The sequence below is a fragment of the Pyxicephalus adspersus genome, chromosome 9 (genome assembly GCF_032062135.1).
Source record: "Pyxicephalus adspersus chromosome 9, UCB_Pads_2.0, whole genome shotgun sequence".
NCBI lineage: Eukaryota > Metazoa > Chordata > Amphibia > Anura > Pyxicephalidae > Pyxicephalus > Pyxicephalus adspersus.
In genome coordinates, this window is record NC_092866.1 from 44,955,625 (window position 1) to 45,027,713 (window position 72,089).

Sequence of the window (72,089 nt, forward strand, 5' to 3'; positions counted from 1 at the left end):
AAAAACAATTACTTTCTTTAAAAGAAAGTCAACTAGATCTTAATTTTTCCATCTGGGCCATCTCTAAATTACCCATATTCTTGCATGAATTGTAACTTTTTCTTTATTCTTTTTTTTTCTCATATTTTTGCACAGCTTGACCATCACAAAGTGTGAGATATCTGGTAATACATATTTTAGTAAATTTAACTTGAGTTTCAGTTGTTATGATTTGCCAAAATAGGGACCTAACTTTCTTTCCCGCTATAACACTTTGATTTTACTTCTAAAAACCTCATGATCTTCAAACCATGCACCCACCTGACAGTTCTTGCTAATGTATTACAGCACTAACTGCATACAACTGCATGCACACAACTTTCTCCAGCCAGGGTTTCTTTTGAAAGGTACGCTAGCAGCCCCCAGCAGCTTAAAGCAGACCTATCAGTAAACTTTTTACTTTACATAAAGAGTATCCATGCATATTTTCCTGACACTGCTTTCAGCCTGCCTCTGTTGTTAAAACCTCCCACAATATGCTGCAGTGTATGGGAGAGGAGCATTGGAGACACAGCTGATGGAGGATTAGGCTCAGTCAGAAAGGTACATAAAGTTTTTTAGGTTTGCTTTTTGAAGCTTGTGCATTACAAGGTAACTAAATATACTAAATGTATACAATGTAATGGCAAAAACCCCTATTTATACTTTAAAGCGTCTATAATTAAACAAGTCAACTAATGGGTAGGAGATGGGTATAGTTGGATTAAAGCTTGCAAGATAATATTTTCTTCATGTTTTTTATTACAGCTTTAATTTAATCTCTGCCATATGTATATGTGCTTTCTATTTTGAAGAAACAATTGTGTCAAAATAAAACCTGCAAAATAAAATGTTAGAGTGGAGGTAAGATCCCACTTTGAACATTGGCAATTCAGCCATGTGGGTATTGCAGAAAGGTAAAGGAGACGTCTCTTCCGCAACAACTGACCTGCCTGATCACTGCCCAGCTGTCAAATGTTGCGCATGCACAGGTGTTGGTTGCCAGGAAAACCAAGCAAATCCAGCTTCACTTACACATGCTAGAATTTGATAAACTACCATGAACCTGGGCAAATGTTATTCCGGCCTGGCCAATCAAGATGGCCAAGGATCTCCAGGAAGAAATTTAAAAAGAAGATATTGATGCCCTGTGCTGGAACAGGGATAGGTTATTACAGGTTTATTTCTGCTTTAACTGAAAACAATAAAGAATATACTTCTCCACAACCAAACATCATTTTATTATGTCTTATATTGATGAGCATTTTTGTCAAGAGTTGAGTTTGCTATTACAGCAAAAATGTATGCAACTTGAAGACAAATGCAGTGTTTGACAAAAAAAAGTCTGCATTGTCCTGCTTTGCATATAGTTCAAAGGCAGCTCAATAAGATAAGCTGCATATAAAGAAAAGCAATGCAAGCACAGCAGGGCAGATGTAGGCCCTGAAATATGTGTACTGCTCAATTAAAGTTAATGGGCTTTTACTGACCTGCATCTAATTTGAAACCCAAATGTTGAAAACAACACAGATCGTGATGAGCCATAAAAAACACAGCAGACGTTTCTTTATAAATTGCCACTTCTAGGGGTTCTAATTTCTTTTTGCCCACCATGCTTAGTGATTACTCCCATCAACCCCACATGCATGACCATAATCAAAGAAGTCGGCTCTGAGCCCTGATGCACTGCAGTGTGATTTTACAGTCTGGAGCACTGCTGATCATATAGCAAGTGTGGGGAAGCATCCACAAACTAAGAAAGGTTGCTGTGATCTGTTCCAAGGTGGTTATCATTCAGAGCTAAGACTTTATCCACCCTTAGCTTGTTCATACAGTCCTGCACTCCCTATGGGATGAGTGATAATTCAGTGCTTACATCAGAAAGTACTTATGTTTGGTTTTCTTGACAGCACTTGCTAAGCCTGATATTCCTTTACTTTGTTTTTCAACAATCATATTCCTTATAAAAAGACAAATACAGAATATAGTCATAAACACTCTGCCCTTTTAGTGCATTGGTAATGCTTTTCAATTACTTTGGATGTACAAATGATTTTTTTTACAAATGACAGTAATAATTAGGCATTAGGCTACATATAATAACTTAACAACTTGAAAGATATATTGGTTGGATTGTCAAATTTTCTTTAGTGGCAGTGAAATTATGGAAAGTTGTAGTCAGACACACCTGTAATTTTCCTTTCCTGTAAACTCCTCCTAACAGCATGCACACATGTATTATCTCCACCCCTTGCTCTCCACTTTACCAAAACAATAAAAGTAACTTTACTTTCCTCAATAAGTCTTCTGTAAGAAGATCGCCACAGGATAAGAGAAAGAAACATGCTGTCAGGAGTTTACAGAAAAGGAAAATTACTTATAAGTATCTCCTACAAATAATACATTTGTATCTGTAACAAATGTGTCATTTGTAAGAGATACTTATATTACAATGTCAGAAGGGGCTTCTTTGCCCAGCATCTTCTCAATGATAGAAGCTCTGGCTGCATTCATTGAGAAGAGTGTGCAATCCCCGGGTAACTAGAGTTTAATTAACCCCTACTGCCTCATGTCGCCCTGGAAATCCTTTGCGATCCCCGGGCACTAGAGGTTAATTAACCTCTAGTGCCCGGGGATCGCACACTGTTCTCAAATTGGATCTGGACAGCATACAGGACCTGTTTATCTGCCCCTAACAACATGACACCAATCCTAATGCTATTGCTGGGCAACAACCAGGCCTGTTGTGGTGTAGATTTGCTTCAAGTCCCCATCCAGACAGTGACCCCGAGGATCCTAAACGGAAAATAAATGGAATTTAATTCTGAAATGTAGGATAACTTCTTTAGGTGAAGACTGGCCACTTCTTACTAGCCCTGATTCACTTTCTTTATCTCGGCATGCTTCTTTAAAGCATATAGCCCACTCCCGCTTAGATGGTAATGAGATAGTGACCTCTTTCTATAAGTAATTTCACAGGGTGAACTTTCTCCTGCCCTTCATGCTCTTCTAGATGATCAACGAAAAGGACTGAGAGAGGCCAGGTGTCTTGTCTTTCTGAGATGCTTTTTCTCAAGGCTTTTATCCCTTTGCTGAACAGATAGTACTTGAGAGGCAGGCGGGGAAGTATCTGGCGCAGACAAAATGCATGGCTTGGTTGTGCTTCCTTATCTTTATTTGCTTCTTAAAAGCAAAATTCAAAGATAAAATTGAAGGGCAAGGCCTTTGTGCCACACACCCAGCATACTTCAATGGCAGAGTTATATGTGGACTGACTTAAAATGGGCAGGAGATTTCTATTTGCTTGATGATCTAAATCCATCTTTCTAATTTTTTTTAAGATAGAAAAAGCCCCTAAAACAACTTGTGAGTTTTAAGGAACCATTGCCACAAACCACACATCACTGTACATTTGTGTCATGGTCAGTGGTATAAAAGCCTGGTAGCATTGCTGCCAGTAGGAAGAATGTCACCTTTACAAATAGCCAAAACATTAATTGGTGTAAGAGTTAGCTGGCCTGAGAGGCACACATTGTACTTTGCTGGTCAGTGTAATGGTCAGTGGGATAAATGCCTGGTAGCATTGCCACATTACATTAAGGAAGCCCTAGCACCCTTTGACACTGGCCTACATGGAGACATATCCCTTGTTACACACCCTCTATTACTGGCACCGTAGACTGAGCTGGAGAGAAGCATGCTCTGACTTCCTGGTATGTTTTCGTGGAATGGTTTCTTTTGATGGTGGCAGCCATCTTCTGAATCCATCCCCTACCTGTGCCGCAGTTTTCGTGCCTGTGAGGCGAGGTTAGGTGAGCCAGCACCTAAAACAAGTAATATATCTTTCTTATATATGTACCTAACAAAACCTAAAAATAAAACATCCTATCTGACTTTCTACCAGTCAGCACAGCAGCTACAAAGAAGTAAAAAAAACAGAACAAAGTTTTTCAAAATGGCGCCTGCTATAAGCAGGACTGTGATGGTCACCTAACAAAGACCGCAATTACACACTTTAACATCTAATGATTAATAAATGTACAAGTAACCAAGAAAAAACATCCAAGGTGTTTCCCACAAATACCACAGGATGATAAACAGGTATGTATATTTATAGAATCCTGGTAAAAAATAACACCACAACAGGAAGAACAACAGTGCACCAAGCCATATTGTATGTACACAAACAACAAAATTCTACCAAAATAAAGGCAATGCCTATTATTTAAGGATTATAATGCACTTTCATGGAGCCATACAGCAGGTGGCCCCAGAAAAACAACGGAAAGCAAAGACGTTCTTTCCTTCAAACTCATCCCTACTACTGCCATTGGCATGATGGCTGTGAGCTGAAGTCTGACGCACCTGTGCAAGGCACTGAGCAACTGTTTGAACAACAAATGAAAATGGAAACAGGTAAAAAAAAAAATCTTCCTTGCTGCTCACCTACCTGCAAACAAAGGGCTATTTAAGCTCCATATCACCTTACCCCGCGGCACTAGGGTTCCCAAAACTTGATGGGTTTACCATCTGAGATGGGACTTCTCCTTGGAGAGGCTGAACCGGGGAGGGGGAGGGGGGGGAGCGGTAGGGGAAACAAATGCTTGGTCCTGGAGAGAGGACAGAAAAAGAACACTTGTATAGGAGAGGGAGGTTACTTTTATTGCTTTGGTAAGGTGGTCCTGGGGGGAGCAAGGGGAAAAAATTACCCATTTGCTGTCAGGAAAATTTATATAAATATTCACAAAATATACCGAAGTTTATATAAAAAAAACCTGTTTGTGGCATACACAGAACTACATATTGTTTGCAAGGTGAATACAAATTAAATGTAAGCCATTCTGCTCTCCACCATACTGACTCAGACTAACGTGTGTTTTGCTTTTACAAAAACTTTAAACATATACCAACGCTGGAAAATGTGTGCGTGTAGAATATGTATGTGTATGCAGATACATTTTTTAAGTCTGTTTTTTATTACATATAAACTAAAATGTAGCAGGTGTATATCAAACAAAAATAAACTAGCTCCCAAACAAGGTGAGAATACACCACTGTCTAAAAATGTAGCATGACACTGTATACTGGAATGTTGTAATATTACAAAACAGCCACAAGATGGTGCAATACTAGTTAGGATAATAAAGATAAATGGTATTAATATACAAAAAATCTGGAGGGCATAAATCAAATTAACAGAAATAATACAGAACCCGCCAAATTATGATAATGAAGGTTCAAAAGTAATTTAAAATCTGCAGCCTTCAATAAATTAGTACCTAGTGATCCATAAAGGTCATTGTTCAGGTACTTCCTGCTATATGGTGACAACACTTTGCCCCCGTTTCTCAGATGTTCTCCTTCATGTGTCACAGCCTTTTCGTAAACACAGTTTACACAGGCATAGTCCTCTGTTGGCTCAATATTGGCATACGTCTAGTGTTTCATTTCTGGTAGAAACTAACTAGAAATCTATTGGCTTTATTTTCCTGGTGGGAATGAATTACTGTCATTGATACACATGGACCTGGAAGATTCCCACAAAGGAATGTTTTTTATAAATAAAGCCCAATGTTGCAACCATGAAGCTAGAGAAGCCATAAATACCTTGTTTAATGCTATTTACTTCTTGTTTACTTGGGCACACGTGAAATTTAATACTTAAAAGTCCAAAATCTCTAGATAATAAAGTTCTTCAGTTCCAAGAGAATTGGCATACTATTTTAGAATGCACAGCTATATTCACAACTATCCTACACTAACCAAAAGTGTTAATGGCTTCTAGCCATCGTGATGGTGTGAGGGGGTAAATCTATTTATACATTGTTATTTTCATTCCCTGGTATTTTATGTGTTAACATGTGGTCACACCTCTTGGGCATGTCACATGTTATTGATATAAATGGCTTGAGAAATCAGGAGAAAATGTTAAAACAATCAAAACAATTCCATTTTATATCAATATCTGGACAAAATGTCATATGAAAATTAATATTTTCTTGGCTGATTGGTAAACTATCCTGGAATTATTCAATATTGAATTTGATATATTAGTAATCGATCGCTATTTATATCAAATATCAAACAAGTGGATGGTAGTCATTAACACAGACTCATATAAATCAAATTCAATATTATCGTAGTATAGATCCAAAATAGTAACTTGAGAAATATGTGGAGTATATAGTTTGTCTAGTATAACATAGATTCTATAACGTAGATTGCACACGTAGTATGCAGGTGATTGTTAGAGGCACTGATGCTGGAAGGTCATTGAAGGTCATTAGCCGATGTGCAGCCCAGGCTCTGAAAAGATCAATATAGATATTTACTTATGTGTGCTATAATGCTGAAACTGAGAAAAGCTCTCCTAGATCGATATATGAACTTTAAACTTTATCTTTTTGGTGTGTTATGTAAAACCTACCTGATCCTAATGTAATTTTGAAGATATTTGGGGCCATGTGTCTGTGCTAATAAAAAAGTAGACAAATTACTAACAAAGTATATTTTAATAAGTTCCCTTTTCTTTTTAATGAAAACCTATGAAGTAATATATACTCAGATCTGCTGACACATTTTAACCCCTATCTGTACCATCTAAAGGTCTACTTACATAGGAAAATATGATATGGTGCAAAACCCATCACAACTCCGTACTATGTAGTTGCTACTACGTACGATTGCTAAAAAAAAAAAAGTGGTTGCAATTATTGTTCTGAACTTTCCTTTCTACTCAAAATTGTCTAAAGCAAAAACTGGCAATAGGAAAATATGGAAAAGATTTGTTAAAACTTCAGTCATTTCCTGATTTCCAATCAAAGTCACTTCTGAATGTACAGGTATTCCATCCCTGCCAGGGAACACCTCACCTCCTACAGTGTTATAATGCCTCATCCCATAAGTGTCAGGGGACTCCTCACCTCAGCTGGGAGCAGCTCTATAAGGGGACACTATTCTACAGTTCCAGGGGACCCATTACTGCCTCATATGAGTTAGAAGGATTACTGTAAAAAATACTGATGTACAGCCCCCACCCTATCTCAAACAGATGGCCTCACTCCTCCTAACCCGGTATGATCACCTTTGTGATGGGAAATTGATGTACAGCTCCATCTCTGGTGCTGGTTGCTCATCGTGGAGTTTTGACCTTCTTTACATTGCTTTACTAAATTGAAGTTTGTGGGCATTTGTTTAGGAACAGCTCCTATAGGTCCCACCACAGCATTTTGATTGGGGTAAAGTCCGGACTATGACTGGCCATTGTAACACCTTCATTCTTTACCTTTTATAGCCATTCTGTTGTAGATTTGCTGGTGTGGATTGTATTGCGATTTTGCATGTTTGCCAAAGCTTTTGCTGTTGAACTGACTGCCTCACATTTGATTCCAGAATACTTTAGTATACAGAGGAGTTCATGGTATACTCAATGACAGGATGCTTGGGTCCTGTGGTTGCAAAACAAGCCAAAATCACAAACCATCACCCCTCCACTACCATGCTTGACAGTTGGTATGACGTGATTGTGTAGACATTGTCACACTTAACTTGGTATGGTTGGAGTGGCTCAGTGAGCAGAGACATCATGTCTGATTTTGTCTATTTTATCTCTAAAGTAGGTGGCAATGTCTTGGACAGAGAAGGATGTTGTGGGGGGAGCGGGTGTGGGGTTTAGGAGGGAGTCAATTGTTGAGAAGAGGTTGCATGGGTTGGAAGCTTGAGAGGAAATGACTGCGGAGAAATAATGCTGAGGCCAGATTTTATCCACTTGCGCTCAGCTGCATGAACAGTCTTTTGTAGCTGTTTGGTGTGATTGTTGTGCCAGGGTCGGGGGTTGGCAGGGAAGGGGTACCGGAAGGTGGCAGGGGCAACTTTATCCAAAACCAAGGAAAGAGAGTGGTTTAACATGGTGGCAGCATCATCTAGGGAGGTGATTTTGGAGAGAGTGGGGACGGGGTTAGGGTCGGGGGTTAGGGTCTAGGTTACGGATATCTCTCTGCCATTGACCAGGTCTGGGGTTTGGTAAAGGGGGGCAGGAGTTCGATAGGTTGTGATCAGAAAGGGGAAATGGGGAGTTGTCAAGGAGGGTGAGGTTGCAGAGTTTTGCAAATACCAGGTCTAAAGTGTGTCCAGCTATGTGTGTGGGGCCATTGATGTTCTGTGTTAGTCCAAAAGAGGAGGTAATGGGGAGCAGTTTGGCTGAGGAAGGATGGTTGGGCTCATCCACTGCAACATTAAAGTCACCAAGGATGAGGGTGGGCAGGTCATGGGAAAGAATATGTGGGAGCCAGGAGGCAAAGTTATCCAAAAATTGTGATACTCCACTTTAGTTTCATCTGTCCAATGGCAATTTATCCAGAAGTCTTGTGGCTTGTTCACATGCAACTTTTCAAACCTAAGCCTTACTGCCATGTTTGTTTTAGAGATACGAATATAATTGTTTAGTATATTTATAAACTGGCCTTTTTGCAATTTCTCTAAGCAAATAATGCTCTGACCTTGGGGTGAATTTACTGGGACATTCTCTCTTAGGAAGATTAACAGCTAAGTTTAAGTTTTTTCCACTCGTGAAAAATCTTTTTCGTTTTGTAGAATGATCAACTTTGAATTGTTTGGAAATTGTCTTAAAACCATTCATAGATTGATGGGGAGCAGCAATTGCCTTTCTAAGAGCATTAATGATGTGTTTCTTTCTTGACATTGTGTTAACACACACCTTAATGCTCCAGATCAAAACTTCCAAAACACATTTTTATCGAGGTGGTCACACTTCCTGATTAACCAACAGCATTTGACAGCACCTGGCTGTTACTTAACCTCCTACTTCTCATGACAATTGTAAGGGTGTACCTAATTGTTCACACACTGCTTCTGCACTTTGATGTAGTCTTTGTTAAATAAATAATGATACAGTGTAATATGTCATGTGTTGTTGATCATCTGAGGTTGTATTTACCTAATTTTAGATTCTGTTAAGGACCTTTAAGATATTTTAAAATGTTCTAATTTGTAAAACCCTAGCACTGAAAGAGGGTGTAATTTTTTCTGATGACTTTATGTTTGCAGTGTGAGATCAAAGCCTTACTGCTTCTGTTTGTCTCAGAGAAGTTGGTGATATCTTCTCTATATTGTTCACTATTCTCCTTGCTGGAGCCTATGACATATGGAAGTAAAACCCAACCAAGATGGCCTCTTCCACCTAGATACACAGAGCAAATCAATTGTGTGATTAGTTACTAACACAGAAGAGATGAGTTGATGATGCACCTGGGGCTATACTAGTGAATTCAGGACCATTAAATCCACAGTTCCCTACATTGCTACTATGTCAACCTATAGCCTTCATAAAGGTGTAATCCTCCACTCTTCTTCTAGTGTATGTTCAGATTGATTTTATACAGCAAGCATAAAAATTGCTTTAAAGAGGTATTGGTCGCTCATTTTTCTTTTCCTACTAAATGCATGCTTGCAATTGTCACAAAATACAGTAGGGTTTTTAAAGCAGTGCTGTATTGCAAATTAAATATATCCTGATATCCGTGTTAACATGAAGTGTTATTACACCGTAAGGGACTGGTTAGGTGTGATATGTCCTTATCTTAAAAAAAAAAAAAAAAAAAAAGGGTGCAGCACCGTGCCTTAATTCTTGGCCGCCTAGGCGGTCATGAATTATTGGGAGCGCAAAGCCTCCTGGGATACCAATGTCACGCATCTCAGAAGACTTGGGCGCTCCTTCCACTCATGTCCAAGCATCTCGGGCATGCACAAAAAGGAGCCTTTCTGCTCAGAGAGAAAAAATTGGCTGATCCTACGTCACACAATCTTGTGCCTGGGTCGGGTGATGTAGGATGAAGAACCAAAAGACAAAGATGTTGGCGCCCAGAGCGCCGGCTCTGGGACGAATGTCGGGACGACGTGGGACCCAAAGCTGGACACCCCCGGAGTGATAGGTCTGCCCTGTGTAATTTAGGGTAACTGTGTTTTTTTGAGTATAGTTCCTTTTTAACCCTTACTATATGTGTGGTGGTCAGTAGGAAGAACGCCTCTTATATTACTGGCCAATGTGGAGAGTGTCACACTTTATTCAAGGAAACCCCTAGCAAACTTTAACAGAACCCTGGTTGAGAAACACTGAGATAGACTTTAATAAGACAACCTGGATGATCCAGCAAACCTGTGATGGATTTCCTAAAAATGCTTTGCTATTAGTTGGCTAAGGTTTTCAATCCTGGACCAGATCAATTCCAGGTTTGCTGGATCACTCAGGTTCTCCCATGATATTCTATTTTGTCTTAGCGAGACATAGTTCATTATGGAGAACTGATACAAAAGAGGGTCTCATACTTTTTGTTGTAACGTAACACATATTTCCAACAAAGGTAAAATAATTTTGGGGCCATGTTGATTTGCTGGAGTACAGAATTCCCAGCCATGATAGTCTGGATAGAAAAGGTCATAAAGCCTCCATTTAGGATCCCATAGTCAGTATATGTATAGAAAGCAGGGTTTGCATTGTGAGGAGGCCCCGGTACAGAAGGATAGCGGTGTCCGCAGCCACTGACTCGCCAGCCGGTGACGTTGTGCAGGAAAAGCCTCCTCTGTTCTCAGGTAACGAGGAGCGGGGAGGACCAAGCAGCTCCGGCCTATACATCATCCTGACAAGGTGTCACTGAGATTCCCCAGCTTCGTCACGGCGGCCGCGCAGTTACCATAGTTACCGCCGGTGCCAGAGGAGGTTCCGGAAGTGACGTCAGATCCCGCCCCGGTGCAGACGTGCCGCTGCGCCGGGATCACGGAAAGAAGAACAGAGAGAGAAGGTAGCATGGAGCCCCCGAGAGGTGAGAGAGATGGAATGGGTGCAGGGCATCTTCCCGGAGCGACCTTCATAGCTTGCAAACCCCCCACCCAGGGCTGGGTGACAGAGAGATGGCTGCTGGACAGCTGTGTGTGATGTCACTCTGCACACCGCTGCCTTATGACATCATCACTGTGCCTGTGACATCACACACTGACATTACAACCTATCATATATTTATTGGGTTGTTCTGACTCTTTATATTGAAATCACTATGGAGTGTTAATCAGACACAGTACAACTGACATGCATCTGCAGCCTTACAAATCGTTTCCTAATATCAGATCGATCATGGAATATTGAGGATTTTTGCACAAGGTTTACAGATTTTCCAGGCTCAGCAGCATGAGGACAATCCTAGAAATCAGGGACAGCTGTATACATCTATCCACACCTGTGCACTGCTTAATACTATTTAAAGTACATGGCAATCAAATTGCAATTAGTTTGCACCATGCAACAGAAACAAAATACTGATTTTCATCTTTTTTTACGTTCCTTTGTTTGATTTGATCTGATTGATCTTGAATCTGATTTCCTGCAGCCTCTATATGTGTCTGTGAAGGCCAGGGATTGCCTGGACCATTGGCACAGATAGTTGTAGTTTGCATTGGAAGCTGAAAAATTGTCAGACAGCGTTGTCACCATTAGACAGGACAAGGATCTGAATGGCAGGATCATTAGGCATTTCAATAAAAGCTGCAGATGTATTTTGTAATGACACGGGTATGTTATGCATTATGTATTGGGGTTTAATGAACTATTATTTATTTATTGTTTTTTTCCTTGTCTCTTCATCACATATATGATAGGGGCAGTTGATTTCTGATATGCGTGTTGTATTGCAGTTTTCTATTACACAACTGTGTGTACGTTGTGTCCTCAGGACCATGTCCTTTTGTCTATTGATCTGATGACAGTTATTATTATTATACAGTATTTATAATGCACCAACATATTATGCAGCACAGTACAAAGTCATGTCACTAACTGTCCCTCAAAGGGGCCACAAGTCCCTTAGCATAGTCCTATATCTTTATTACAGGGACATTTTTTTGGGGGGAAGCCAACTAACCTAACTGCATGTTTTTAAGAATGTGGGGTGATACCAGAGTACTCGGAGGAAACCGATGCAAACACAGGGAGAACTTGCAAACTCCATGCAGATAGTGTCCTGGCTGAGATTTGAACCTGGGACCTAGCGCTGCAAAGATCTGAGTGCTAACCACTGAGCCACCATGCTGCATAGGTTCTACCAGTGATTATCCCAATCGTTTTACATGGGAGAACCCTTGAAATTACTTTCAGGTCTTCAGAGAACCTCTGCTATAGTTACTTTATCCACTGCTCACTGTACATTAGTGATTAGAAGAATGCCTCTTACATTGCTGGTCAGTGGGAAGAATGTCACCCTTACAGAGCCAAAAAGATCATTGATGTCCCTATACCGACCTGAGAAACACAAACTGCTCATTACTCCAGGAACCCCCAGCAACCTTTGCATTAACCCTGGTTGAGAAACACTGATCAAATCCATCGACTTGTCTTTAAATATGTGAGGTCCTAATCACAATTATTCATCCCACAGGGCATCCTTATCACAACTTGTAATTGTAGTGATTTTATTTTTTCTATAAATACGTTTTATTGGGGTTTTAGGATTGTGCATGTAGCATCTATAAAAAATGATGTCATTTTATGGTATCATTTATATTTATAATAATTATACTAAGGTGTGGAAATCACTAGAATTGGTATTGCAGCATAAGGATGACAGTGACTTTTTACAACGTGACTTAGATAAAGCTAATTCGGTTGTTGAAATGTGGCAGATGGATTTTATCGCAGCACAAAGCTCAAGAAAACAAATGTACAGAATAAATGGATGTATCGTTTTGATTCAGGGTGTTCTCAGATAAGTAAAAATCTTTGCTGTAGAAGAACGAGAAAGGTGTGGTTGGGAAATGGTTGCACATTTCCTTTTGCTGGAGGTGATGCTTCAAAGGACAGGCGTGTTTAGTGATTGCTCAACACGCAATGGATGTTGGTGCAGGTTGGAGCATGTGTCATCCGCAAGGAGCTCTTTTTGAGTCGACCTGAGAAAGTCAATCTTTGGTTTTCTGCCCAGCCGCTGAGAGACTGTCGCAGGTATGCGACACTATTTTCAGATGAATTACCGGATCTTGCAATACCACATTCCTGTTTGGCTGCCAAGTGAACTTATAAGAGCATGAAAAGTTTCAAAGAAGCAGGTCCCAAATTCAATGGCTTTTCTTGGAACTCCACAATGACCTTACATTGTCCAGGTAATTTGTATGTCTCAGGGGCATGTAGCATGGGTGACTGTCATTGGTGATAGTTTTATTATTAATAAACAGGATTTATATAGCGCTAACATATTGCACAGCGCTGTACATTAAATAGGGGTTGCAAATGACAGACAGATACAGACAGTGACACAGGAGAGGACCCTGCCCCGAAGAGCACATAGGAGATGGGGAAGTATCACACAATAGGAGGGGTGGGAAGTAGTGAGGGTTTAGGTTTTGAGCGCTTATTTAAATGAGCAGAAAGTAAGAGCAAGCCGAATGGGACGAGGAAGACCATTGCAGAGAGTTGGGGCAGCTCTAGAAAAGTCTTGAAGCCGTGCGTGTGATGAGGTTATGAGTGAAGAAGTCAGTAGTACGTCATTGGAGGAGCGAAGAGAGCGGCTAAGGGAGTATTTTTCACCAGCATTGGAGTCATGTAGGAGAGCCGTTCACTAACAACTGTGGAATTACTCCTTCGCTGGCCCCGAACACAGCTAGCAATGTCCATAGAGATTGGTGTACGGTCTTGATCCTAACACTCGCAAGAAAACATCAGCTTTGGTCTGTCTGTCAAGGCCCTTAATTGTGACATATTTCCCTTTCCAACTACCTTTACCTTACATACCCTGCGTCTTTAATTACAGCTGTGAATTACCAGATTATCTAAAATCTTATTACAAGTGCAATTAGTGCTTCCCAGGATTAGCCCAGCATTAAGGGCCCATTGGGCGGCATTGCTCTGTTCAGCCCCAAAGCAAAATGCAGTATGTGTTAAGAGAAAAAAATATTTTGGTTTCTGCCCCCCTTAATGAAACAGAACATTGCTGTGTGTTCACTGCTTGTTTGTTCTCCAGTCACTGCAAACAAACTTTCCTGACTGTTTCCAGGAAATATATATGACATGCACACATAGCCTTACACCTGATGTCCTATGAAGTCATCCATGGGTGGGCATATCTCTTCATGGCCATTGTTTCTGGTGAGAAACCTGTCTATGTTTATCCTAAGACAACCTTGTCTTGCATAATCTGTTCCTTTAATTACAGCTCTACATAAACAGATTATCTGAGATCTTATTACAGTCACAATTACTATGTGAAGATTATCCAGGTATTGATGCCTTACTCGCATTAATGGCTAAAACCATAATCCTAGGTCTTCTAGTGGGTCCTGTACATAAGGATGCAGACAGTGTCTCCGCTTAATCAAGAAAAGATCAATAATGATTTCTGTGCATGAGTATTGACAGATGGAATGCTGACATGTATTAATTATTGTGAGTCCAATTTATCAAAATGTCTATTTGCAGCATCACTTTTGTTTTTCATTCCCTGGCATAGCACTGTGAACAATCTGATTGGTTGCTACCAGCAATACAGACAGTACAAGATGGTTATTTATTTTGCCACACCTTGATAATTGCAAAAGTCCACCTTAAATACACGCTGTGTATGTCGTACCCAACAATCTGCCAGATTTGTCTCGTCCTTCTTTAAAAGACATTGGGCAAATGACTTTACTAAGTTGGCTTTTACTGTCAGCTGGAAATCATTATAGCACATTAGTTGGACACATCACAGATTTGTTATCCAGCCGACCAATTTTGCACCAGGTTCATTTGCATCTCTCATGATGCTCCGCTAATCACAGTGCTGAAGGTTGCCAATCTCCCATCCTTCTGCCTGAATGTCTTCCCGAGTAAATGGACAATTGGTGTTTAATGGCTTGTAATGAGGCAGGCTTTGTTTTTTTTAGCATGTGTGTGTCATTAATTAAAAAAATACATGATTTAGTGTTTGCTGCTTTCACAATCATTTTTTACACATTTACCTTAATTCTCAATTGTATTTATATCATTTTATATAGGTATAGAATTTTTGCAACTGGTTACATTAAGATCACAGATTTAGGACTATTGCAGCAAGGAGGACAACACCTTTGTTTTATTTAGTAACTTGTTTTTAGCTTATTTATCTTACTTTCTCTGGAATGGTAAACTACTAAGTCTGGTTGCTGCATGTAGCAGATCTTTGTTCTAACTGAATCTGGGTTTCTGGCTTGGTACCTGGTGTGGGTTCCAGGGCTTTGAATTGTCTTTTAAATCCCAAATATCCAAGCCTTTCCTAAGTTGTCTAAATCATGAATGTTCAACTCCAGTGCCAGAGGGCCTCATACTGGGCAGAATAAACGTTCATTTCCTGACTCTTTGGAAGCCATACTTTACTGAATTAACTGCTGCTTGTTAGAGAAATGTTAAAATGTGAGCGTACCCTGGCTCCCAAGGACTGTACACCCTTTATCCAAAGGCTACGTTGGCAGCATATTAGGTTTTTATGGGTGAGCCTCTTTAAAGCATAACCTATATATATATATATATATATATATATATATATATATATATATATTAAAATCAGTTTAGCAGTTGTTAAAGAGGACCTTTCCCTGAGTTATTATGTAAATTGCTGACCTGGTTCTAAAAAATACCTCTTGCCTGGTTGGTCATTTGGTATATTCTTATTACGTTCTGAATCCCTGACCCAGAATTAGGATGCAGCTCAGGTGATCAGCAAAATGTCATACAGTTTGCCACTTTGTTATCTGCTTTAGATGTGTGATCAAAACTACCGAAGACCATCTTCATACAGTAGAACCCCGGTTATCCCGAACACAGATAACTGGAAAATTCAGATAACTGGCACCCGACCGCGCTCCGCTTTGTGATTGGCAGAGAAAAGGGAAACCCCGATGACGGCTCAACCAGCTAGTAAAGCACTTCCTGTCCTTGAGTGACAACTCACTGACTAACCTGTATATATGATGAAGCAGTGTTGTCACCTTGGCTCCTTTCCTGGCGGATGTAGCCAACAATGGGCCCCTGTGCAGAACTGAATTGGTTTACCTGTGGGGGCCCCTGTGCAGAACTGAACTGGTTTATCCGTGGGGGCCCCTGATGACTAAGGAGCTTCTTGCTACAGCACACTTTGCACCTCTCCATGTCCGCCCCTGTTTCTAAGTTTAGACTGCAAACTCCTTATGCTCTGCCCATCTGTTTAACATAGAGAGGAAGGGTTATGTAGTCCGCATAGATAGTTGGGGACAAAGTAACTGCTAAAAGTACAACTGAAGCAAAGGGCTCATGAAGTCTCACAAGATTTCGGTCTGGATGAAGTTTTGTTTTCTTTCTTTCATTCTATAATGAGACATATCTAAATGCATTTAAATATATATTTAACAGAACAGAAGGAAACTAATAGGAAGGTTTTTATGTTTTTTTTGTTAAATATCCTTTAGGGCATTATCCTAATTTTAGTTTAATTGCTGAGCATGGTGTAGGTTCTGTAGTTTCCTGTGGATAAATATTCACACTTGCTGATTTTTACAACATTGATTGCAGTTATAATACTTCCTATAAATAACCACTTTTGTTTTTTAAAGTGTATCATTGGCCAGAACCTTTTTTTGGATAGCTTATTGAATTCCAAAACCTCCTGAATTTATTTCTTTACCCTATTGTGGAAGATTACATATAACTAATGTTCTGAGAGAAAAACTCTCCACGTGAGGGGAAAATCCTTTCTTACAATGCTGTCACAAGAACAGTCCCCTTACTTCCTATTCTGGTAATTGTGAAATATTTAACTGTATATCACTTGACATTCCAGACTATATGTAACTAAAATTAGAAGTTGGCAATAAATTGTGTTGTTTATGAAGCACCAATATATTCCACAGAGCAATACAATTATCTTTAGACTTATATTCTGATCATAAAACAAACTTTATGAGCCATCATAAAAAAAAGTTCCACTGCACAGATATAGTCCCCCCTTCCCCACCCTTGGGATTGTCCAAGTATCATACTGTAGCAACTAAATATTCAAATTATTTGTCTGTATGGGCAATGCCCATGGTTCACATAACACATTTTTTTTGGAGTTGAAAAAGTAATAATAAACTAATATTTGGGAAAAAGCTTAAAGTAAGATTGTCATTTGCGAAGCAAGTGTTGCCTTTTTTGAACTTAGCATTCTTAAGCTGTTTTCTGGGCTCCACCTATTACCCTCACATGCAGCCTTTTCCCTAACCCCCTCTAACTGATCAGTGGCACAGAATATATATTTGCACCTCTCTATGTCTGCAGCACAGTGGCTCAGAGGTAGCACTTTTTAAGCGCTAGGTCCCAAGTTCTAATCTCTGCAGGGACACTATCTGCATGGAGTTTGCAGGTTCTCCCTGTGTTTGCGTGGGTTTCTTCCGGGTACTCTGGTTTCCTTGCACATTCCAAAAACATGCAGTTAGGTTAATTGGCTTCCGCCAGAAAAATTGACTTTAGATTGTGTTAAAGACATATGATTAGTTGATTACATATGATTGGTACGGACATTAGATTGTGAACCCCTTTCAGGGACGGCTAGTGACATGACTTTGGACTTGTACAGCGTTGCGTAATATGTTGGCTCTTATAAATACTGTGTAATAAAAAAAAAAAAATATATATATATATATATTTATTTATATATAATGTATGTGTGTGTGTTCTCCCCAGCCACTTTTAGCCAGACGTACCACCTGGAACTACCTGGCTATTTTTGGGTGGTTACTCAAAAAGCTGGGTCACAATACAGGGGCTGCCACTTATCTACTGCTTCTTTCCATCCCAAAAAATTATGGGGAGACTGCTCTTCCCCTAGTCTGTTTACATAGGCAGGGTCCTTCTTCAAGTGCTTACATTGCAGTCTGCATGACATGGATATGTTTTGTTGGCTGTCCAGCAGCAGGGTCCCCTCAGGATCCAAAAAAATGCCTGCAGCGGTGATGCCAATGCAAAGGGGCTGTCAAAGACCACCCTGCCAAAAAAAAAAAAGCACTGGCAGCAGATGTTGGACTCAAATAAGTATATCAATCTTCACATTGTCAAGAAAAATATGTTGGATGCATTTTAGGAAGAGGGGGGGGGATAGGCGGTAGAAGGTAAAGGGGCATGTATTTGCCTGGAAATGAACTTTAAGTCCCTGACAGCGAATAAGTACAAAAAAGACTTTGGCCTTCTTCAACTTTCCATATGCCAATACTTGCTTAGAGTTAGTATCCAAGTAATAAACCAATCTTAAATGATAACGTCCCCTTAGAAACAAAGTGCACTCATCTTTTTTACACACTCCACTTACCCCCTCCACAGATACACACTTGTATCCATGCTATTGCCAAGGTCACCCACAGCGTTTACATCTTTGGAGTAGGCTGTGGGAATTTTTTCTGAGCTCTTCTCACCTCAAAAGTTATTTTTGGGGACCTACTGTGAAAGTTTGGTAAGAGCAGAGAAAATGTTGCAAGATGGCAAGAAACAAGCATTGGATTGGGGCAAAATGTGGGCACTGACCAAGCATTAAGTACTTTCATCTTTTGTATTTCTCCAAGGGTTCCATTTTAAAGTCACACAACACAGGATTAGCTGCCTGCCTTAAAGCTTGCAATGTGTGGTTGAACAGCCTGAGTGAGGTTTTTTAATAGTCTGATGTCCTACTGTTACTTTTTAATTCCATTTTAAGATATTGATCTTTTTAAGCATCCAGCAGTGAGGGACTGGTCCCACTATGGATACACGCAGCATTTTGGAACACACACAACCTTGGTGTATATTGTTATAGGGCACCTAACCAAAAGGTGTGCATGCAGCAGTGATTAAAGTGTAGTTCATTGTCAGGCGTTGTGCTTCAGTGTATTGGCAAGGTAGGTTTGGGGTCGTCAGAATGTATGGTAACCCAGTGCACTAATGCATTTCTTGTGCATTGTTTGCATTCCCACCACTCACTAGTCAGAATTGGCCCTAATCAGGCATTGCAAGTGGTGAAAAGAAACTTAAAGCGCTGTTTGCTGGTCGGATAAAAATTCACAGAATATTCACATGCTATTCTCCTCTTTATCTAGCATTGAAGTGTTTTTTTGACCATTTTAATAATAATAATGAAAATATATACAAGTTTACTATTTTAAAGCAGCAATACTGACATTCCCTGAAATAATCTGTGCTGGAGTATCTTCCATTCCATGTGTTTCCAAGGCAGTGATTGATTCTCCACCAGAGAATGCCAAATTCACTGCTTTATGAATAGAGCCCTATGTATTCCCCTTAACAATAGAAGATTTGGAAACACTAGGCATTATCTGGAGTAGAACATTGGCTTCCTGGCTTCTGGGACCCAGTCCTGGATTAACATAATCAGTGCATGTATTTATTGCTCTTAGTGTAACAGTACAGGGAGTGCTGTTCATCCTAAATACCATATGTTTTGTTTCCCAGAATGATCCAACCTAATCCAAGATTATCCACATAATGCTAAAATGAGCTGTATTCCTGACATTATTTACAGCGGGGACATATCCCCTTCCAGATGTACCGTATGTAAGTGTACATCTATAGTCTAATAGGAATGTATAGAAATAACCGGAAAACTCGCACAGAGAATGTGATAGGAAACGGTTAAGATTTCTGTAGAAGTCAGGGCATTTTGCCTATTTACACCTGCTTCACCAAGCAAAGATCAAACTGTCAATATTGATTTGAAAGTCAATAGTCCAGACAAAGCAGAGCGAGAACAGAAAGAGGGACAGATGGGAGGTCATAGCAGGTACTGGACAGATTTTTTGTACAGTGGGCCTGCTCAGAAACATGGGTATTGTAGCCTGGAATAGATCCTGATTTGATTACATCTGTTAGTGCTTTTTCTCCAAGATATACGGAGCAACAATTGCTGCTTTACCGAGACCTCCAGTCCCCTACAGGATACTTCAGACTTTCTGCTCACAAGCTTGCAGAAAAAACAAGAGCCGTTACACTGCTTGAACCCTAAGCAATATTTTATACAGGGATTCCAAACATGGTAGAGGACGCTAAGGATTGTCAATGCCTACTTGATTTCGCTGGTATGTCATAGGTTACACTATAGATTATGCCAGGGAAGCTCTTATTGATTGTATTACTAGCAAAAAAAAAATGTCTAAAGGTTTTATAAAATCATATAATGCTAAATTAGGATTATAATATTTTTGGCCACAGAAAAGATTGTTTTTGTCTCCAGGCCAGTGATAAGGACCCAGCATTTCTGCGCCTGCTAAGGTCTTAGCTTGAAAAATGAAAACCAATGCAGCTATTACATCAAGAACTGGTAAAATGGAATATTTAGCTCCTCTCTTCTTGGGTTAAGTTTTGTTATCAACATAAATCTAACATACTTTACAGTTCTGCTGCTTTAAGTTTTACTCTTTGTATATATAAAATACCTAGTTACAATTTCATTAAAAATGCATATATTTTTTAATTGTCATTTCAATTTCTTTGTATTGTCTTTCTGTAATCCCATACCCAGCAGCATTCAAACTAGAAAAAAAGCAATGAAAGCTGTTACTAAACTGTGTACATGTGTTAATAGGTATGCATACTTTTTTTTTATTTGTTTACCCACACTTAAGGATGTATTTATGAGGCAGTAAACGTGACTTTCACCATTCATTCACTAGTAGTGAAATAATCACTGTCAATAAAAGCACAGAATTTATCATCAATGACTGTATGGTGAATAATTTGATACTTTATAAATATACCAATTACACTTTAAGTAATGTTTAGGATGAAGCCAAAATCCTTCAAGGATCTGAATATGTTTTTCTGCAATATTACGTCTTTCTATTTGTTAGTTTTCTTAGTAATATAGTAGACAGAAATGCATGATGCCAAATACAGGGGGTATTGGCATCATGTACCTGAATTTTCTCGGGAAAAGGGATTAAAAAGCTATGTGTGATTATGTTGCTGCAGAATTGCTGCTTTTTATTTGGGATCCAGATTTGGAGTGTCCTGGAAGGAATGGTTGGGCCAGGCACTCCTCCCTTTTCCACAGCAGAAATTGGCGATGGCACTTTGATGCCGTTGATAAAAAGGTACATGCCTTTAACACTGGGGGGAATTGGCACCTGAGGCCATGTGTGGCTAAGCCTAGGACAGGGGTCGGCAAACTCCGTCCATTGGGCCAGATACGGCCTAGCCGGTTGTTCCTTCCAGCCTAACGCCCCCTGGATGATTCGGGCCTAATGCTGCCTGGCAACCCGCGGCCGGATCTGCCAGGGGGCGTTAGGAACTGGCGAAGCTCCGGTGCCGCCTCCTTGCTGTTGCTCCCCTATTTACCGCGGCCAGCGTTGATACTTCCGCCGCAGTGGTAAATAGGGAAAGCTCCCTGAAGGGAAATCTCTCTCCTCCGCAATGCATACGAAGGAGAGGGATTTCACTTCAGGGGGCGTTCCCTGGTGGTGGGCAGAGCCATTAGGGTGGCACTCAGAGTCCAGCCTAGTGTGCTACCGCCAACCTCTGAAATGGCTTAGTGGCCATAAAAGTTTGGCCACCCCTGGCCTAGGAGGTCTCCCAAGTACTTGTTATATCTGTGGGACTAACAGAGAGCCAGGAGGCTCACTTTTGTGTTTTTTTTCTTGGCATGCTGTATTGACATTATTCTCCTGCTAAGGAAAATTCTGGATTTTGCTGTGTTTTTGAGTTTTTGAAAATAAAAGTGGTCAAAGCGCCCTGAATTTAAAGTCTGAAGTACCTCTCTGCAGCAAGTGCGTGTGATGCCAATCTCCCACACTAGAAATTGCTTCATTACCATAAAATTACACCGACAGGCTTGTGAACTATTTAAAAAGGGGCTGTCTACTCAGAATTGGTATTTCTGATGTCACCCATGTTGGTCTCTGTTTGAATTAACCTATTTCTTTTTCCTATCTCTTTGAAAAATTTGGTGGCCACATTGTTCTTTTACTTCATCTTGTTATAAATGAAATTAATTTAAATTTTTCAAAAGTAAGGAATAACTATTGACAGCCATAGTGAGCTAAAGGACCTGAGTGTGGAGATTTCAGTTACATTTCATGTCTTGTTGACCATCCTGTCTGGGACAGGAAGTATTGGAAATACACTATATGGCTATCCACATCATTGTTAGACAATAAGGAGAAATTACATATGAACATGCTTTTTTTATATAACATCCTTTTTTTTTTTAAAAAGTGTAATAAGTTACAGGTAGAGAATAATACAGACAGAAATATTAGGAATGATCAATTACAAACCAGTACGGCAATGCAAAATATCTGAAAGGAATGGTAACACAGTTCAACCAAGACTGATAAAAATATGTATAAACACTTTAAGGGGGCTTAAGTGGAGCTCAGGAGGTGCCCATAGTCAGGGCATTCTAAAAAATGTTGCAAATAGTACCAGGAGGTCTGGAATGTTTGATATACCATTTCAAAAATTGTGAATAAATACGAGTGCCTTTTTTCTGGTAAAGTAGTCTGCACTCTTTTGGAACACTTTTACAAGACTTTTTAGGCTCTGTGGTACTTTGTGGCACTGAAGTTAGGTACTGATATTGGACACGTCTGGCTGGCTCACAGTCAGTTTAATTTCATCCCAAAGGTGATCAGTAGGAGTTAGTTCAGGGCTTTGTTTAGGACACTCCGGAAGTTCCTTTACACCTAACTCATTAAACCATGACTCAATAAATCTTTGCACGTAGGTTTTTAGTTATACTGAAACAGAAAACCACCTTCAACAAACTGTTCCAGGGATTGAAAACACATTGTCCAAAAATTGTGTGTGTATGTCATAGAAATAACCATATCCTTTACTGGAAACAGCTGTACATAAGCATTTGGTGGGGACTCTGCATAGTTTAGGCTATATAGCCTAGTTTTACACCTTCCCAATTCCAGCTAAAATAAAGATCTGTTGGCTAGAGATTCACTTTCATTTGTCTAGCCCTGTACTGTAATACCAAACAAAAAGACAATAATTTTAATGAAAACATCTAAGAAGACAGGTGTGTACAGATCTTGTCTGCTGGCAATGTAATTATATGCAATTATTATATGGAGAAACGTAACCAGCCCATGTTTGTTAATTATGAATAATGTAGCTCTCATAAAATATAAATTTAGGAGTCTGAACTAGAGCTTTGAGTTGGTTGTTTCAATGGAAAAATAATAAAGAGTATCCAAAGCCAAAACCTTCTTTTAGTTTTTGAATAAAAAAGGGAGAAAAAATCTTTCCAAACTGAGAGTTGTCAACACTTTCCCCTCTTTTACTGTGTGAGTAACAATTCTAAAATTACCCCACCAGGTTCTGTCTCGGGGACTGTGGTCATCAAACATAAAGAGAAGGTCAATCTCCCATATGGAGAGGAAAAAATGGTTTTGGCTAGAGGGATACTAGTAAAATATATCATATAACAGAGGTAGCTGAGAGGGTTTAAAGAAAGATTTTAATGTAATTCTTATAATCGGAAAGTTTCATAGATGTGTATGCCAAAGTAAATTCAAGAAAGGAGGGGGCTGCTTTTCTCCTTTAGCAGAGTATATGGGGATAATTAGTAGCTGATTGTGGTTACTGAAAAAGATTATGAAAGTGATAAGTGGCTGTGTGGTTGTTCACTGCGGTTTTACAAAATTGCATTACTGAGAAAACAAAACATTTCTAGCTAATGTAAGCAGGTGAGGTTCAATGTGACAGCGGACGATACAAGAGTCACATGCTATAGCAGGTGTGTGCATGGACAAAAACAAGCTGAGGAGGGGAAGGAATGGATCGTGGTGGGTGCTGTGCCGAGTGGGAACAGAGGCCACTTGTTATGCTGTGGCGTCAGAGAGAGAGTAAGTTTACTGTACATTCACTATTGTTCATGGCATGTCCTAGGGCAGCAGAAACAAGGGAACCATATTCATATTCATGCTAGATGTAAAGCAGCAGCAGACAGATTAACCGCCATCAAAGCTCAGATTGTAAGCTCTGCAGAGCAAACAGTGTTTCCAGTGTCTGTGCTTATGATGTAATGTCTAATATGTATTATTGATTTGTGGGCACTTGCAACACTTTTGTTCTTCTAGGATAGGGAGGAAATTACATTTGGTTTTACTTTATTATGGGAAACTGTTGATTCTGTCCTCTCAAAATTTATAAAGAATTCCTGAGTAAGGGATTTCCCTTCAATTAGTTTTGTAAGCAATTAGTGTAATTGTGTAACATCAATAAAGTCAAAATAAAAATTATTTGATTTGTAATCTTTATATGTATCTTTTATTTATTTTGCAGACAGTAAAGGTAGGCCGCGGTGACACAGTGCTTGCTGCTCACCATGCCGGGGATTGTTGTATTCCGCCGGCGCTGGTCTGTGGGCAGCGATGATTTGGTGCTGCCAGGGATCTTTCTTTTTGTACTACACAGCACGTGGTAAGTGATATGATTCAAAAGATTCATTTATTCAAAGAATATTAATGAATAGTTCTTGGTATTGGCCATGAGTCGGAGATCCCTAAAATGAGATATAGTAGTTTTCTTTTTGTCTAACCCCACCCAATATACAATATTCAATTTATGCCTGCCACAGGTGGCATACTTACTTGGAATCTAGAGCCTCTGGTGGAATTCTTTATCTTCTCCTGAGCCTACCTGACCATCTTACTGTTTCTGATCTTAGATGAGTCTGGCTGGATCACAGTCACAGTTTCAATCCATCACAAATGCGATCAGTAGGATTTAGTTTAGGGCTTTGTTCAGAATACTCATCACACCATGGGTCTAATTTATTAAACTTCTCCAACACTGTAGAGATTAGACTATCATGGGAAAACCTGGGTGAGACTGCAAACCTGGAATGACTTTAGCATGGCATTGAAATAATTTGCCAGCTAATAGTTTTGGAGAGATGTAATAAACCAGACCACATATCTTTACGAAGCTGACTATGTGCACAGTCATACTGAAACAGAAAAAGGCCTTCACCAAACTGTTGCCATAAGTTTGGAAATGCAGAATTGTCTAAAATTGTCTGTGTATGAAATAGAATTAAGGTTAAAAGTACTCTTTACTAGAGACTCGGTCATTTGGAGGTTTCACTGCATACTTTAGGCTATATATTGTAGTTCTACACTAGTCTAATTCTATCCAAAAAAGATCAGTTTTGGCTAGAGTTTCACTTTTATTTGTCTAGCTCAGTACTGTAATACCAAACAAAAAGACAATAATTTTAATGAAAACATCTATAAACACAGGTGTGTGCAGATCTTGTCTGCTGGCAATGTACTATGGAGAAAGGTAACCAGCCCTTGTTTGTTAATGATGAATAATTTAGCATTCTGGAGATATTCATTTAGGAGCCTGAACTAGAGCTATGACTTGGTCATTCCAAATGAAGAATAATAAAGTGTTTCCAAAGTCAAAATCTTTTTAGTTTTGAATAAGTTTGACATTGCTAAAAACATTTTTCCTAATGTTTCTATCCAAGAGACACAACAGAAAGTGAGATCAAATTTGAGTGAGTGGGGATAGATTTCAGTGATCTATTAAAGTGAACCTTTCTATTACCCAAGTATAGAAAATGTAATGGTATCTTTATAGTATTAATAAATGTGCTCTCTTCTCCATCAGTCAGCAACCATTTTCAGCCTTGCTGCTGATTTTTACTGAGAACAGCAACACGTGACTGTCAGAAGAAGATCCGAGGTTTCTGACATTTAGGCTTTATCTTCTCTATACTGCATGAGACCAAAATTGGTGACCTTTAATGCACGAATATCAGGGTCTCTGGAGACAGAGAGGAGTAGGGTTTTTGTTCACAGATTAGGCACCATTTAACTTTTTAAAATCTGAGTAGTTCTTATTTGGCTGTAAAGGAAGGGGTTGCATTAAACTGACCTTAATGGTGGCCATATGCATGACCGTTTTCTGACAATTGCACTTAGCTCTTAAAAAACTGATAAAAAGTTAATGAAAACCTATTACTAAGGCTACGTACACACGTGCAATAATTGTCGTTGGAAAGGATCTTTCATGATCCTTTCCAATGACAAACGACTACACGATGCATGAATGAGCGCTGTACATACAGCACCATTCTGCTTTATGGAGGGGGTTTGCATTACAATCGTTTGTCATCCATCATCCCTGGATCCGCCTGGGCAGTGGTTTGGACGATGGGCGGCCAGCACTGTGCACACACAAGATAATCGGCCCTGAGCCATTGCACGTGTGTAGGCAGTCTTACACTGTGTATCAATATATCAGTGACTTTGATTACAGATAATCCATTCAGTTATTAACAAGAAGTTCTATTTGTTTTTCTAAATGTATGCCATCTTATGAAGTGGTGCCCAAGGGGGCTGGGCTCCTGTGATGTCAAATGTATAGATGGGAGCCAGCTGGAATAATTATTGGCTTTACATTACTATCAAAAGATTTCCCAGTTACCAAATACTTGGCTTCTAGAAGCTTAGATCAACTAGTAAACAAAAAGGGTTGTGGTATGTAGTAACCCATAACAACCTGAACTATTTACAGTTATTAGTCTCACTATACTGATTTGTTTAAAACTTTTCTTTGATTTATTGTGCTCTAAGTATGTATTTTGCAAAAGGTAGATGTCAAAATGTTACATTTTTCTTTGCTGAAATTGATCTCTCAGCAAAAGGCTTCAAATCATTATGATGGACATCAGTGCTGTACCAACATTTCCTGCCATTTAGGGTAGTGGCTTGTATTTACTTCTAGGCAACCTCCTGGCAGCTTACATTTGCTTGCATTAGGCCTCATTCCAAGCTAAAGCTAAAATTTATGTCCGAGAGCAGAACCCACAAACTTCTCCCTAATACCACAGTCATCCAGTGTATCAAAGGTAACTTTTATTCTGCTATGTGAGCCATGTTTTATTGACTTGGAGCAAAAACCCCACCGGCCCATCAGCAGAGATTTACTGGCAGGCGTAGGCTGGCCTAATGCGTGATTTATTAGTATTATTATTGTTAATAAACAGGATTTATATAGCGCCAACATAATATGCAGCGCTGTACATTAAGTAGGGGGTTGCAAATGACAGACAGTGACACAGGAGGAGAAGACCCTGCCCCTAAGAGCTTACAATCTAGAAGGTGGGGAAGGTAACACACAAGTTAGGCACCAATTTGGACCTAGCAAAGCAAACACAGAGCCTTTTCTTGTTAGAATAACAACTCCTAGAAGATGTTTTGTGGCTCTGATCATAGCAGACTTGTGGATTGTTGCAAATGTTCATAGTGCTTATTGACTGTTACTTCTTTCTGTCTGTTGTGCCCTATTGCATTAAACTGTTCTCTGTTATTTTCCTATATTGTATATTTCTTAGAGTAGTATATTCTCCATCAATGACAACACTATTGTATTCAAATGTTGCAACTGGAAAACATGGAGGTCTTTTTATAAAGCAGTAAATTTGACTTTCTTTCTGATCTCATAGTCCCTGGTGGAGAATCTTCCAGGTCAATGTATGGCAGTTATTGATTCTCCACCAGGAAATGTTTCAGTGAATTTCAGATTCCCTGCATTATAAATAGAGCCTTTTGTGTGAAGCTAGCTATTCCTAAACCCAGTAAAAAGGCATTTTCAATTTCAAAAGTGAATCATTTTTTTATTCCTTTTGAGATGTACAATTATGGCCGTTCATTTTAGTCTGGTCTTTGTTATGTGTTATTTGAATAGCACACACTATTATGTCAATGTTTTAATAGAAGGAATTTGTTTTTAGTAAGCATTTATTGTTATTTTATGAAAACTATTTTTGTTTTGACTTTTATATATGTAATTGCTACTTGTATTTTTTATGAGTTTGTTCCACATACCGATCTGTGTATTGTCCCTGGAGTGCCACTTTTTAAAATTAGAGTGTGCAATTAACACACTTGCTAATAGGTTTTTAGTCTGTGCAGAGTGCTGCAGAAAAGAACATTAATGAACACTAAAAACACAGCCTGAGTACATAATTGGCTAATATGGTTGCCCCATTTAAAAAAATATCCTGGTTTCAAGTTATTATTTTTATTATAATTTATTTTTAAGTATTAACTCTTACGAACTGCATTTTCAAGGGGCACCTTTATATATAAAAAGTGCTAATTTTATGCTCATATTTTAAAGTATTTTTAAAATGTTAAGATCCTATTCAGTTTCCTACAAATAAACATTTACTTGCATTGTTTAAAAGATACCAGCTTTAGGTACTATTTGATATAAGTTTATTTTCACAAGCTGCCCCTGTCAGTTTGGGTTTTCGTATCCAGTCACTATTAGTCCTGTCTGATTACAGAAAATAACATCCAGCCAAAATGTTCATTCAGTTTCTAAGTCATTGAGATTCCATATCAGCTTTTTTAATGTGGTGGGAACCCTTGAAATAGTCTTTTGGATCCCCTTTAATTATAAATATATCCAAAGCTCACAGTACATGGTCAGTGAGAAGAATGATACATTTCTAGCAAGTGGGAAAAATATCACCTTTACAGTTAGCCAAAAAGATCATTGATATCAGTTCCTCATGGCTCAGGGAACCCCTGGATCAACCAAAGAACATGACCAAATAACCAAAAAGTTACTGTGATGGTTCCACTAAATACATTTAAGTGAAAACTGTATCCCTTTCCTTCTTTCAGGTTCGTAATTCTCTCTGTAGTCCTCTTCGGTCTGACCTATAACCCCCATGAAACATGTTCCCTGAACCTGGTGGATCATGGACGTGGGTACCTGGGCATATTGCTCAGCTGCATGATTGCAGAGGTAGCCATCATCTGGCTGAGCATGAGAGGAGGAATTCTGTACACAGAGCCCAGGGACTCCATGCAGTATGTGTTATATGTGCGGCTTGGTAAGTGAGAAATTCCTTTTTTTTCTTTTTATTTAAGGAAAGCTGAAGAAAGGTTTCACTCATACATTTTTGTTTCCTGTAGCAATTCTGGTGATTGAGTTTATTTATGCAATCGTGGGTATTGTTTGGCTGGCTCAGTATTACACATCCTGCAATGATGTCACAGCAAAGAATGTTACACTCGGTAAGTGAAACCCCTAACCTTTATAGCTAACTAGGTTTTACTTATTATCATGAATCTGAACTCCAGAAAACCAAGCAGTTAAAATATATTTATAAACTGTCCTAATTAGCAAAGTATATGTATTCCTTGAATATTTTTTTTTATGATTAAATTTCTTTCTATAATACATCATAATCTGGGATCAGTGAGTTTTTCATGACTTTTCTATTCTACATTTTTGTAAAAGTTTATTCAACAACTCTTTCTATAATGCGGTAGACCCTTATTGGCTTACGATGCTGGTGCCACCACTTTTAGTACCTCTTGTATGGGGGATATTAAATAATAAAAGCAGAATTGTGAGAAAATGGCTTAGTCTGGTTTTTAATGCCAGTGATTGGGCAAGGGGGTTGTATTCAAAATGCATTCCAGAGAGCTTTTGGGGGGGAATTCATATTAGCTGAATTTAATCATGCAAATAGTAGTTTGGTAGATGCTGTGCTTGTTTTTTTTCTTTGTTTAAATTTTATTTATTACATGAAAATGTTGATGTGAGCCATAGCTAATTCTCCTATTGCCTAACCCCCCTGTTGTTGTTTTGTATGTGTGTATACAAGAAGGTGGTGCTTCCTTTCACATGCAGAATAATAAATGCATTACAACTTACTGGGTAGTGTTCTGTATTATAAATATAGATTGGTAAATAAACTAAAAGATCTGATGTTTTTTTTAGAAAGACTAAAAATTTACCAATTGAATTCAGTAAGCAAATGCAGGTTCATGCTGTTTGTAGTTGGTGAATTGTGCTTATTTTATAACAGCCTAAAAGTCTCATGATATTACAAAGCAGTATATTTCCCCGTCTATATTTCATGATGAGTATATCTGCAATGAAACATTTTTTGTCTTGTATTCGTGCTTTATGTATGATTATAGTATGGACATAGGATTGTAAGCTCCTCTGAGAAAGTTGGTGACATGAATGTGGATGTAAAACAATTGTAATTTTTCAGTACTATATAAATACATTCTAAAATGCAGCAGCATTTTATGGATTTGTTTTCCCCACTAAGGAAGTCTTTTGTCCTGCAAATTACATTTTACATTTGTTTTATTGTTTTGTTACAGGAATGGTGGTATGTAACTGGGTGGTCATACTCAGTGTCTGTATCACAGTACTTTGTGTATTTGACCCAACTGGAAGAACATTTGTGAAATTACGTGCAACAAAAAGAAGGCAAAGAAATTTGCGCACATACAACTTGCGGTGAGAAAGGACTCTTATCTATACTGAAATGTTTCTACAATTCCCTATAGGCTTACAGATCCATTGTGTTTTTTACAGTGTAGCTCATTCTTCAGTGTACCCACCTGATTAATCCTTTTCTTATAGGCACCGTCTGGAAGAAGGCCAAGCCAGCAGCTGGACTCGTCGTCTGAAAGTCTTCCTGTGCTGCACTCGCACTAAGGACTCTCAGTCTGTAAGCTTACAAAACATGATGATTACTTTAACAGATTGGTTAGCACTGCATCTGTATATAATTTTAGTGTAAGATTAGTGTAAAATCCTAATTCTGGTATAAATTGTGCATTTATGTTTATGGATGCTTCAAAATGTATATACAAAATATATTTTAGGTTGCTTTTTTGTAAAGTGCTAAAGGAATCCATGGAAAATGTAGCAAGTGCTTTGTGGGAAATGTATGCAAATAAACTCCTAAAGAAAAAGGAATGTCTGGGTAATTGGCACAGAAGTGTCTGAGTAGAGTTTGGAAGAATTTAGGCAATGCTGCTCGGAAAGATCTTCAAGAAATGCTTTCCAGATATAGAACTGGTTTCAAAGTTTTTTCAGCTTACTGTTTCAGCAACCGTTAATAAATTCCTTATTACTGTAAAACTTCAGCAGATTCACAAATCCTATACTAGAGCTGGCCCAAACGTCCATAGGTAAGTGTTCTGGTTCAGCAATGCATTCAGAAAATACCCAGAGTGTGGTTTTTACAGGTCTGCAACACTGTTTACCTTAATTTGAATCTTTTTTCTTTTCTTTTATAGTCAGTCCACACATCATTTATAAATAATTTTCTACTATACAGTGGTACTTGCACCCTTTTCCTTTTATCCCTGGTTACATAATCACCCTGGTTTAGTTTCTAGGCTTGCTCCCATTTGACTATAGCCGTGCTTTACCTGCTGCAAGTCCAAGTTTCAAATTCACTTCTTAAAATTATTTATATATACGAAAATGTAACTCTTGCCTTTGGATGAACTGATTCTTTGATTGTCTAATAAGTTTTCCCCAACTGTAAAACTGCAGAACTTAACAGCAAATATGAAGGCTGATGGGTATATCTCTGGAACTTTATGCCCTAAAGTATAATGCAGTTTGCCTGAAAATGTTTGAGATGGCCAAGGCCATTTGGATTAAGGTAGATATAAACATTGTATAATAGTTTAAACATTTGGTGGGCATTGGAAATGTCATTACAGCATGTGCCCTCCATTATGTTTTCTGTCATGGCAGTGTAAACAATCTTTAACATACAATCAGTAATGACAGAAGCTTTATAAACAAAAAACTAGGGATCTGCAAGAAACCACCTAAAACCACCTAATGATCAGTACATCCCATTGTTTCCTTTATCAGCATCACCATTCAATTCTTCCTAGTCTGTCATTACAAATAAATGCTCATTTTGTAGTCTATTCGGATGTAATATTGCTATTTAAGGGATTTATGTATCCTAATGGATGGATTTGGGGAACAAACATCTCATCTGGATTATAGTATTACATACTTTATAGGGTAACTGTATTTCAAAACATAATAAACTTTTCAATTACCGAGGGAAACAAGCTACATTTCAAATATAACCTTTTGTTAGAATAGACCAAGTTCACTAAAAGCAACTGTGGTCTATATAGATGCAGTGTATGGAGTAGCTTTATGTCTGATTGAAGTCTTCAGATTAAAGACTCAAAGGGGATTTATGTACTTTAGCCTTCTTATCAATTAACATATTTACTTTATCACTGCCCATTAGCCATTTCATGTGATTCCTGATAACCCATTCCATGATTTCTAATGGCAATGTTCTGTAAACCAGAATGATTAGAATTCACATTGCTTTACTTGTTCTTAATCTCAGAGGCCTTTTGCGCTCTGTATTGTAAGGTGCAGACAGGTTACAATAAACAATGCAATGTTTAATTCCTGAGGTTGTAATGTCAGATAATAGCACAGTGTGAGAGAAGGCAATGATAGGAAGTTATTACAGTGTTGCTTGGTCATGAAATATATATTAATAATAATAATACTATCTTTTTAGTGATAGTAATGCTGTTGGTCTAAATGGGCACATTAAATGGAAAATAACATAAGAATTTCATCCAGTTCATTATATTTTTTGCAGGCAGTATTAGGAAGTGTTACATTCTAAGTAGGTTATTAGGCGTGTGTTCAGTTTTACTCTTCTTGTGACTGACCCAAATGTGTCTCTTCTTGCAGGATGCCTATTCAGAGATTGCCTATTTGTTTGCTGAGTTTTTTCGCGATCTGGATATCGTTCCTTCTGATATAATTGCCGGGTTAGTCTTGTTACGCCAGAGACAAAGAGCAAAGAGAAATGCAGTACTGGATGAGGCAAGTCTTATCTTGTGGTATTTTTCTTAGGATTGGCCTCATTTTTGAAAGTGTGTGAGGAAATAACGCTGACAATTTCCATACCAAACAACTAGCCAGCCAGAACTTCCCCTTCTTTGTCCCTGTAGAGTTTGGATGATGAAGGGAATACACAATTGGCATATTTACTGCAGTTAAAAATATGGTCACTTTTTTTTGCTTTCAGGCTAATAATGACATATTGGCTTTCCTATCTGGCATGCCAGTCACCCGAAAAACGAAATATCTGGATCTGAAAAATACTGTAAGTATTTATGCCTTGACTATACATAAGTATGTTTCTGGAGACCTTTCCACTCATAGAAGCTTTTCTCTATCCTCTCTCAGCAAGAGATGCAACGCTACAAGGAAGTTTGTTATTACATGCTCTTTGCACTGGCAGCTTATGGCTGGCCCATGTACCTCATTAGAAAGCCAACTTGTGGCATTTGTCGATTGGCAGGCGCATGCTCGTGAGTAGTCCAGTCATTTTTTTGAAATTGTGCTTCCTTTGTGTGTTTCTTGCTTATAACTTTTGTACCTTTTTGTTTGTAATTATTTGCTTTTTTTTCCTAATTGAGCCTTTTTCATGCTGAATATATTTGTGTTTATAACAGCGATTGTCCCCTCTGACGTACACATTTTTTGTATCTGCTTTCCTCTTTTTCTTTGCTGCTATTAGTAGCTGCTGCTGCCCCTGTTCTTCCCGCCCTCGCTTTGCACCTGGAGTTACCATTGAAGAGGATAATTGCTGTGGTTGCAATGCTATTGCCATAAAGCGTCATTTCCTGGACGAGAACATGAACATGGTGGACATTGTGTATACGTCATGTCATGATGCGGTTAGTTGTTTTCCTTTCTGCTATTTTGTGTCTTATAAATTCTTATTAAAACAGAACCCAAAGCAGACATTAAATTCACTAATGCAGCTCTGTATTGATTAAAACATTACATACCTTTCTATGTACAACTAAACCTTTGTATAATTGTTCCTTAATAAATTATCCTTACGTCCTTTAAGTGCAGGACAAATACTTACCATTACCCCTTATCCAGTGACTTGCACTGGCGGGCCCTGCTCTGAGCCATACAATTTTGTTGCTTTCCACAATTCATGCATGGCACAACCCCATTAATTCCTAGGGGGAAGTTGTGCTTATGGCAGCCTCTAGCGGTTTCTCAGATTTCACCTAGTTATGAAATGGGCTGCAGCATGCATGTTCTGTACAAAATGGGGATTGCTACCACTGCTCACAATAATGTATGGGGAAGATTTACCAAATGTTTTTACTTTGCAGGGCACTTTTCTTTAAAAAAAAAAAAAAAAAAAAAACTTTTTTTGTTACAAAACTGTGTTGACTTTAACTTGTTTTATTGAAAACGTAATTACAGGATAACATGCCTGTTACAATATAGACACTTTGAACCTGTGTAACCTGGACTTTGCCTATCTTCTGCCTCCCAGCAAAGTTTTTCACACTTTGTCCTGCCAATAAATGCTACAGTCGGTGATCGATGTTGTGAAACAACACTTATCATTAGTGATATCACATATATCTGCTTTTTATAGGTTTATGAAACCCCATTCTTCGTGGCTGTAGATCATGACAAGAAGAAAGTGGTGATAAGCATACGTGGAACACTCTCTCCAAAAGTAAAAGCAAAAATACAATTTGTAGTTAAAGTATAAGAAAAGTAACCTTTTCAAATTATGTTATAATTCCTTGGATATTCATTAACTGTGTTTATTTTAGGATGCCTTGACAGACCTCACGGGAGATGCAGAGCGCCTACCAGTGGAAGGTCACCATGGAACTTGGTTAGGTCACAAGGTAAATAGCCATAAGACCAAACTTAGAAGTGAATGTTGTAATGTAGTTATCAATATAATAAAAAGGATGTCGGGGTGAAGAGAGCAGTCACTGTTTTTGTTTTGTCCCGTTATAGCAGCTATGATAGTAAAACTTAACAGCTAAACACACAGTTAAAATATTTATATTTTTGCTGTTTGCCTTTCAAAGGAATTGTAACTCTGTACAACTTCTAAGTTTTAAAGCCTCATTCACACTGGGCTGTCTGATCCATTTTTGAAAACACATGGACATTGACATGCATTTTGGCACGTGCTGTATTAGGGCAAGCCCATTCCTATAAGTGGGCTGCCTAATGCATCTCACTTTACTGAAGATTCTGCTTTCTAGTTCTCAGTAGCACAGCATGCTTCTCTTTTGTAGCCTGTTGTTTATTGGAAAAATACTCCCTTTTTCTTTTAAACCCTGAAGTGTGTTGAAATGTAATTCCATAGCTCCTTGTACATGTTGAAACCTTAAGGTTATTGTACATGTACGTATGATTAGAGGGTACAAAGACAGGTAGAGACTGCACTTTGATAACTTATTAATTTCGTAACAATGTCATTACAGATCATCTTTTTTTACATGGTCATTTCGCAAGCCTTGTATTAGTCATGTTTGAGTGAACTCATGCAAACATCTCTCTTACCCTGTGAACTGTAAACAGAGATTATTGATTGAAGTGTACCTTTCTATTCCAGTATTGTCATCTTTTGTGTCCATGAATTAAAGACTACATCTTGTGTGTTATTCTTACTAGGGTATGGTTCTTTCTGCTGAGTACATTAAGAAAAAATTGGAGCAAGAAATGGTTCTTTCCCAAGCATTTGGCCGAGATCTGGTATGTTAGACTGCTATTAGAACTAAACATCTACTATAGAAAATTAATTATATCAGGCTTTATTAAAAGACAATATATATATATATATATATATATATATATATATATATATATATATATATATATATATATATAATCCTATGCATCTGTGTAGACAGCATTAGTTTTTACTTTTTTAGGCTGAGAACATTTTCAGCAAGTACGGAATTTACTTTTTGCTTTTACCAGAAATGCAGTGTCCTTTTCACATCATGTGAGAATATTGTGAAATTACAGTCTAGCATAGCAAAAAATAAACTGTTTTCCTGCTCATTGCCAAAATATTCTACCTGCCTTTGTACTAAAGTAATGTTATCTGTGTAGAAAAAAAACAGCCCCCAATTGTATTACTATTACTATTATTATTAATTGTATTACTAATGACCCATTAGTATCACTAGTAATGTCCATTCACTTGTTGCTGCAATATTTTTGAATTGGAGGCTTAATTGTCTCCTCTCCATACATCAAAGAAACCTTCTCTTCTCAAGCTCAGTTTCCTTGTGATAACGAAACCAATGTGTTTAACCTTTTCTTGTAGTTATTAAAAATCAAAATTCTGCCCCACTATAAAAAATAGTCTGGCAACCTTATAAAAACAAGGGGTACATTTTGATTATAGTTCCACATTACCTGAAAACAATGGTATTGTCCCTGTTAACTACTAATTTCCTCGTTCCCATATAGTGGAAAAGAACAGAGGCAAACATGTTTGAGATCTAAATCTATTTTGAGCTTTTAAAACTTAACCATTATAAGGTCAATAAAACCCCATATCAAATTGACAATCATAATTACTTTTTCAACTGTAATTTTGGTATCCCCTTAAATTCACTCTGAAAAAGAGGATGTTACAGATTTTCAAGCAAAGAATCATGTTTTCTTTTCAATGTCAGTGCCTGCTGGAAAAATAAAAAGACCTCCCAAGTGCCCTATCATGGAAACTATGACTTTGTTGCCCTGTTGATGTTTCCTTTTCTAGGAAGAGGGGATGAGATCTTAATCCTTCATGCACTGGCTTTTATGATCTAATATAAAGGTGTTAAAAATAGGCTGACCAATATACTTACTCTTGCAGAGATATCAAAACTTGCTGGCTTTCAGTCGTGACAACTGAACCTACATAATGCCGAACTAAGCATGACAGTATTCTCCCCAGAAGTTTTTTAGGCAGGGTGGGAAGACGATGTAGGTGGGTGATGGCCCCCGTGTTGTGACACAACTTTTCAGTAACCACCCAAAAACAGCCAGGTGGTTACTTAAAAGTGCGGGGTGGTGCACCCAACTAAAAGGGGCTAGGGAGAACACTGCATGATAAGTCTGCTATAGGAGAAAGATAAACTGTTAGATAAAACCATAGGCAACACTGGCAACCATGTCTTTGCCTTTTTTGGGGCACAGCGTCTAGTTGCCTTGTTTGGGGCACAAGTTTAGGTAATTTTCCAAGTTTAACCTACTGTCGGCAATGCAATTACAAAATATTTATATACATTTTTTCTTGTTTATCTGACTAACAAAAAATAGAAAATCAACTTGTATTTTTTTTTGTCACTAAAATTCATTTCAGTTGAAAATATTTCATATTTATTGTCTTGTTTGTTAACATGTTGGGATAAGGTTCTTAAAAACAGATTTTTTTTTTGTGGTTGAACACGGTTTGTTACACTTTGTCACCAGGGACGTGGAACAAAACACTATGGCGTAATTGTGGTGGGACACTCCCTAGGAGCTGGAACTGCAGCCATTCTTTCTTTCCTTTTGCGCCCGCAGTACCCTTCTCTGAAGTGTTTTGCATACTCTCCCCCAGGAGGTCTCTTAAGGTAATTGCCAACTATATGAAATATAGAATGTCATTTATGACTGTTAAGTATGTTTACTCATCTCATTTAATGTTTTTTTTTTTAGTGAGGATGCCATGGAATATTCAAAGGAGTTTGTGACATCTGTAGTGCTTGGGAAAGACTTGGTTCCTAGGTAAGTTATGCTTTTATTTTGCCGTTGTGCGATCTGTTGTGTGCATGATATGTTGCCCTCACAGCTGTTTTCATTTTTTTGGTAGGATTGGGTTATCTCAGCTTGAAGGTTTCCGCAGGCATCTTCTAGATGTTCTTCAGAGAAGCAACAAGCCGAAGGTTAGCTGTCTGGCTGCATATTTTTCACCATATGATTGATCATTCCTTCCCTAGTATTATGCTGTAAAACTGCTTTATTTATACTTTTTAGGGGAGAATTGGCTTTAGCTTCCTGAATACATCTACTGTACGCTCTGGGAGTTGTTATGGGCATAATTATGTTCTAATATTATAAAAAATATATAGGTCCTTTACTTTTCAGCATAAATGTTTTTTTATCTGATCATTTCAATATTCTGTTTATATTTAAAAAATCTAAGTATGTCTGTAAATTCTTAATGATGATTTTTTTTTTTAATGAATCTTTAGGGTATTTTGTTTGGGGCAGCATTTTCTTCACATTCTGTCCTGGAAATGTAACTGGAAGTGAGAAAATCTTTTTAGATTAGACAGTTGTCATTGCAACAGATGTTCAAGATGTAAAAGCTGTACAATTTGGGATTTCCAATTACTTTGAGATTGAATCTTCATTGCCAGGGCAATGAAATCAGCCAGGCAAAATCAAAAGAAAAAGTACACTTTATGATGTAATTAAAGAGGTAACGATCAGACTGGGATTTTTGCTTAAAATTATTATTCTAGCACATATAATTTATTTATACTGTTTTTTTTAATAGATTTCAAAAGTGGTTGTGATTGCAGTGATCCCCCAATTTTATATTGTGTCAAATTACCGGATAAACTTTTGCATATAAACCATTTTGTGCAGGTTTTACTGGGGCCTCATCAATGAAAGCACCACATCCCTCAGTTATACCATTCAAATATCAATGTAATATAATAGGACTTTACTTGTGCCTAGAAAATGACCAAACTTTACTCAAATTAAAACATATACGTCATTTCTAAAAACATCCATAATTAATTTTCTATTTCAAGCAAGAGTAAAAGATCATGTCATATCATCATCATCAAGTGTCAGCCATCAAGATTCTGCATATACTATTCAAATAATTATAAAGTAATTGTTCACACAATCGGATAAAAAAAAATCAGTTGCTGCATTCCTTAATAACAAAGTTTCTCTTACCGTGTTTTGTGGACTTAGTTCTCTTCTTCAGGAGGAAAGATTTTCTACAATAAATATCCTTGAATTTATTTATAATACTTCATGAATATGAATTCATGAATATGTATTCGATATTTTTTATTTATATTACATGAAATATAAAATTCTATAAATAGTACCACCTGAATTATAATATATATATATAATAATATATTATATTATCTACATAATAATATAATACAGGAACACCTCACAGGTCTGAAACAAGCAAGCAGCAGCGGCAGAAACCCCACTGTATTCCCAGATGACACTGCTTGAATTCTGCTGGGGAAAAAAATATCAAAAGACTTAATAAATCAATAAATCACATTAAAAAAAAAAAATCCAGGGTACACCAACTGTCTCATTTAATACCAATATATTGGCTCCAGTGTAGCAACTCTGAAGGAAGAGTCAATCAATGGGTTAAAATCTTGCCAAGCCAAAACTGCTATTTCCAGTTTGTATAACTCTACAAACTAATCTGACATTTCAATCTTATCCAGTATTAGTTGACTAAACTCCTCAAATATCCTTATCACCTAAATATAAGTGAAACTCATTTGCAATAGTAACAAGATGGATTTATATACCTTTTACACTTTTAAAGGGACCTCAGGGTTTTATGAAGTGCTGCAATCCTGCAGGAATTGGGAAAAGGATTATGCTATCATGCTAGTTAGCAAGCCTTCAAGTTAACTATAACTCTGTGACTATTTTTTCAGTTTGACATCAGGCCATGAGGATCTTACACATTGTGCATTCCTATTACTTTGCTGCAGAGTTGATCAACTTTCTCACTTCAAGGTGCTGTGGTCATGGGGTCATGGAGGTGGTTTCAAAGAAAATGTTTCCTCCTCAGCCTAACAGAAACAGCTTATTAAGATTATATCTGATCATACCTTTCTCTCTTTTTTTCTTGCTGTTTGTATAGTGGCGAATCATCTTAGGGGGTACAAAATGTATACCTAAATCAGAACTTCCTGATGAGTCTGAGGGGATAACTGTGCCCAATAACCGGCTCTGGACTCACCCTAGTGATCTGACCATAGCGCTCTCTGCCAGCACGCCACTTTACCCACCTGGACGGATCATTCACGTTGTGCACAACCATCCTGAAGAACAATGCTGGTAAGTGTATGGGAACTTCCATATGGAATATTTGTAAACCGCTATAATAACTAATATTCATCATACACATGTCTTCTAGAATATTGCTGTAATAAGTCTTTTATATTTTGAAGTTTCTGGGATCAGGAAGAACCAACATACTTTGCCATTTGGGGGGATAATAAGGCATTTGAGGAAGTGATCATCTCTCCAGCGATGCTGCATGAACATCTCCCACATGTAGTGATGGAAGGACTTAATAAAGTAAGAGGAATTATTTCATCTTCCTGCAGAGGCAACATATGTGTTTGAGCTCTAATGAAAATTATTTCAATTGAAAACATTTTGAGTTACTGTTTTAATGTTTGCTGTATAGTAATTTCACCTGTGAGTGACTCTTTTTTTTGTTAGTGTAATATTGAAGTAAGATCAGAAGTTTTGGGAGGCTTTGTGCAATTACTTCTGCTTGCTTTCTTCCTTAAAACTATTAAGATTCTGTGAACTCGCCTAGTAAAGATACAAGCCCTGTTGTGACTTTGTAGGCTTAGAAAAAAATTCTATCCCCAGTGTATATGTCCTTTTTTCCAGGCCAATATCCCCTCTACTGCTTCTATCAACCGAGATGATCCATAACCATAATTACCATTGTCATCCATTTAAAAGCCTTCTTTTAATCCAAATAGACAAAATTATCTATATTTTTCAAAACATGATTGCCTAGCGAAAAACGATTGACCAAAATCTATTTTACAGTAGTTTAATTACTAAGCGTTGGTCTGTTTCATGATTTCAAGTGAATCTAGCATGATCTGATGTTTACCAAGGAAGGAAATAGTTACAGGTAGTCCCCGGGTTACATACGAGATGGGGATTGTACGTTTGTTCTTAAGTTGAATTTGTATGTAAGTGGGAACAGGTACATTATTATAATAATTGCAATTAGGACAGATGTTTGTCTCAACATATTCGTCAGCGTGGTGTCACTTACTATATAAAATTCTCAATGCAAGTTAACCACAAACAAAGCAAGAAAAAAACTTTATGGAGCCTAGACATTCATTAACTTCTAGAGCAAGCTGTGCTTTAATAGTGCCTTGATATGCAAAAAAAAAAAAAAAACTGCAGAGTTTGTTTTGGTCAATAAAAAGTTACAAGAAGTTGCAAAACAGCAACAGACTTCTTCTGCAAGTCTTGCGAACCGCCCCCCTCCCCCCCATCAAGCTTCTGTCCTGCACACGAAAGAGCAGGGAAGACCGTTTGTATTTAGGAGTCATCCGGATGTCCTTAACTCAAGGAATTACTTGTATTTACAGAGCTTTTGCTTATAGGGTTCTAGTACTAAGGTGTGATTGTGTCAGAGGTGTAAGAACATTGCTTTAATGTCTTTATTTTAGGTAACAACAGTGAGGTTTGTAGGACTTACAGAAAATGAAGAAAACATACTTTAAAGTGGGGTAAATGAGTGGGAGTAAATGTCTGCATGTAATTTCATAAATACAGTTAAACAAATTGGGTATAAAAAGTACCCTAAAATCATTCCAGAGGTGGTGAAAAATGCCTAAAAATATCCTACATCTTATGTTACTGGTGGTATCAACAGGAACACTAGTTTAAACCCAAAATTGAACAAGGCACAAACTATAATAGCAATGGAGGTTAATACATGAATGCAAACAAAGTATACTACCGGTATGTAAACTTTGCAATGATATACTTTGTATACTTTGCAATACTTTGACTGCAAGCAAAGTGGTAGAAATAATATCTGTTTCATGGGCCAAATGTTGCTTGTACATTGCACTACATCCCATTTCCTGACACCCCTGAATATAGCCAGTGGGTGATTCAATCAGATGCAACAATGTCCTCAAAGCAGGAAGAACTAAGGATGCCAGACTAATTTTAGTAGGGTTAGGACCTAGCAGTAGGGTTGAGCAGTACAGCTAGAGGGTAAGGTTTTAAATGTGTAAAATTCAATTCAAAAGGTAATACTTATAATTTACACTAATCAATATGATATCTTTAAGAATTTTGCCTAATTTGGGTTTAGTTATTAGTAGATATATATTTAGACAGGATCACAATAAGGGGTGTATTTTTAAATAAATTGTATAACAATTCATTCAACAAAATTGCTTGTTTTACAGTCTGCTTGAATTGAGATGGGTAAATGTATTGAATTATACTTCACAGGTATTAAGTAGACATGGGCGAATACATTGGTTTAATTGCAGGTTTCATTCACAATTCATCTCCTAGGTGCTATAACAATGAATACAAGTGTCCTAGCTGTCAGTTTCATATAGACATAGAAAAACACACTGAATTGGAGAAAAACAAACGTCAGCACCACCTAGTGGATGAGATGTTTGAAGTGAGATGAAAATTGCTATTTAACCAATTTATCTGGACTTTTTTCCTTGTTTACATAATATATTTGAAGTAAATTCAAGTAAATTCATCTATCTCAGTTTACCTGTAAAGTACACTTGTGCATCTCAGTTTACACTTAATGATAAAACAAGCAACTTCGTTGAAGGAGTCACTATACTTGTTGTTTTTGATGAATTCCTATATGTTGGTCAGTGCATGTTCCATTATGTGTATCCTCCTAGCAGTTGGTTTCTGCTTTTTTATGCCATACATCCCCATTGTGGCATTGTTGTCCAGGTAAGATTGCACAGTTCAGCATTCTACATAGGAGGTGGTAAACTTTTGATTGTAGTGTTTGGTTTACAGGGCTGTACCACCAAACATTCACAAGACTACATCTACAGTAATACATGTTAGTCTTTTATTTGTATGTATTCTTATGTTGTTTCTAGTCTTTAGCAATACATTTTTCTTACCAGGTTCTGGAGAATTATAACAAGGGCAAGACAGCTTTGCTATCTGCTGCTAAAGTTATGGTTAGTCCAACAGAAGTTGACCTGAACCCTGAGCTGATCTTCCACCAACCACCCCATCTGTCTCCTCCAATCCTGGAGGTAATACCTGCAATCATGCCTGGGACAAATGCCAACAGGAGGAACAGCAGCACCAGGTAAGCAATAGGGATGCTCGATAATACAGCATAGTTCTGTCCACTTCTAGGTGCAAATATTCAGTTTGGATGAAAACTTCCCAGCTTCTTCTACCATGGCCACCTCTTACATTAGTCCTGAAAACACGAAGCATTGTTTATGTTGGGACAATAGCCCTGCTTTGCGCCGTGACAAATTTTAGGCCAATACATTTTTGGGTTAAAGTTATTCTGTGTGGATTTGGTTGCATTGCTGAGGAATAAAATTGGTATTGGCTGACATGATTTTAACTTTATGGTTGGGAATGTTGGGAACTTTGGAACTTTTTTTAGGCTATCTATGATTTAATGTATTCCACATCTTAATCTTCGTCCATCTGTCTCACATTTCCTTACGCATGTTTCTTGTCCTTGTTATTCAGGAACCTGTGTGGTGTGATCTGATTTCTCTTTGCTCGCCTGTGTATTGGACACTGTTCTGTCCCTTTTTCTTGCATTACCATGGCCTGTTTGTGTCGTGATTTGTAATCTCATCTGTGAGTTTTCTCAGTCTTTTTTTTCCCCAAAACATGTCATATCAGTGTGTAGTTTGTCTCTGTTATGTATTCACTAGTTTTGGTTTTGTTTCTCTAGTTTGGTACACTGTGAAATTGCCTTTACTCCGGAGGTGAACTAGAGTAGTGGATTCCATGCACTCTGAGTTTTTTTTTCTTCCTTTCGAGAATAAATGACTACAGACTTTAGTTCATACTTAGATTCAAAATCGTGATCCAACTCCTCAAACATTCAAAGATTGTATAAACATGCATGCTTGTTTATATAGACAGATATTTCTGATGCCAAGGCAGCTTATCATAGTGGATATTTAGAGGGGAGGAACAATAAAGGCAGAGGTTTAATTTTAAGGAAGGATAGAAAATAAAAAGGAAAGCTACATTAATCTGTAGAAAAGGTTATATGAACAGTTATGCTTGGGCCCTGTAACCTTTCAAACATTGGGGCAGTTGCCGTGAACCCACTTCCTTTAGGTATATTCTCTTGAAGAATTTCAAATATAATGGACCTCATTTAATAAAGCCCTAGAGGGGATACACTTTCATTAGTGAAGCTGGGTGATCCAGCAAACCTAGATTGAATTTCTCTAAAGTCATTTGCTAGCAAGTGTTTTGAATCATGGACCAGATCTATTCCAGGTTTGCTGGATCACCCAGCTTCACTGATGAAAGTGTATCCTCTCCAGCCATGGAGACCTTTATTAAATCAGGCCCAAGGTGTGACATGGATACTCATTATTTATATAGGACATTATTTCTTCTAGACCTCAGAGATTAGTGGAATAAGTGTGTGTGTGTGATTTTTAGATGACCTACCCACCACTTTCATACTATACAGCCATTTAGATGAAACCTTTATTTTCATGGCTGTCATGTTAACTCATTGTCCAATGAAGAGACTAATGACAGAGAAAACTAGTAGAAAGTAGGCTCATCCTTCTGGGAGTCTTAGGTTTGGCTGATCAGAATTTTAAATTTGTTGACTGGTAAAACAGTTCACATAAATATTCCAGGGACACACCATATATACACTTTGTAGAGCTGTTTGTTTTTGATACTTGAGCAGTTTCCTATTTTTAATGGTTCACATCCGGAAGAAAAGCTTTCTTTAGAAGAAGTGAAACTTTCATTTATGAATGTCATTTTTTTGCTTAGATGTCAACTCAAAACAAGATGTGTTTTTGGGACCAGATGAAGCAGCTTCTTCCCAACTTGTGCAGTGATTATTAGTTTCAGGGCAGTAGGTTAACCCTTTGATTTAATCATTACCTTGGAACCGGTATGCTGCAGTATGAGTTCGGCTGTGGTTTTGTACTTTAATATATCATTCAGACTGTATGCGAAACCAGGAGAGCTGACGACGTCCTCTGGGAGCTAATTTTTACAGAGGAGATTAGCAGAACCAGAATAGTAACAAAGGAGAAATCATTTAATTGGAATGCTTTTTTCGTTTGTGGAAGTTTTTCTTACTTTCTGTTAAGAATACAGACTATAAACAATTAAAAGCTGTTGACTATGACATTATTTCAAAATAAAATGACCATGTGAGCAAATTGACCATTAATTACTATGAAAAATTCCAAAAACTAGATTTAGATACAAGTATGCAGTTACTTTTGTCCCTTGGTATTCAGTTGTATAGGCATAAACCTTTAGATACTATTTAATGCTGCTAATAAACGTGACATTCCGAAATGTAAGTTTGCATTTGGCTGTGTAGTTCACTAATATACATATACATTACATGTGTCTATTTCTATTTTGCGTTGCTTAGTATTTAAAAAAAAATAAAAAATTGACATTTTTTAATATTCAATGGAACCCATGCCTGGAAGGTTTGTTAAGAAGTTAGCATGTGGCCTTTTTGTCTGAAGTCTATTGCTATGAACCTTGTAATGTATAATGTCTTTTGTGTTTTTTGTTTTGTGTTGCTTTACTCTTTTCTAATAAAAAGAGACTCATTTTATTTTTCCACTTTTTGTAGGAGTAAACAGTCAGAGATTAGCCTTGAAGGATTTTATGACTCTCGACTTCTGTCCCCAGTTTTAAAGGATCCTGTTGAGTTATTGTTGATGAGCACCAAGGACTGCCTGGCAGTTTCTTTGCAGGACCGTAGAGCACCACTGGCTACAATGGAGAGCTTGTCAGATAATGAGTCTGTATACAGTTTTGATTCAAGGCGTTCTTCTGGGTTCCGCAGCATTCGTGGTTCTCCTAGTTTAAGAGCTGTCCTGGAACGTGATGAGTCTCACTGCTTTTTCATTGATCCCACCATTCCAGAGGAGAACCCATCTTTAAGCTCCCGCACAGAGCTTTTGGGGGCAGACGCCCTTTCTAAACACTCACAGGAGAGCCAACATACTGAAATTGTTCATAACAGTGGTCGATCATCTCCAGGAGACCTGCCACCCTGGGAGGAGGAAATAGTAGCAGGAGCAGAGATCACCAGGGTGCAAACTCCAGCCCAAGAAGAGCTTTCTTTACAGAATGGCCGTCTTACAGAGGTACCCAGTCCACAAGTATTGGAGTTTGCAGAATTTATAGACAGTCTGTTCAATTTAGACAGTAAAAGTGGGTCTCTTCAAGACCTCTACAATATGATGGTGTCAGAAGGAACAGAACGTGAAATGGCCAAGTCAGTTAGCGATCAGGAGATCCTTCTAAGAGCACAGTTTGAGCCAAATCTGGTGCCGAAACCTCCTCGCCTCTTTGCTGGCTCAACTGATCCATCCTCGGGCATATCTGTGTCTGCCTCTTTTCCTCTCAGCTCTTCGGGTGAACTTATGGACTTGACACCCACAGGGATGAGCAGCCAGGAGTGTTTGACGCCCGATCCCACACGGACTGCCACGCCCACAGGGCCTACACATGCTAAACAGGAAGAATTGCTCATTTCTGCTCTCTAGCAGAACGCACAGAGAACATTAGGTAGAATATATATGGAGGAAATGCAGCTTTAGGAATAGAAATCTACCTGGTTACTGTAGGAAGAGATGTTCCAGAGCTTAGTTAGCAGTGGTTATTGAGATGGCAGACATAGCTGCTATCTTGCCATTTAGGTTTATACCTATGGTACCAATATTTTGAAATCCATTCGGCAGCTATAAGGTATGTTGGAACTTTTCAGAAGATCATAAACCAAGGAAAGTGAATTGTTGCACTAAGAAGATGCCACCACATGGCAGTCCTGCATGGCTTCTACTTTACCAGCCAAGGCTTCTTGCCAACAACCCATGTCATTGGTCTGTTGGAATATTGAAGTTAAAACTGAGCAGGCTGTTAGGCTCTTCCACTGTCTGCCCTAGGGCATCTAAATATGGCCATATTTCTACCTTTTGCTCTACAGAAGCATTGTCACACTACAGTCTGTCAGCCACCGTGGGGCAAACAGGGACATCCACTCTACTCATGCCTTCATTGCTTATGTCATTTATGTGCCATTATGTTTCCTAACTAGGTTATGTGGAAGAATGTATGCATTTAAAATTTGTGTAATAGAATACGAACAGGAATATTAAGTATGTAAAAGAAAAAGTGACATATTCAATGGGAAACATTTATGACTATATTTATTTTCACTCTTGGTGATGTGTTTAACTTCAGGAAAAGTATAGAAGCTATTTAATACAAAATGCCATAATCTCCCCTTTACCCTTTTTGCAGATTCATAGTTGCACAAAGCTGAAGGCACACACTCCCGCTGATGGTCCCTAGTTTATTTTCCTGCCTGTGTCCATGCATTTAAGCCCTATAGATTTCCATAAGGCTGTGTCCTGAATCTGGAGAGAAGGGTAGATGAGTCCTATACAAGTTTATGCATTAAGCAGTAGGCTCTGTAATATTAATGGATACAGACAAGTCATGTATCCATGGCAGCATTAACATTCTTTTGAACCATAAGATCTGACTTCTCAATTTGATTTGTGTTCGTGGCCATACACAAAGCATACAGCAGAACTACTTGTTCAATGACAGCATTCATAGAAGTGGTCAATGTACCACTGGAATATATAAATCCTTTGATTAGAGTTACTTATTTAGAGGAACAAATACCTTTTTGTAGTATAACAGTATCCAAACATTTAAAAGAATATCATTTAATGCTGCTGTAGTTTAACTTAACTGAAGAGCCAGCTGTGTCCAGTTGTTTAGCAAAATGGTAATCAGCGTTGATATATATGCTCACTTTAGAGATCAGATATTTCTGTGACAGTATTTTTTTACTCTTTTACTTGGGTGCCAATAAATACAGACAGGGCTGTAATCATCCATTAATGGTGATATATGTGAGCGGTGTCAGCTTTGCAACACTAAGACCTTTCGAATATCGGGTGTTAGTATATAAAATACTTACATATTTTTTTTAAAAAGGGATCAACAAAAGTGTGCAGATTTTTTAGCTTAATTCAGAAAAAAACAGTAAAAAAGGATGTTTACAGTCATTCTTTATTTTCATTTTCCACTACTTCTAAGCTTTATGACTTTTACAAATATGACATATAACAAATTCCAAAAACCTGATCAGTTGCATTTTACATAGCATTCAGCAGTGCCACTACCAAAGATGTAACTTTTAATACTAACTGAACACAACTCTTAGAAATTAGACCTTTTTGAGCCACATTTTCATTTTTAACATTAGAGAGTTTGTTTTCCATTAAAGGGTTTCACATTTAACATGGCTGAACATACCTGAGGTGCCAAGGGTTTTAACCCTTCCCTACTATACCCAAAACTAAAAAAATATCTATACATACACTTTAAAGGTACGCTATATGGCCAAAAAATTGTGGATGGAGAACCATCACACTTATGTGAGGTTTTTGGACATCCTTTCTAAAATCATGGGCATTGATACAGGTTTAACAGCCTCCACTGATGTGGAAAGGCTTTCCACAAGTTTTTAGATGATGTCTGTGGAAATGTATACTTATCCATAACAGCATTTGTAAAGTCAGGTACTGATGTTGGATAAGAAGACCCAGCTAGCAATCACCATTCCAATTCATCCCAGTGGTGTATATAATATTGCTGAGCTTAAGTCTTTTTGAGCCAATCAATTTCTCCACACCTAATTTCTCATACTAAGAATTTTTACAACTGGTTTTGTGCACAGGGGTACAGTTCTTAATAATATAACAGAAAATGGCCTTCCCCATACCACTGCCTCTGGAAGCACACAATTGCCTATAATTTATTTGTTGGCTGCACCATTAGCAATGCCTTTCACTTTCACATAATTTGGAGGGATGTCCACAAACTGAGAGACATATATTCTGGGTGTAATGGTTGGTTGTCTACAAACTTTTGGACATATTGCGTATGTGATCACCTAAAGTGTGTTGTAAATATCTGTCTGGCTTCACGTATTTATTTATTTCAAGTATTTTATGTAACAATGGCAATATTGTTGCACTAGTTAACTATTTTTTTATAATAATTTTCCTCCAAGTTCATATTATAGAATAAGCCCAATTTATGTAGAACTTAAAAACATGTAGTAGCAGGTCAACCGTACCTTCAAGTCTTCCATCAACCAGCCTTAGTTTGGCTCTTTGAAGTGCCTCTACATCAATAAAGAAATCGACCAGACTGTACCTGTAGCTACATTTAGAGTTTGGAAAATCAATATTACTAACTGGAAAACAATTGTCCCCATCTTTTGTGGGTCAAGTACACATAGTTATTTTTCTTCATGTTAAGGAAGTATGTTAGGCATACTTATCAATGAAATCAGCTTGATTGGCATTGCTTCCCCTACACGAAAATGTCAAAATAGTGCACTCTTCGTATTTGGCCGATCTCTTAACTGAACGTTTGTTTAAGCAATTCTGTAATTATTCAAAATCAAAGAAATGACTGTTGGACGATTATCTAGTAATGGGTAGCAGGAGTCTCTAAGTCCCTGACTTTCTGGCAAATTTCCAACACTAGGTTAGTTTTGAGTTTGCCCATTTCTATTCACCTTTTGCATATTTCTGTTGAACCTTTCCTATGATTTGGCTGCTTTACTAGCCAACAAAATTTAGCAGAAGGGGTAGGTAGTCTTTGAAACAGGAAACTCCAGAAGATGGCAAATCAAGCCTCCTGACATTCAGGTGTAATGGCAGAGAGATTAAGACTAGGGTATGGGCAGATATTTCTAGCTGCCTGCACAATATACCGGATAGATTTATTTGTATTGAGTTTTCAGTATAGTGACAAAATTGCTGGACCCACATTGATAACACTGGCAGTTTCATGTAGTGGCTAATCAACAAATCCCTATATTTTATTATAATTTAAAAATATTACCTGTCATGTAAAAATGTATAAAATAATGCTGCAAGATAAACCCTATAATAATCGTAAATGTACTATAAAGACTTAAATATGTTCCCACTTAGAACACACTATACTTTCTGCTCAGTGTTTTTTCTTGTTTGTGACTGGCCTGGCTCTGTAAGGTTGCTCTACAGACAATAATAAAAAGGCAGATGTAGATATTTTGGAGAAAGAGTAAGCCACTAACAGATGCTAGTTGTAAATGTTTTATTATATAGTACAATACTGAATATATAATATCTATTTCCAGGGAGTGTGCACTATGAAACAGGTAAATAATTAAACATGACAGGTTACAAAGCAGCATAAAGTACCAATCATACGCAGTGCTCAACCCAGAAATTTTTTTATGCAGGTTGGGAAGAAATTGTAGGTGGGTGGCAGCCCTTATATTGTGACCAAACTCTTTAGTAACCACCCAAAAACAGCTAGGTGGGTGCTGAAAAGTGCCGGGTGGTGCACCCAGCTAAAAGGGCCTGGGGAGAACCCTGATACAGAGGAAGCAGTATAAAATATCAAAACAGAAATCATGATGAATACCTGGAATTAGAGAATTAACATTAATTTTTTACATTGGTAAATGAAGTTATGCCATCACCAAGCAGTTTGCAAACCTAAATGTTTCCAGGAATATGCATGTTTTAGATGTTTACCCATAAAGTCATGTCACGTGGCTCGTAATCTGTAGATAGCAATAGCTAAGATCTGCTTGCAGGAAATCATGTTTAACGATTCAGGGGTATATTATCTCCGTTTTATGTAAAACTTAAACACTAATGGTTTGACATGCTGTACTGTGTACTTAAGGTAATCAGTTTATTGATGCCGGGTTGCCCAGTTTGGACATTTTTGGTGAGTGGGTTACTCTTTCCCTTGATCAGATCTACAATCACTGCAGTGTTTTAATAGCCTATTGCGTGCACAATTATTTAACAAACAAGACCTGAGATCTAGTTTTAGAATATTAGGTGTTAGTAAAAGCAGCAAATGCTGCCTGGCTTTTTTTAGCATTTCTTCCATCATACTTTATACACCCTTTAAATTGATATATTAATATTTGGTTAGTTTATTATAATATCATGTGATCTAAAGACCATCTAGTTGGTGAGCATAGGACAGACCCACCTAAGCACCGCAAGCTTGCTTTGCACAGGACAAAAAGTCTGCTTGTATGGCCTATGTTATGCTGCCCATGCTGGACTTGTGTCTCTTGGTTCTGAATCATGGTGAAACAACAGTAATATTTTGTGGCCTAGAAGATCAGTAACTTCTGATACCAAAAAAGTGGTTTGTCTTAATTTATTCTGCTGTTGACTGATTAAACCAATATCCTTGGAAACAACAGTCCTCCTACTACGCACACATTTATTCTTAGGCACATGTTAGCAACAAAAAATGGAACATTAAAGATTTCAGATTTGCACGACTCACCATTTGTGGCTGTAATAACATGTTTAGTTGTGTCCTTGTGAGCAATAACAAGCACTTGTGAGTATCAAAAATGCTCATCACTACTTGCTGCAGAGATTTCCAACATGGTAATCTCCGTGGTTGCAATCATTCCATTTTCTCCAGGGTGCAAAGGGAACAATCCTTCATGGTGTGTTTGTCTCAGTCGTAAAAATAGCAGTAGGCTTAATCAGGCTGTATTTTCGCTAGTAATTGATGATTGTTTCTCCCATATATGACCAACCTGAGTGGTGCCCGCATCAATCTGTCGGGAGCAGTGCCTGTATAAATCTTCATGAGCTCCAGGAAGCCATCCACACACTCTTAATTTTCCTGGTTCTAAAGCATATTTTTACTATAATTGGAGTTAGCTGCCAAACATGATAAAAGCCCACCTGTCACATTAGAAGCGGCAGTTTTAGGCTTCTTTATGATAAACTCCTAGATGTAAATAACAGATACTGCATGTGTTAAATAAAAGTTTAATTAGAGATGTTAAATTGGAGACAAATGTCCTCTGCTTCATCTAAGGGGAAAGTGCCAAGTTAAATAATGCTGTCTTTGGTGGCAGTCCATAACTCTGCTGCTAGAAAAAAATGGAGCCTGCACGTGGCTTTGAAACGGAGGATTTAGGAGTATTATTCCCAACAGCCATAATGTTTGACAGTGCCACATAACGGAGGCTTTTCTGTCAACCATGGGTTAGAAATCCAAAGTTTTCTGATAATTTTTATTTTGTATGGAAATCAAATTGCATCAATTTATCTATATTTAAACAGTGAGAAGATATGTGTTGTCCACTCATGGAGAATGTTTACAGCATGGTACATTTTCAATTAATATGAATATTTGAAAATGCCTTTATGTGTCTAAATGTTTAAGAAGTCGGGAATAAGGCATCCTAGAAAGGCTTGTATGGCCTGCGATTTTGCACTGAGGTCCCTGTATCCCGGCTTTGGTTCTGCAGCTTTCATAGTTTAAACAGTTTGCATTTTTTGTATATTTATTTTACCCTCATGTTTCTTTGTTCTTGTATAATCCTGTTTTCCATCATTTGTTGCTGAGGTCCTACTAGGGTTTACACTCTCCGTTCCTCTACCAAGGCTTGCAGAGACATCAAACACTGGAGTTATTTTAAGTGTTTTGCACAGTAAGTTTCATAAAGGTGTTTATGATCAGAGATAATCAAATTATTGTTTTTTGCCAATGAATAGAATAACCACTAACGGTGACCCCTTTGATCCTCAAGTATTTTTCTGTGTCATAAGTGCAGGGTCTATCATAGACTCTTTCCTCTTTGGGACTCCTACCCTTTAGGCGTGCTTTGATACCTAGCTCTAGGAATGAAACATTAGGTTGACCAATCCGGAGGCCTGTTCTGAACTAAGTGTGGTAAATCACTGGATTATATACTGTTTGCCTTGCAGTCTGGTAAAATTACGTGTTTGTATTATGAACATCAGAGCTGGTGTTGTAGAGTTGTACTGTGAACTGGTACCTTGCACAGCGGTGCTCTATTATGTCACTGCCAGGGCAGTGGGCACTCAGGACTACTTTTACAATATGAGGGATTCTTAAGCCACCCTCTCTGCCTGAGTGCCTTGATTTCTGAACAGATGAATGAACGACTTTCTGTGCAAATAAGATTGCCTTAAATTCCAGGAACCTCTGCCCAGTTCTCACCTCTAAACCCTTACCTTCCTGTCATCCTTCTCTAGGCTAATGCCATGTGATGTGGCATAGGAAGGAAGGAATGGCGTTTTGGTAGGACGTAACTTATTGTGCATGTTGTATCCCTCTCCCTCCCCTAGTCCCATTTCTCGTCTTGTGCCATCACTAAGATCATTTGTAGTTTATGTAAAAAGCAAAACTTAATATTGTAAAGAAAAATACTAAAGATATAGCATATCTTATAAATATATAAATATATACATATGCTCTTGTATATTCTATACAGACTGTATAAATGGACGGGCTGTTCTGTGCCCTTGGCGGATGTACAATCCCCGTCTTTCAGGCTGTATATATTTCACTGCATCACACTAAATCTCCTTACAATGCAGGTTCAGAGCTTCCTTGGCATCATTCCCAAACTATAAGCGCTATTTAGGTTGGGTTGTGCCAAATCATTTTCATATCTCATCATCCATGAAGGCAGCCCACTGTGCTAGCTGAACCAATATAGATATGATAAATGTAAGAGAAATTAGGTATGTATGTGTCTGTTATATATACATACCGGTGCAGCCCACACAAGGCTTTATTTAATAATACCATGCAAATAGCAACAGTATGAAGTAACCTAGGCGTACAGAAATTATAAAGATTTGACATATGTAGAAGCTGTAATGGCTCTGCTGGCTTGATGAATAATGAAAACTAATCTGTGTTTGGCCGCCCCATAAGTTACTGCATGCTGCTGCTCTTTGCACTATGACATTAATCAAAAGCCTGCATATGTGTGTGTTGAATGCCAAATCTATTGAAGTGGACTATACCCTGGCACAAGTTAAGTTCACATTGCACATTTTACCATTGGAGTTACAGCTTATTTTTTTCTAGCATAAAAGCTATAGGAATAGTATAATAAACTTACACCAATGGAAGTAACTCCATCCAGTCCAGTAGAAAACTGTAGTGATTTGGCCTTAAACATATATTTTAAAGACACAAACTTTTTTTTTTTTTTAATCTAACTACATGTTGCACTGATGTGCACTTCACTCAGTAAAATTGGATCATTGAATGAAGTGTGGAACATACCTCCACACATACCAGGGTGATTGTGGTTGCCAAAATAATTATAACATTGCTTCCCCCTATGTATGGAGTGGTGCAATTCTAGATGTCTTCAATACAGGTGCATGTAAATGTGACCATGTGCATGTAGCCCTGTAAGGATGGGCCTTTAGAGACTTCTTTGTACTGGAATGTATGCCATACCGTTCTTTAAAGGCGTAATCCTGGATCCCAAATAAGTTCTTGTGTTTGCACACATATCTGCACTCACCAATTGTCACAGGAACCAAAGTGTGCAATAAAGAGTCTTAACAAAATAAACCTTATACATTTATTTTAAATGGTTATTTGTACAGAATAATTTGTTTTTTTATAGTATTTCATTAATAGCAGAGTGATCCTCGGCTGGAATTAACACAATAAACCAACCTATTAAGAATATTGAAGGTTTTGTGATGCACTCATGCCACCCTCATCTGTCTGCAGTGTTAGTTAGCAGGCCTTCTGTCTGCACATTTATACAAGGCCATCCTATCATGTCAAAACTTTTAATACTATGCCTGCGTGTGATTTCCCTGTAATATGGACAGTTGTTTTATAACCTCCCTGGTGAGCCTGCCAAGAGATGGGAAAGGAGCTTCCACCATTCCCTGACTCACTATGTAACACAAAAAAACAAGTTTGTATTTTGGAATGGCACTGAAAATTAATTAAAAAAAATCAAACTTGTTTTGTGTATTTCTGCCTTTTTATTGCATCAATGTATTGCTCAAGTTAAAAACAAAAATGTATTTGTTTTAATGATAAATCATAATATATGTCATAAGACATTAGGTTTTGAGGATGCTTCTCTTCCTTCAGTTGTGTTAAATACATGTGTTGAATTGGTCCTGATATCCACAATGTTTTCTTTTGTAGCCACTGCACTGTGGAGAGTGGATACACACGTTAGATTTTTTGTCATTGGAAACTATCGTTCACGAAAGACCGAAAGATGAATGAACAAGTGCTGTACATACATCGCTGTTCTGTTCTATGGAGAGGGGGTGAGACAAGTGAGTGGCACCCCTCTGGTGGCTTTTTTTATTTTCAGTGTATGCGCCACACAGTGTACCTCCCCACTCAATCAATGTTACCTCTGTGAACATGCAGGCGATAGAGTGCCTTCCATAATGTTTGGGACACATTTTCTTTGATTTACGCCTCTGCTCCACAGTGTAACACTTCAAATCAAATCAGACACGATTAAAGACGTGCACAGTCCATACGTTTGCATACATTCCAACACTTGTAGAAATTACAACACTTTTTATATTCCCCTTCATTTCAGGGCACCATGTTTGGGACAAAGTACTTCAATGTGTTTCATAAGTGCAGGCATAGGATACCTAGACTTGTTTCTACTATTTTAAATCTGTTGTTGCTATTCTTCATCATGAGGTAAAACGTCCTAATCAAAGTCATGGAAGCTATTATGAGACTGAAAAACAAGAATAAATCAATAGAGACATCAGAAAAACTTTTGGATTACCAAAATTCACTGTCTGGAACATTAGGAAGAAAGAATCACTGGTGAGCCCTGGGACTAGTAGGCCAAGGAAGACCTCCACTGCTGATAGAAGAATCTTTACTATGGTAAAGTAAAATAAAAAAGGCGCGTGTGTCTTTATCAGAGACTACTATCTGCAGAAGACTTCATGAACAGAACTACAGTGGATACACTGTAGTTGCCATGGATAGACAAGACCAAGATTAATCCTGTAATAAAGTGATGGCAGGAAGAAAGTGTGGAGACAAAAAAGGAACTGCCCAAGATCCAAAGCATACCAGCTAATGTGTTAAGGTGGTGGGGTTGTTCCGGTTCGGGCATGTATGGCTGCCACAGGTACTGTCACACTCACCTGCTAATGGCAGTTGCACAACTTATTCTGAGATATATAGAAACATCCTATCTGCTCAAGTACCAGTAAATGCCTCCAAACTCATTGGATGGTGCTTCATCCTGCAACAAAATATTCCCAAAACATTCCTAAAACAACACAGAAGTTTCTCAAAGCTTAAAAAATTAAACATGAAGGCCAAGCCAGTGACCTGATTTAAATCCAATTGAGAATGGTTTTCATATTTTGAAAAAGAAACTTAAAGGAAGAATGCCCCGGAACAGGCAGGAGTTGCAGGAAGGTGGCTGCAGTGGAGATTTAGCAAAGCATCTCAGAGGATGATATCTATAAATCAAAGACCTTAAGCTGTCATTGTATCTAAGGGATATGCAACAAAGTACTAAACATGACTGCTTTAATATCTACCATTACTTTGTCACAAACATTATAGTGCCCTGAAATGTGGGGGGCTATGTAAAACAATGTTGTAAATTCCACAAGTTGAAACTGAAATGTATGCAAATAACTTTAAAGTCTGGAATTTGCACATGAATCATGTCTGAATTGTTTAATTTAAAATTTAAGAGGGGTAAATCAAGTATTATGGAGTGCACTGTACATATTCAGTAGCTGTCTAATAGAGGAGGACTGCAATGGACCTAAGAAGTCTTGGCATCAAAAAATGGCAATTTGTTAGAGTGACGGGATCCCCAACCTGTCATTGCTTCATGGTGCCAAGAACAAGGTAGGTGTATGTATGTTGGTGCTTTATAAATACAGTTTAATTTTATTATTAATAATAATAATAATAATAATAATAATAATATTATTATTATTATTAATAATAATAATAATAATAATCTCTGACCATATTTCTTCCCTATTGCTGTTATCGGTAAGGTGACATTATGCTTCATTCCACTAGAGGGCGATAGCTTCATGCAATGTTCCTAATTACCGAAGGCGCTGGATGTACAAGCCCAGTACTCTTTCTGTGTGTTTCAGGTCTCCTATTATTACAGATGGGCAGGAAACAGTTAATGGCTTATGAGCAAATGGCTTATTATCATTGACCCATACTTAGAATATTCTATAGCAACAAAAAAGGAAAAACGTATTTTACGGCTTGAAAAAAGTTTTGTTCCTTCAGCCTAAATTGGAAAATAAAATTAATTTACCTAGTAGCTGTGCACAATCTATGTCGCAGGGTTGTGTTATGTATTTTAAAATGTTTCGTGTGTCTCTACAACACATTTTTATTTGAACCTTTCTATTGATTTTTTTAAAAAAACATGGCAACACAAGGACATGTCATTTTGGAATGCAATATTGATATACAAAAATAGGCTTAGGAAAGGGTGCAAATGACCTTAATATGGTTTGAGTTTGCCGTTCTTGAAGAACAGAATTATATATACCATAAAAGAAGAATCAAATGTAAAATAATGAAAAGCAAGAAAAAGCTCAATAGTCTGAAGAGATAAAGTACATGGCATTAGTGAGGTTCTACATTAGAGTATTTGTAGATAAGTTAGACTTTCATCATTTCAAATTATTAAATTGTGAGAAAGGATCTAAAAGTAGACAGGATGGCTGGGAGGAGAAGTAGAAATGATTGTGAGCAGAAAGAAAAAGCTTTAGTAATAGCATGAATTGTCGCTATGTCTATTCACAATTTTTTTGCACCCTGATATTTGACAAAGCTTAAAGTTGACCTAACTTTTATATAATGAATGAAATGTGTATTTAAATTTGGCAGACCAATCCCCTTCCGTCTTTTTTACCGCAGTGGTAAAGACTGAATGGGAAACCCTCAGCCTTCTGGAACACATATGTCATATATCCCAGGAGGCTCCTTCTGCACATGACCGAGAAGTTTTTTTTAAGCATTAGATCAGGTAACATAAGAAGAACCCAAAAGAATATGGCGGCACCCACTGTCCAGTCAATGCCGGAAAGAAGAATGAAGGTGGAATGGCACAGGACCTACTGGAATTGGATTGCAGAGGGATCTCTAGTTTTACACCAAGAAAGTACGTGGGATTTTTTTTTCACTTTGGAGAGATTTCTTTTTTTTTTCCCATTGTGTCTTTAGGATAGGTAGTGAAAGGCAACTTCTCTAGTGGGGCACAAAAAAACAAAACCTGGTAGGGTAATAATTCATCCCTATTTTCCCTGTTCAAAAAGAAACAAAAAATAAGCTTTACAAACACTTCATGTAATGCCATGTGAGGAGTTTTGGCTACATTGATGTTAGGATCAAAGTGTAGATACTTTTCCAAAATGGTTTGAGTTTGCAGAAGGGCCACCAGATATAAAACACTGTGCTCCTTTGTCCACATTTTTGTAAATCGGGTTTGATTTAGCTCATTTGGAGGGGCAAAGTACCATCTCGGGGGAAGAAGCCCCAGAATGACATGATGATGCCACAAACTGCCCACCACTCAGACCTGCGATGGGAGAGTGGGTGGGCTCTGTCCAGAGACACAACCTGCCCACCGCCCTGAGCCTGTGATTCATAGGGGAGACATGATCCGCAGCTTTGGTCAGTGCACCCATCCAGCGGGGCGACCCCCTCTTCTCTTGACCCTGCTGGGGGCACACCGGTCAGAACCATGGACCACCAACATTTTCTCGCGGACCACCAGTTGGTGACCACTGATCTAGAACAGTGTTTCTTAACCAGCGTTCCTCCAGAGGTTGTTAGGGGTTCCCAAAACAATGAGAATCTAATTTGTGAATCTAAGGTCAGTTTAGCAGATACCAATTATCTTAATTTCTATTTGTAAGGGTGGCATCCTTGTAATGTAAGAGGCATTCTTCTCACTGACCACCATGCCAATGTGCTGTGAGCTGTGGATATAGTAATTATAGCAGGAGTTCCCTGAAGGTCCTTCAAGAGGTTCCCCATGTGAAAAAGGGTGAAAATCCCTGATCTAGAAATGATCTGATAATTTGCATTAATAAGGAACGCACACAGAGAACTTCTAATCCAATTGCTCTGTTGGTTCAGTAGACATGTCAAGATCTGACCTTCAAACCACAGGATGGAGAAGTTTTGTGAACGATAACAATGAATCGTAAATTTAGGTCAGAGCTTCCCCCTACTTCAGACTGATCTATGACGCTTGTCTTTACAAGTATCATATTTAATATTTGCTTTACTGGAAAAACATTGGAATCTAATTATAATGCCCACAATAAAGTTTCTCTCCAGGTAAAACTACATTTTGTTACAATTCTTAATAATATGTAATTACAAAAACCAGTACATGTCTTGTTCTACATAACAAAGGTATATAAATGTAATAACTTGGTATGTTTTAAGCCATGGCTTTCCCATCTTGTATTCAATGTCATATTCCTGGTTAATAATTAATATTATGGATATTTACCAGAACAGTTGCGTAGGTAACGAGAGATAAGGAACAAAAGTAGAGTGTCTGGGAGTTTTCCACCCCTGAAACCTTTCACCACATCCCCTTAGCTGAGACCTCTCCCCCAGGTTAAGATACAATGAGGGGAATAGTTACTTATCCATCCCATGAACAATGCATTACAATTGTCTCTTTTGTATCTGTCTGATAAACACTCTGTGATTAATCAAATACATAATTGTCACATGGACATGGCCATACCAAAAAAAAATGAACTGTATGGGGATAACAAGGATTCCACATATTACCAGTAGCGTAAATGTTTAAAGGGTTTTATGTACGGCATGGGCCTTATTTAATAAAACTCTTAAAGACTGGAGAAGATAAGAAGATAGACTATCATGAGATAGTGATCCAGCAAACCTGGAATGGATCTAATCAAAGATTGAAAACATTTGCCAATTAGTAACATGATTTTTAAGAAATCTAATCTAATCTTCCGCAGAGCTTAAATAAACCTGGCCCAATGTGTAGATACGGTAGGTGCACATCTACAACCCAGTTACACAATACGTCTTTGAAACTGGAAACTTTAGTTCATAAGGTAATATTTATAATTTACACTAATTAACTTAAAGTCTGCCTTGTTCAATTTTGACTTTATTTGAGCTTTAAAGTGGAACTTTTAGTTTTTATTTCAATTAATTTGTTTGATATAAATGTGTACAGAATTGGTTCTTTAATATCTATTTTTTGTGACTGATTAAAATGCAAATCGATCACTTACTTTTTACTCAATTATCTTTCAATTAAAAAAATAAGTATTTGTCTAAATGCTCCAAAATATGTAGCATATATATATGTGTTAGAAGATGATTGAGGGGCTCAAAAATCTGTGAGATAAACATACAATCAATGGAAATTTTCAGATCTGATTGATAAAGATTCTTTGGACTTGCAAAAAAGTTTGGCCAGTTTAATTAACAAAAAAAAAATTGATATGCCCTTTTTTGATGAAACCATTAAATTGACTACCCGGTCAAATGGAAATATCTACCCATGTATGGCCACACTTAAGCCTTATACAGATGTCAGGGGATTGTCACAAAAAACAATCTTTCACGATCATTTCTAGTGATGGATGAACAAATGAGCACTGTACATGCAGTACCATTGTGATCTATGGAGAGAGGAGGGGGTAGGACAAGCAAGCAGCACCTTGCTGTGCTCCTATTTATAGAAATGAACAGCAGTTATTCCTGATCAGTTGTTCATCAATCCTCCATGCCAGGTTAATGAACATCGTCAGGGGACTGCTGTACACATATTTTTTTTTTGCCTAAGGCTACGTACACACGTGCAATAATTATCGTTGGAAATGATTGAATAACCACCGATCATCCGATAATTGTTATCAAAAAAAGTGCACAATGACTGGCCAATGAGGCCGATGAACGAGGAATGTCACTGTAAAGGAACGACCGTCCCGGCGGACCTGATTGGGCGGCGATTGTTCACTATCTATTGTGTGTACGGTCGTTCAGTGATTGTGGATTGTTCTGTGGTTCACTTTCTGCTGTACATGTCACTTCCTACGTCGTTCAAATGATCGTATCTAGGGTGTGTACATTATTGGTGGATTATATTTGAACGATTGTATCGTTTCAGCGTGTACAGAATTGTGCACCATACAATCGTTCAAATTATTCGTGCATAATCGTTGATTGGTCATTAATCGTTAGTTTTCCAACAATAATTATTGTCTCAGGCAAAAATCTGATATGTAAACAGCGGTCCTTAAATGTTTTTCATCAATCAACCACAACATGTGTCATTTAATTTTATGTTGATCCTGCCAGTTGATTTATTAATCCTAACTCCAATAACACTTTTTAAGCAGTTAAAGCAGAAGTGATTTTTTTTAAAGCGAGAGAAGTTGGTTTAAACTTTAAAAAACAAAGTTGACCACTTTAAGCACTCAAAGCTGTGTTACATTTTTTGTATCAACCACACAGAACTTTCACTTTTGCTGGCAGCTTGACCTGCATAAACATGTGAAGAAAATATAAATAATCCCTGCAGAATATTTTGCAGATCTAACCTTACTATTGGGAATGGCGGACTTGAAGAAGCAGAAGGAAAGAATGAAGCTGTAACATACAACATATCAACCTTAAATAAGGATAAGTTTGTGCCTCCATGACTTAATTTAATTTTTGAATATCACATCACCCTATTTATATTTTTTGTGTTCGCTGTGGGTTTAATAAATCTTTTTTTTTTTAAGTACACTGTACTGGTGTAAAAATATGATTTTTAGTTACTTGTACAAAAGCCATGCCTGAAGCAAGAGACAAAGGGGATCATTTGTTAAACACCACTGCTTAAAAAACATAATCGCCACACAGACAGATGTGCTGTAAAAATGTGATTTGTGCTTCAACAGCTTTAGAGTCTGAGCAAAAGTACTGATAAAAAAAGCCAGAAGAGCCATGAGACATGAGACCTATGGAATACGACCGGCTGTCCTCCACAAAGTGGGTAAGAAAGAACCATATGGTGCTATGCTGATTACACACAACGGACAAAATGTTAGGGATAGAGTAGGCCATACTGTATGTAGCACAGTGGAATATGATGTATAGCAATATTAATACAAAAAACCCAAAGACATGTTAGCCACAAGAAAGATTTCACTTGCTGTACAGTATCAGTTTTCTACTACTACATATAGCTAGCACAGTACAACGTTTTACTGCAAATTAGAAAAAAAAGTGCAATATTTCAAAAATACTCTAATAAGCTTTATTATTATTATTATTATTATTAATATTATTAATAAACAGGATTTATATAGCGCCAACATATTACGCAGAAACATTACATTACAGTACATTAAATAGGGATTGCAAATGACAGACTAATACAAACAGTGATACAGGAGGAGAGGACCCTGCCCCGAAGAGCTTACAATCTATATATATATATATTATATATTATGTCATTGGTAAGATTCTCATTGACTTTCAATATATTTCAATAACATTTATGAGGTCACATAATATATACATACTAGATATTATGGCAACTGGCACTGACCACTTACCAAAGCTTTGTAAATTGGGCCTATGGTCTTTGTAACGCTGACCAAATATTTCAGCTGCCTCTGGCTTTTTTTTTATTCGGATAAACTCCCATCAGACACACTGCCATGATATTACCCATTTATATACAGTAAGTTATTATTTTTCCCCTAAACCCTTTTTCTCGAGGGATAACAAATTCAGTTCCATAAACTTTTTCTCATGATTGAGGTCTTTCATGTCCTTTTCTGTGTCCACTTGGTGATACCCGGCCACTTCTAATTTTAAATTACCTGCCAGTCCTGCCCCCACACACGTCGCATGCCCGGCTGGCACCAACATCCCCTGGCCTTGCATCTTCAACGGTCACACGCCGGGATGTTGGTGCCAGCCGGGCATGCGACGTGTGTGGGGGTGGGACTGGCGGGAAATTTAAAATTAAAAGTATTTTAAATGTACCAATTATAATATTACAAAATAATCATACTGCCGGGGAGGTGCAAATCATCCTGCCAGTGACCTTGTTGACGTTATCTTTTTGTATTCTTGCTTTTTTCAAAGGCAATGGTGAATATGCTATGGCATCTGCAGGGGATGTTCTGTTTTAGGCTACGTACACATTGCAACTGCAAGTGCAATTGTTCTCATTCTATATTTGTCTCAGGGCCGATATCGGAGGATAATCTTACGTGTGTACAGCGCTCGTCATCCATCGTCCGAACAACTGTCCTGGCGGATTCACGGACGGTGGACAACGAACAATCCTAATGGAAGTGAAGGGAGAGAGAGCAGGGTGGTGCTGCTCTCTTATTCTTCCCCTCCCCTCCCCATAAAGCAGAATAATTATGTATGTACAGCACTCGTTCATGCATCATGCAGTCGTTGGAAAGGATCGTGCAAGATCCTTTCCAACAAAAATTATTGCACGTGTGTACATAGCTTTACATTTCCTAAAAACAAGTGGCAAACTATTTTGTAATGGGGGCACCAATGGTTCTCCAACAACAACTCATGAGAAAGCGGGTTCTTTTCTGCATTCTAAATCAGAAACAAATGTAACGCAACATTTGTAAATTTTCTTTTCTCCCATAGGAATTGTACATTTTTGTGTCTAGTGGAAGTCCATGAAAACACAGAAGAATAAAAAAACTCTATGCAGATAGTGTCATGGCTGAGATTCAAATCAAGCGTTGCGAGGCAAGATTACTACACTCATTATACCCATGGCAACTTCTCATATCTAAAGAGCCTTTCATTTTACTTGTCAATATTACTACATCACTACTACATTATCCGTGCTCTTCTTGTGTTTATTCTCTTTGGCCTTATCTTTCAATTATCCTTTAAGTGATGATCTCGGAATAGGAAAATCCAGCTCTTGGACAACTCAAGAAAAAAATAATAACATTTAGACTACTTCCCCCTTCAGCATTTTTTTTTTTCTCAGGCATAGTATTATTTTATTCAATATTATTATTGCCCTGATAATGGGGTGTTCCCATACTGTTACTCAATTGTTTATTCAGTGTCAATATCCTACAAACATCCCTGTGTAATTATAGCAACATGATTTAGTTCTTCACGTAGGAGGCTTAGCAATGTAGAGATCAATAATTTTCAGTTCCCATTACATGAGTCAGATGGGCAAAACAGAGAGTGTATTGACCCCACGGTGAGTGACCAGAAGCAGGAGGCAGCATTACCGGTGTTATTAGTATAAAGGCCATACAGTTGGGTCCATAAATATTTGGACAGAGACAACTTTTTTCTAATTTTGGTTCTGTGCATTACCACAATTAATTTTAAATGAAACAACTCAGATGCAGTTAAACTGCAGACTTTCAGCTTTAATTCAGCGGGTTGAACAAAAAGATTGCATAAAATTGTGAGGAACTAAAGCCTTTTTTTACACAATCACTTCATTTCAGGGGCTCAAAAGTAATTGGACAAATTCAAAACATGAAAATAAAATGTTTGTTTCTAATACTTGGTTGAAAACCCTTTGCTGGCAATGACAGCCTGTGGTCTTGAACTCATGGACATCACCAGATGCTGGGTTTCCTCCTTTTTAATGCTCTGCCAGGCCTTTACTACAGCGGCTTTCAGTTGCTGTTTGTTTGTGGGCTTTTCTGTCCGAAGTTTAGTCTTCAACAAGTGAAATGCATGCTCAATTGGGTTCAGATCAGGTGACTGACTTGGCCATGTAAGAATATTCCACTTCTTTGCTTTAATAAACTCCTGGGTTGCTTTGGCTGTATGTTTTGGGTCATTTTTCATCTGTACAGTATGTCACTGAACACCGCAGAATTCATTCGGCTGCTTCTGTCTTGTGTCATCATGGATAAACACTAGTGTCCCAGTGCCATGGCAGCCATGCACTCCCAAGCCATCACACTGCCTCCGCCATGTTTTACAGATGATGTGGTATGCTTTGGATCATGAGCTGCTCCACGCCTTCTCCATACTTTTTTCTTGCCATCTTTCTGGTAAAGATTGATCTTGGTTTCATCTGTCCAAAGAATGTTTTTCCAGAACTGTGCTGGCTTTTTTAGATGTTTTTGAGCAAAGTCCAATCTAGCCTTTCTATTCTTGAGGCTTATGATTGGCTTGCACCTTGCAGTGCACCCTCTGTATTTACTTTCATGCAGTCTTCTCTTTATGGATATCGATATGCCTACCTTCTGGAGAGTGTTGTTCATTTGGTTGGCTGTTGTGAAGGGGTTTCCCTTCACCATGGAAATGATTCTGCGATCATTTTGCCACTCCTAATATTGTAGTAGTTTTTCTTTTTTTCTTTTTTTTTCTCTTGCGTGGAGAGCTCCTTTGACCGCATGTTGTCTGTTCACAGCAAAATCTTCCACATACAAGCACCCCCCCCCCCTTAAAATCAACTCCAGGCCTTTTATCTGCCTAATTAATAATGACATAACGAAGGTATTGCCCACAGCAGCCCATTAAATAGCCTTTGAGTCAGTGTCTTTGGGAATTGTCCAATTACTTTTGAGCCCCTGAAATGAAGTGATTGTGTAAAAAAAAAGGCTTTAGTTCCTCACATTTTTATGCAATCTTTTTGTTCAACCCACTGAATTAATGCTAAAGGTCTGCAGTTCAACTGCATCTGAGTTATTTAATTTAAAATAAATTGTGGTAATGTACAGAACCAAAATTAGAAGAAAGTTGTCTCTGTCCAAATATTTATGGACCTAACTGTATATCTATCGAAGGAAGAACGTGAACTGCTTTGCCCATTAGGACAGCATGATAAAAGGCAAATCATGCAGAGTTAACCTAATCTTTATCTTTTTGTGGACGAAGACAAAAAATTCTGAATACCCACTTTTGGTGTCTTAGCATTTTACATCAGCAGATTCAATAGATATATCCTATAAGTGTGCTATGCAGCTTTCCTTTAGAAATATGTATATCACACACATATTAAGCACAATCAAAGTTCTGTTAAATGCACCCAATAAATGCACAAAGAATGAAATGCAGAACTTTTAGTAACCCTATGTCTTCTTCATCTGCCCTTATTATAATCTGGCACTGATTGTCACAGGCGATGCTGGAATTGGGTGTTTTAGCCAGCCAATAAAGGAAGTTTAATAAAGAATTGTTTAACGGGGGCTCTTGAAGTCAGAAGTTGGTAAGGAGCAATCGGGGTGTTTTCGCAAAGGGTGTATGTTTTTTTTCATGGGAATAAAAACTTGTGAAAGTTGACAGCATTTCTCTTCAGCATAGACATTGGGAGAGAAGAGCTGTACATGTCAGCAATGAGATGGGCCCCTGATAAAAGTTCACCTTACACTAGGTGCAGCAGGAACTCTTGGCAAACAGTGAGAAATGATGTGCGCCATGGTACCAGCGCTGCTTCCAATCCTAATAGCCATGCCAGTTCTACCCACCAATGTGACCTCACAGTCACAGTGCTGGGGATTTGGGAGAAAGGAGAAAAAGGTTAGTGTTGACTGGTGTGTGAGTGTATATACCTCCCAAATTTTAGATATTTGTAGAGAAGAACAGCTATGAGAAAGAGGTGAGGAGGCACTCTGAGCAAAGCTATGAAATACTGTGTGTGTGTGTGTGTAAAAAGTTATAGTTAAATAGAGCCCAAGTCCATGCACAGCATCTACAGTTCATGTTTGCCGAATTCCTTGAGAGAGTATATCCATCACCCCCTTGGGGTAAACTCTCTCAGTGACAAACACTCAATGACAGAATCTACAGGAATGGCCTTAAGTCACAATGCCCCCCCCCCCCCCCACTTTCATACCCCTTCAATGACAATACCTTCATTGAAGACATTAGTGGCAGACTCCCATTTGCAGATCGTAGTAACAGACCTGGTAAGTAACAAAGTCTTTGGGGGTCATGCTTTAATTGTTTTAGTTAAAGCGCACCTAAACTCAGAATTTTCACTGTACATAAAAGGGTAGACAACCCTTTCATCAATAGGGAAAAAACTGCCAATCCCACGCATGCGCAGTAAGATCAGCAAGTTTTTTCCCAATCTACGTCACCCGATCCTGTACCTGCACAGTGCGAGATCGGTTGACGTAGGAAGAAGAATCAGGAAGAAGAGCGCTGAAGATGTTGGCACGCTGGGCCAAAGACGTACACCAGGACAACGCTGGACCCAATGGAAGAACCCCCCGACGGACAGACTGCTCTATGGGATTAAAGGTGTGATTTTATTGTTTTGGGTTTACTTCTGCTTTAAGCACAAATCTCTCACCCAACTGTAAGGAGATTTATTGTCTTTAAAGCTTTTGGTCATCCTGCCCAGCTCTCCCTGATAATAACCCTGATATACTAAGCTAAAAAAAAGTATTTTGAAGTTTGTAATTGTCCAAAACAAGCCACAGTTTAAAGAAGTATGATTTAAGTTTATGATTGTGCACTGAGTACTGAACCACAATGTTCAGCACCTGTTGGCTGGAGAGATAAAATTGAAACGTTTAAAAACACTTAAAGCGGAACTTAATCCTAACATAATGAAAATTGTGACCAGGCAGGTCCTTTTTTGCAGAAGGCGATGACCTTTATGCAAAGAAGCAACCTTACCTGTCTGATTGCAATTTTTAAATACACTTACTGTTCCTGTTCTGTTGCCGGCAACGCCATCTTCAGCCCTCTTTGTTGGCTGGGATGAAGTAACTCCCACATATCCTCGACGCGTTTCGTGGAACCCGTCCACTTCTTCAGGAGAAAAACTCTTTGAGCTAAAATATATTTACTATATAAAAAAAACATATAATACACAATATATCTTTTGTGGACTTTGGTCTTTTGCATTCAGTCCTGGCAACCCAAGGGAGGTCCCTAGATACTTGGCATATCCCAATATCCTATGTTCCATACCATCATATGTTCTTAATTGATTACACTGAGGATCTGCTGATTGCATTGTTTGTAGATGTATTTATTGGTCTGCTAATGGGAGGAAGAGTGTGCATAGCTTGTTGTTTACTAGAAGGTCCTTTATACCATGCCACTGGGGGACCCATTGAGACGTCTGATGGTAGTGTTGATGTGTGAACATGTTTGTACAACATGTATCCTAAAGGAGAAGTTTCCTTTTCTGGCAGGTGCTGCAGGCTTGCTGGACCAATGATTGATCTCTTGGTCGTTTATTTGCTGGTAAGTGAGTATGAAGTTTCCTGGAATAGCTCTTCAAATTGCATGTATTGGATGTCTACTTTTAATTATTTAATGTGATTTGGAAGAGACTCTATTTATATATTTATATTTTATTCATATGTGCCCCAACTTTATACCAGACAGGTAAGTATGCTTTGATGCAGAAGCGACATCACCTGCGACATCCTGCCTGATTACACATTTTTAAAGCAGAACTAAAATTCCACTTTTCTATTGATTTCAATAGAGTAGTGTACATGACCATTCAGGAGCTACAAATGACCACTTTGCATTGCGTTTCTTCAGAAACAACATGTTGTATTGAGGTGCATTAAGGTAAAACCTCCTTTTTTTATCAACTATGCAACTGCATCTATTTGTTTTGTGCAGTGCTGGTCTTTAATGGAAATGGCTACATTTGAGAAGATTGCCTGTCTACATAAGCCTTTAGGAATATTGTAAAAGACCTCTAGCTGAAGAATGATTTTTTTTTATGTAAACCATATGTTTGGTACTTACAAAAAAGAAAAAAAAACCAAGTAAATTAAAAAGCATGAACCCTCCTTAGGTCCACTTATCCAATATTGTTACCACGAGTCACAGCTTTGTGAGTTGGCTGCTAAACTAATATCCATCTTACTTAGCTATCCCTTTGTGATAGGCAATGGCAGAGTTAACAGACCCTCAATATTCTTGCATCTGTTTAGTGACAAGACAGTGGCACAAGTCACACAGTCTAACTCTTCCTCACCAGATGCAGAAAGCGATTCATAAAAAATAAGAGCGCCTGTCATATCTTATGGAGATACTCCTTCCCCCACCCATCAAGAGGAGGGAGGCTGCTGGTTTTTCTCTGTGCCCCTATTCTGTTCCCCATAGAAAAAGGCACAATGGGGTTTTATTCTAGGCTCACAGGGCGCGTGTCATTTGGATGAAAATATATATATATTTATATATCTGGGTTCCTCTCACAGCTGTGCAGGGAGGGGTCATTTGATAGCAGTAATGGGTCTATTCTTCTAGACCGGACTCTGTTATTCTCTGCAGACTATTGTGTTTCTGTGTTCGATGCCCCCACCACCACTCCCCTAAACCAGCAACACAAACAAGGGCTTGTGTCATCTGCTTTTCCTTTGTCCTGCAGGAGTAAATGGAAAGTCCACTGGCCCTGGGATAGTATATCTTGCTTTCCACTCTTTTTTATATACCCATCCATATATTAAAGTACCACAATCACATAAAAATATTGTATTCTGGTAACTGTATGCTGGTGATACACATATTATTCTTTTTTACCTTTATTAATATTTTTCTTTTAAATTTACATCATAAAGTAAGTATGTTGTTCAGTAAACGGTTGGGACAAACGTTATTTTTGCCATGGGTGCTTATACTAGTCACCTTTATAGTCACACAGTTGACAAACTTCTTTTAGTAATAATTGATCAGCTCTTGCAATAAATTTACTGGTCTACTCAATTCCAGACAAATTAGCAGTTGTTGATAAATATTAAATAAATATATAATATAATTTATTTCAATATTTATAATTAAATTTATGTCATTTGTAGATAATTTTCCTACAGTGTAATAATTCACCTAAATACAAAATCAGACTGATAGTTATTCATAACCTTCCTATGGAGGGCCTTTGAGAGCTATTTTGTTCTTGGGATAATGACACCATACATGTCAAAAGAAAAGAGAACACCACATTTCTACATGTTACCTATAACAGCAAATCATTTTTCATTTCAGGTTCACTTTATTACTTACTTCTCCTGTTGCCTGTGGCACCAAACTTTACTGTACTTAACAGTTTGACTAACTGGCCCTGTGTCCTATTGATGAAAGGACCTACAGGTGGAACCACTGAGTGTGTGTGGTGGTGGAGTGGTGATTTAACACTGCCAGAAGTGTCTAATTCTAAAGTTTCCTTAAGCCACTGTATCTCTTCAGTACATTGAATATTGACTGTTTAAACATATAAATGCCTAGTGAAGCATGTGGCTTACTCCATGTCACGTTACTGGGCCATTGGGAAAGTCCAGAGTCCTCTATTAACTAAGATAAGACCTTAGTCACTTGTTGCATCCATGCAATGGCCTTTTCTGCTTTTGAAACTTTTTTTTATGGGAAATGCAAGTTATGTTTAAAAGAATCTTGTAGATACTTTATTGAAACAAGAACAAGATGGAAACAGTAGAGACAAAGAGAACTTGATATAAATCAAAATTTATTTGAGTAGTAAAGAAAATGCCTTAACAATTTTAGTTACTCAAAACCCCTGGTACAATTTGCTTTAACAGGGAAAAACAATTCCTTCCTGGTTCCATATGGCGTTTTCTGGATCAACAGTCCCTGTTATTTCAACTTCCCAGTTATATTCTGTGCTTCCAGAAATCATCCAGCTTTTTCTTAAAGCAATCTATAGTAGTTGCTGAAACTACTTCCTGAGGGAGCCGATTCCCCATTATCACAGACATTACAGTGAAGAATCCCTTCCTTATCCGGAGCTTAAACTTCTTTTCCTCCAGATGCAAAGAGTGCCCCCTTCTTCTTCGTAATGATCCCAAACTGAATAGTTGGGAAGAGAGTTCTCTATATGGACCGTTTATATATTTATACAGGGTGATCATATCCCCCGTTACACGTCTCTTGCCTTTCTCTTCGCTCCCTCCAATTCCACAATGTCCTTTATATGAACTGGTGCACAAAACTGGACTGCATACTCCAGATGGTCTGACCATTGCTACAATTTAGAGGATAAAACCTTGTACAGACGCCAAATTTCTACCACTGGAAAAATCTCTATAGAAATGTAAATTGGTCGATCTACATTAGTTGTCCATGAATCTGCCAGGGTGAACTGATGAACAACATTCGGGAACCTCTATACATATGCTAGATATTCACCCGAGATAAACATGACATTTATCATGGAAGACAATCATCTTTGTGCGTAGCATGAACATTTCTCAGGTAGGTTTAGGTCCCTTCATCAAAAAGGTCATTCTTTCAGGGAAATTAGAAACCATAGCTGCCTAAAGGTAATTGTGTTAGAGAGAGTCTCCGAATCCCTAGGAATCCCTGGATTAATGCATGATTGGTTTCTAAAATTCAAACTAATCTTTTCCAACAAAGAATGCACAACATTTACACTGCCAAATTACTATGGAATAATTATTTTTTTAATAATGGTAACTGATAGAATACAATACATGAACCTCTAGAAAAATGAGAAAAAGCAGGGGTGGAGTCAGGTATTTTAATCTATGAGTTAGGTTTTCCAGTCAGTTCAGGTATAGATTTTCCTTGCCTTCTATATCAATACAGACACAGTGGACCTGATTTAAAATGAAAGCGTACCTAAACTTAGAATTTTTACTTTACATAAAGGGGTAGACAACCCTTTTATGTAAGGTAAAAGTTTTGTTTGTGTTTTTTTTGGTGCAACACCCATTTTTAAAAAAAGAAAAGAGTGCAGCACTGCCCTTAATTCTCGATCGCCTGGGCACAGAGCCTCCCGGGATACCTACGTCTCCTTTTGGGCATGCCAAGAATGAGCCTTTCACACAAAAGGAAAGAAATTGCCGATCTCACGCATGTGCAGTGAGATTGGCAAGTTTTTCACTCTACGTCACCCGATCTCGCACCTGCATCGGGTGACATAGGAAGAAAAACCTGGAAGAACAGAGAGAGGATGGCCGTGCCTAGCGCACCGGCCTGAAGACAAATGCCGGGACGATGTGGGACCCGATAGTAGAAACCTCCAGATGGATTGACTGCCCTGCGGGCATTTTTTTGTCACTTTAATAGTGACAAAGTTCATTAAAGCAAACAAAGGGATCAATCTCCCCAATAGGGAACACAGACACCAATACACTCATTAAAAATGTAAAAAAAAAAAAATTTGCAAGGAGACAGACATTTTAATGTTTAAACTTTCTTGAATAAAGTTTAAATATGTTGTGTTCAATAATACTGTTTTCATGAATTATTAGGACTTTGTAAATTACCTTTACATTTCTTGTTGAATAATAACTACATGCGGAACATGTAAGGATAATAAATATTAGCAAATGGTAAAAATGTTTGCCTAAATGTAAAGTTCTTTGGAAATATAATACTAGCTAGAAAACATTGTATACCATAACATGAAACAGGCTTAAGTGTTTGATGTGTAAAGGTTTAATCAGCTCATTGAAGTAAACACAGAAGTAAGGATCAGCAATGTCTGTAGCAGTGGGTGAGACAGTCTGAAAGTATGATTCAT

At 38.0% G+C, this 72,089-nt stretch overlaps 1 protein-coding gene across 3 annotated transcripts; it reads left to right on the plus strand.

The window, feature by feature from the left end:
• Positions 1–10,739: 10,739 nt before the first annotated feature.
• DAGLA (diacylglycerol lipase alpha) lies at positions 10,740–54,562 on the plus strand. 3 transcript variants are annotated; one of them, XM_072421762.1, is made up of 20 exons: positions 10,740–10,856; positions 24,323–24,460; positions 28,687–28,898; positions 28,981–29,082; positions 30,190–30,328; positions 30,455–30,542; positions 32,570–32,704; positions 32,910–32,987; positions 33,071–33,195; positions 33,405–33,564; positions 34,293–34,376; positions 34,477–34,554; positions 35,336–35,416; positions 37,133–37,275; positions 37,361–37,429; positions 37,515–37,587; positions 39,570–39,766; positions 39,880–40,009; positions 42,598–42,788; positions 45,306–54,562. In XM_072421762.1, the coding sequence occupies exons 2-20, from the start codon at positions 24,366–24,368 to the stop codon at positions 46,225–46,227; spliced, it is 3,102 nt and encodes a 1,033-aa protein (XP_072277863.1). In that variant the 5' UTR covers positions 10,740–10,856; positions 24,323–24,365; the 3' UTR covers positions 46,228–54,562. The 3 variants fall into 3 exon arrangements, with proteins under 3 accessions (XP_072277863.1, XP_072277864.1, XP_072277866.1); XM_072421763.1 differs by lacking the exon at positions 10,740–10,856 and adding an exon at positions 19,651–20,106; XM_072421765.1 differs by lacking the exon at positions 10,740–10,856 and adding an exon at positions 23,791–23,883.
• The last annotated feature ends 17,527 nt before the right edge of the window (positions 54,563–72,089 follow it).

Bases quoted from the DNA above. Each gene is read 5' to 3' on its own strand.
- DAGLA (XM_072421762.1), top strand. From the start codon at position 24,366: ATGCCGGGGATTGTTGTATTCCGCCGGCGCTGGTCTGTGGGCAGCGAT. The intron at 32,988-33,070 runs GTAAGTATTTAT...ATCCTCTCTCAG, and splicing joins ATCTGGATCTGAAAAATACT to CAAGAGATGCAACGCTACAA. The intron at 35,417-37,132 runs GTATGTTAGACT...CTTTGTCACCAG, and splicing joins AAGCATTTGGCCGAGATCTG to GGACGTGGAACAAAACACTA.